The following is a 72,089-nucleotide window of genomic DNA, read 5'->3' on the forward strand; positions in this document are numbered from 1 at the left end:
TATTATTATTATTATTATTGTTGATGTTGTTGTATCAAGATCTATTTAAAATATTTCTATACACACACACACATACATATATATTATAAATATATTAATAGAAAATCAAATAAATATTATATATATTTATTTTATACATATATCAATATATATCAAATATTTGATATATATATTATATATATATATATATATATATATATATATATATATATATATATATATACATACTGCTTTGATTAAAATATATACATTTTCGCATTTAATTAGAATTTAATTAATCAATTTAACTATTATTGTTGTAAAATTCTGAAAAATGTCCCCATAAATCAGCTAAAACTGATTTGTACTTATTTATATTAGTAGTCGTTGTACAGTATATCATGAAAATATTCCAACACGAAACCCTTTCAAATGGACATTGAATTTGACAGCGAAAATGTACAGTGCTACATGTTATGCATTCAGCTATTACTAATATAGATTAAAAAACAAATAAATAAAAAAGCATTCAAATGATCCTTCATTCTTGTTATCAGAGAATGGGTGTTACGCAAGTAACCTAAAGTTTTGGCTGTAGAACTATGCATTTGGCACAAGGTGGTAGTGTTTGACAAAAATACACAGACACTATGACTCAAATCACTTAAATTACCCAGAAATTGATTGATTTATTGATCAATAAAGGACCTTTTAACTAATCTGATTGATCTTGCAGCATAACATCTTGGTTGTCAGTGTGGGCACAAGCACCTGTTCAAATTTGCCTTGGGACCTAAGAGATTTTTTTAATGTTCTTTATTAAAAACAATGCAAACTAAATATAAGCTGACAAAGTGTTCTAGAGGCTGCAGTGCTTGGAATTTAGTTATTTTCTTCCTGAAGAAGGTGATGATTCTAAAGTGATAGACAAGAATGGATGACTAGACAGGTACAGGTTTGGCTTTGAGAACACAGTCTCTTTTTTTTTATACATTGAAAACATGTCATTTCAGTTATTTTATTCTATTCCCTGGCACAAAAAGTTCTTGAAATTCTTGTGGCCCCTGAATCTTTAGGCTGGCAAATGTGTCATTGTCATAATTCCATATTTCTGACTGACGGCTGATGATTGATGTGTGAGCAGCTGATAATTTGGTGGTGAATGTTCACTCTGTCGAGCCTTTCAGTCTCTCTGTTGCAGCCCTGTGTTTAGACTCCTATTGCCCCATCATCAGATGTCATAATTTCTTCACCTCCAGCACACACGTCTGTCATCTAGGTTTAGTGTTAAGGGGTTCAGACTGTGAGTAAACTGTGCTGGCAATGGCCTAATGGTTCCTCTGGTGTCAACATAGAGAAAAAGAGATCAAATATTGTAAAAAAATAAAAAGCTCCACCATCTTTACCGGGCCATTATGTGTTGCTCACCTACATACGGTCACACATGATTTGAGCACTTATGTAAATAGGGACAGAATGATTCTCTATAATACACATTAACATTTACACCGACGTAAAGTGGTTTGTGCATTGCACATGATAATGCAATAGTAGTGCATGGAAATGCATGAGAACTTGGACCATTATTGTGTTAGCATGCATTATAATAAGTGAATCTTTCTCTAGTGTTACGAGTAAGAACTACATAGAGATCTGACTTGATATGCTTTCAAAAGAAGTTCACCCAAATAATCAAAGGTTACACTTTTCCATGCAATTACAATGAATGGGAAGCTGTCAAGCTGCAAGACAAAGGTATCATGAATCATAAAAGTAGTCCATATGATTTGTGCATTAAATCTGATTTTGTACATCATTGTGAGATTTCGTGAAATGGATCATTTGCATATGGATTCTCCTTTTGTTTTTTAAATAGCAGAATATGGGGTTTAAAATAAAATATAAATGTAAATAATGATACAATGGTAATTTTTGGTAAAATATACTTAAATCAGAGAGCTTGGGATTTAGCATATATAAAAAAACACATGAATGCTTAAACAATGATATGAGCAAAGAAACATCAGGTCTTGATGTTATTAAAACATTTATTTTGTTCTCAGCCATGCGTGGAAAGCACACACGACCATATATATTTGATATATTTATTTTCCAGGTATCAAATGTCTTGCTGTAGGGCTTTATTGAATGATTTTTAAGAACAGAAACACTGAACTAAGAAAGATTCAGAAAACAACGAGTTTTATTCACAGCACAGCATCCTACTGTTGTTATTTCATGTAGGAATTATTGTGGCAAAGCATTCTGACCATCAGCAGTCTGTTTAATTACAATTGATTGCTTTGCTCTTTCTATTATCGATTGTACCATTCAACATCAATACAGCTTCAAATATGACATCTTCATAGACACAGCCAGTGTTGTAGTGTTGCATTTACTTAAGCATTATGAACTCAGCAGAATATATGGACATCCTAAAACACTGATGTAAAAATAGCAAATAGAAAGACATAAACTACATTTCTTCAATGTGATGTGAGCAAAACACAGCAGTCATGTTACTCATGTAACACAGTAAGACTTTTCAGCTAGAGTTTCCCATGCACATTGTCAATCAAACACAAAATAACTGCCTCAAAACACACAAAATAATACATCCATTAAACCTTCTGCAGATTCCTCTATTTACAATATTAAACAAGTTAAACTGTACACTGTTCTTTAACACGGTGCACTCTGTATTGATGTATTGATATTTAATTCTGTCCTTTCCTACAGGTTTCTTTATAAAAGCACCAGCATGTCTTTGGCCATGGAGATCAATCATCAACATTAAATAAATAAAATACATTATTTAAAAAAATAAAAATAAATAAATAAAAGAGCTAATTAATAACACCTAGTTAGAATCATTTAAATAAATAGATATTTAAGCTGCACAAAGCTATCAAATACACAACTGGCTCAAAATAATGTCATTATTTGAGCTTACAATCTAAAATAAAATAGTGTATTATGAGCTGACAAAGCAGTGACCTTGCTGTACGGTTAAAGGTGAGGAGAATTTTTATTCAGGGTCTGTCAGGATTTGTATTTTTATCAAATCTGGTGGTCTTTCATTAAGTTTTTTCTTCTTAGTGCGTGCATGTCCAAAGTTGCACTGTTTTAAATGTCTCATGCTAAAACTTCAATACAATAACCACACAATACTTTTTCTGGAGGTAAAAATTGGACAAAAAGAGATTTTTCCAAATTGCATTGTGCGATCCGCAAAAATCCTCTGGATGAGAAAGGCTTTTGGGCACATTCTATCTATGAAGCATTTCAAGTGTTCGACAAAGATGCTCAATAAAGCATTTTCTGTTCGCAGTGTTAGCAGTTTGTGCTTCACAGTTAGAACCATCGGCTTTATTAAAGTCCTCACCTGGCATCACAAAATACAACACAGCAAAACTCCCCCTTTGACTCTGTTCCTCAGTGATTTGAGATCTCCAGCTGTTCCAAGGGTCACCTGTAAGTACAAAGACAGACCTGTGAATATGAGAAACTCAGCAACACTCAGCAAAAAAGTAGGTTGGTACTTCATGTGCGTTTTAAAGGAATGCTACAAAGAGTGTACATCAAAGTAGAGACAAACTGTCTGCAAGAAAACATAAAATAGCCCCAAACCAACCAGCAAAGATTGCCTAGTTAGCATGATTCTGTTAACCTCTGCTGGAAGACACTGTAACTACACCAGCGAAAAAAAGATTTATTGCCATCTATTTAATGGAATACTCTCCTGCTCACCAAGGCTGCATTCATATTATGTTGTTTGAATATGTTTTAAAATGTAATGTATTCCCCCATGAAGCAAAGCTGAATTTTCAGCAACTATATCTCCAGTCTTCAGTGTCACATGATCTAGATAGATAAACAGAATGAACAAAGGAATAGCTAGCTAGCTAGATAGCTAGATAGCTAGCTAGCTAGATAGATAGATAGCTGGATAGCTGGATAGATAGATAGATGGATAGCTAGATAGATAGATAGATGGATAGATGGATAGATGGATGGATGGATGGATGGATGGATGGATGAGCACAAAAGGTCAAGCAACAACTAAAATGTTGTATGAAAAAGTGAAAGCGAAATGGCTTCTGGGCATGAAAAGTGTGACTTGCTGACATGTTGTTTGTCTCTCTTAACAACTTCCTCTTGTAAGCAACACCCACGAATGACAGATCGGGAGAGAAAGCAAGATGTGCCATCAGATCTAGTGTGCCTCCTCTGAATAGATCCGTGTTGTTTTTATATCACGCTGCTGAATGCTCCTTTGACAAAAACACACACTTGAATGCTTCTTGTGGTGGATGTGGGTGTTTTTACTTTATTACTCAAGTCCTGAAGGGTTTCGGTCACATTTCCTATGAATGCAATATTTTCTAGTGAAGGCAAATACAGTCGTCTCATGGTTGCATCAATAGACCGCAGTTATAATAGGCATTTTTGATAGCAGTATGGGAATACTATCAAAATTGTGCTTCAGGCAGATGATGTACGTACACTGTAAAAAAAATTCCGTAAAATTTACGGTAAAAAACTGGCAGCTGTGGTTGCCGGATTTCTACCGTAAAAAGACGGTAGCAACGTTTTAGGTTTTACGGTTTTAACTTAAATTTACAGTTAAACACTGTAATTTCTTTACTGATATAATCTTAATATACAAACCTATTAAAGTACTGAAATCTGTTTTGTTCCTTTGAAATACACTGATAACCACCATATGCAGGTGATGAGAATATCACATGATGAGCCAAAGCCCATCACAAGCAACTTTTAAACAATAGCATATATAGAAGGTGCACAGTGTCATTCACACAAGCACTAAACACCATCATGGTGAGACTCATTAAACTGAAATATGCTATAAACATTAATTTAACAACATTAGATGTAACATACAACCCTAATAAACATAACTGATAAGAAAAAACTAAGAAGAAACATAGTTATTTCAAAGAAAAAACGTCAAATTCAAACAGAATTTGAAATGGAACGCAGGGAATTCTGGGAACGTCAGTTTACGATTTTTCCCTGTAAATTTTACAGGAACTTTCCGTTAACCATGTAACAGGTTTTTACCGTAGCATTTTCACAGTTTTTTATCGTTAAAATCACTATAATTTTTTACAGTGTACAACGTATAAGTGATTCACTATTATACCATTCTTTGCAATCGTAGTAGGATCACAATGGCAAGGATAAACTATATATTTACATTTTTCACAATGCAAAACTCACTATCACAGTGCTGGAGTGTTGTTGGTGGTTGTCACTGCGTTTTTATAGGGTTTTCTGGTTGTTTGCCTGATTGTTTCATACTGGCCATGCAACTCACAATCCCATCAAGTGCCTATGATATTATGGCCTCTAAATATGGTTTGCATCTCTTCTCATTAAATCAGGATTTATTTGTCCATTTTATCATTGATTAAGCATCCTTTATGCTCATAATTTGGTGTGGGACAAGTTACATGCAAAAGTTTAATGCTTAAGGCTAGAGGTTTGTTCAAAACTTCAGGTAAACATATTTAATATAATATCACCATACTTTAGTTGATTGATTACATTAAAAATGGCAAATTACATGTGTTCTGAAATGTTGTTTACATATTCAAATGAAGCATTATCTATTTAAATATGCACTAATTTACATACATTTCCAAAACAGAAATCTGAACAATGGATAAATTAGAGTTAGAGGCTTTCACAGAAAGATTTTGGATATCTCTTTTTATCACTCGATAAATCAGAAAATGCTGTCAAGAACCAGAAAAAAAAAATACATTTTCACCATTTTCACCGTTTTTAGGAAGAAAATGTTGTAGAAAAACCAGATAAAATGATATATGAACATGGACCCCCTGTGTAAAAACCTTCAGTGCTATGCATTTTTCATTTTGAGAAAACAACTTTAAAGATATGTATTCTAATTGCAATTTACAGACAAATAGATAAAGTGCAATAAAATCAACACTTAAAAGTGTATTTTGTATGTTTTCTTTCCACTAGTCTGAAACGCCAAATAGCCCAAAATCTCAAAACTGACCAGTTCATTAAAAACAGCCGTTTTATGTGACTTGTTCAGTATAAAAACTGGTAACAGTTTATGGAAACTACTTTAACGTAATCACAAAAACAACAGAAGACAAAAGAGACTCTACATGTCTATACAATGAGGTCAGATGCCTTTTTGTCCGGAGTGATTTACGCTGTAATGACATGAGAAACTGTCTCTCTGCAGTAGCCGGGGGTAAAATCCCTTGTTTAAGGCCAAGTGTGAGAGCATGCTAACTCTCCTCTTCAGGGGTGAACGCAGCTAACATCACACAGACCACTGCTTATGACTGTCAATCAACTGTCAAGATGATGATTTGTGCTAGTGTTTGTTTCTGGAAAGCACCATATGGTGCTTTGCGGTCAGAGAAGTTACAAATCTGCTCTTGTGCTGCAAAAGAAACAGCATTATATCTATGCAGCTTTAAAAATGCAAAAGGTATCTAATATTAGCACTCTGTGAAGCTGCATGTATATAATCTAATATGATTACAATAGATAAACCTATATAGTTCAAAGATTGAGTAAGTACAATTATTCTTATTGTTTTAAGGAAATTAATATTTTTATTCAGGAAGCACGCATTAAATTGATCGTAAAGGCATTTATAATATTAGAAAAGATTTATATTTCAAATAAATGCTGTTATTTTGAACTTTCGATTCATCAGATATTGCTATTCCACAAATAATGGAATAACGGATAATAATAATATTTAATAATATTTGACAATATTAAAATTTTTTACTGTATTTTTGATCAAATAAATGCAGCCTTGGTGAGCAGAAAAAACTTTAAAAAATGCAAAAGAACAAAGAAAGGCCTAGTTGTCACAAGGCAAAATTATATTAGCTCTATATCTCAGTACCTACAAGGGAATAACTGCACTAAAAATATATAACAGAATCATTTTGCATTTGTTTTATTAATAACTACATTAATAAAGTCCATAAAATAATGCACTTCTATCCACATGCTTTTCATAATTCATTTTCTGCTTCCAGTTTCTTTACTTGTGCTCCCAAATATTGTTGCAGCGCAGAGAAATATCCATATCAACAAGCATCATTTCAAGAATTTCGTGCAAGCTTAGTGATTTTTTGCTTCCAAAAGCTCAGTAATATGGAAGTAATGAGATGTGCTGCTTCAAACTGCATGTGTTGAGGAAGCAAATGTGTGCTGCAGAGATAGGGAACAAGTGGAAAATAAACCCAAAAGCATTTAACTGCAATTTAAAAGAGGAAGAGAGAGAGAGGGAGATGTTATGGATATCAAAATGTGAGGGGGCACTCAATACAACTCACGTAAAAGGATTCAGGGCACCTTAAATATTGAATTTAAAGCATCGAGTTCCCTAACAATCCCATCTTGGAAGCTTTGAGGACAGTTTATTGCAATGAAATATATTACGGAGCAGTATTTCTCAGCAGATCCCCTGCTATAAGTCATTCGAGGGCATAAAAGTTCACAAGAGCAAGTTGCTGCAAGACATTTTGCAAATATGACTTCACAGCAGAAACTAAACACAGCATAAAACACAATGTGTTGTGGGTAGTTGCCAGGGCTTTGCTATTACTAAAGTGTTCTGAATGTTTTAGTGCATTGCTATGCAGTTCATTGGTTGTTATGGTTGCTAGATGGCTGCTAGTGTGATCGGGCAAGCCGCTACTATTGGAGTCTCTAGAAATGGCTTGGGTAGACTTTAGTGAGGTGAGACACCATAGTGAATTTAACATGAAAACGAGGCTCTGAAGGATGGCGTTAACAATGGTAAACACTGTATAAAGGTCCTATATTGCATCATTTTCACAGCTTACAGCTTTCAAAATTGTTTTATGGAGTTTTTGTCAACTCAAAAGTCAAGTTCGGAAAGTTGTTTCGACAGCTGAACAATCAGTATGTTGTTAAACAACAGTACTCTCCGTTGAACACACTGTACTTCTAGCCCTCACAGCCTTGTTTTCATTTCTGTCAACATTCAATATGGTACTCTGACTAAACTCTTTTTTTAGGTCATTTGTCACCTGATCTGACAACTGAAAAAACATATAAATATTAGATGGAAAACCTCGATTTATTTCAGTTAGTTGCCACATTTCTCATTTGTGTTTAGTTTAATTAAACAAATGTGCTAAAATTACTAACTAGATATAAATTAAATTAAAGCTAAAAACTAAAAGTGAAATAAAAATTAATTAATTAAAATCTTATTTATAAACTTGTAGTAATAAAAAACTAAAAGGTTCTCCCCCATTCAGGGTTATTCTCATTAACGAAAACTATTATTATTAATATTATTCATAATAATATTAAATATTATTAAAACATTTTTGTTAATTAAATAAAGCTGAAATAAAATAAAATATTAAAAATAGCTTTTTCTAGGCAATTTTTCTCATTTTTGTATAGTTTACGTTGAAGCACTAAAGTAACCAACTGGGAATAAAATAAATACAAAATTAAAACTAAACTGAAACTGAAAAATAAATTCAACCTAAATAGTGATATTTAAAAAACGGATTAAAAATTACATTAGAAAACTGCTACAAATGTAATAAATTAACTCCAAACTATAATCGTATATAAAAAGTACTGAAATAACACTGTTCTTATAGCGTCAATCATATTACCTTTTTGGCTCTTATTGGCTTTATTTTTAAAAGTGTGATTTTGAGGGGTTGATTTCTCAACATCCGTGAGAAGGTTATTTTTGATCCTGAATTAAAATTCGATAAACAAATTAACTCTGTAGTCAGATCCAGTTTTTTGCAGCTTAAGGGGCTTCGCAAGCTGAAAGGTTTTCTCAGTTTTAATGATTTAGAGGTTGTTATTCATGCATTCATTTCAATCAGGCTGGATTACTGTAACGCTCTTTATGCAGGAATAAACCAGTTCTCACTATCACGTTTACAACTGGTACAGAATGCTGCTGCTCGCTTTCTGACAGGGACAAAAAAGAGGGAGCATATTACCCCTGTGTTAGCGTCACTTCACTGGTTACCTGTTAAATTCAGAGTTGATTTTAAGGTTTTAGTTTTTGTTTTTAAAGCACTTCATGGTCTTGCTCCAATTTATATTTCAGATCTCCTCCATTTCTATTCTCCTGTGAGAACGCTTTGATCGTCTTCTCAGAAGTTACTGATTATACCAAAATCTTGTTTAAAATCTACAGGGAACAGAGCTTTTTCAGTCCTTGGTTCTATGCTCTGGAACTCCTTGCCTTTATCCATCAGATCATCCCCTACGTTATCTTCTTTGTCTTGCTTTTGTTAGTTGGTATTTTGATGTCTTGCCTGTGCAGCACCTTGGTCAGCACTTGTTGCTTTTAAGGTGCTATATAAATAAACTTGACCTTGACCTATTTGTAGCATTCTTCCAGACTTTAATGGTGTCTCAGGAGATTCAGAACTGACTCCTTGCACTTTTCCAGGGGTCTGAAAGTGGCTGTTACCTGCTACTGCATCCTGTCTGGCTCGATCTTGGTCTCTCCGTTCTGCTTGTCATTGATGGATTTCTGCGAGAGGCGTGAGGACATGGTGGCGGCTTGAACCACAGCCTTGAAGCTGCGCTTGCGCTTCTGGACGTTCTGCTCCGGGTGGAAGATGATGACGTAGAATTTCGGTATGTAGAGCATCCCCAGAGACACAGAGGCACTCAGACTCATGGACACAGTCAGTGTTGTCGTCTGGATGAACATCTGCATCAAACACAGGAAATGAAAGGTCAAGAGATGCAGGTCAAAGGACCATCAGTTCAGCTCAACACAGGATGCACTGAAAAAAATTATTAATTGAATTTACTACATTTTTTTAAGGTAAGTGGTTGCAATCCATTTATTTGAGCTATATTTAAATCAACAAATTTAGTTGACTAACATTACTATTTAAATGTAGCTAAAATAAATAGTTTGCCACCACTTACCTTAAAAAAAAAAAAAGAGTAGTATTTTTTTCAGTGTACGTTATATATAATTGATCATTACAAAGTTTTCATTTGTTAATATCAATTAACTACTTTATTTAACATGAACTAACAATGAAAAATACTCGTAATTATTAATCTTAATTCATATTAATTTCACCTTTGACTATACATTATTAAAATCCAAAGATTTATCTGTTAATGAATATTAAATGTTTATTAATATAAAAAATTATAAATAATAAATATGATAAATATTAATGAATGGACCTGAGCTAACATGAACTAACAATGAACAATTGTACTTTTATTAATGTTAATAAAAAAGTCTAAATACTATAAAAAATGTATTGCTCATTATTAGTTACTGCATTAATTAATGTTAAGTAATTTTTAAATTATTCTTTATAATCATTAATCATAGTTATTATATATATAACTGTCTTTGTGTCTCTTATGCTCATGAAAGCTGCATTTATTTGTTCAAAAATAAAATAAGAGAAAAAAACTGTAATATTGTGAAATATTATTACATTTTACAATAACTGTATTCTATTTGGATAGATATTAAAATCTAAATTATTCCTGTGATGCAAAGCTGAATTTTCAGCATCTTTACTCCAGTCTTCAGTGTCACATGATCCTTCAGAAATCATTTTTCTCATTTCTTATTATTAATGTTGAAAACAGTTGAGCTGCTTAATATTTTTGTGGAAACCATGATACATATTTTTCAAGATTTTTTGGTGAATAGAATGTTTACATTTATTTGAAATAGAAATCTTTCGTAACATTACAAATGACTTTTCTTGCTGAAAAAAGTATTTATTTCAATCAGACAAAAATATCACTGACCCCAAACTTTTGAAAAGTAGCGCATTAATGGCATCCACATTAATTTTATGGCTCTTACTTTGCGTCAGCTATCATTTTGTTTTCCTAAAACGAACAGAAGAAACATCAAACGTGACGCTTAAATAAAACACCTCCCTGAGCAACCTTTTAGCAATAAAATCCTCCTTTGGACAAACCGTGGCTATGCATCAAAATAAACATTCACAATGTTCATCAAATGTGGCTGCCAAGCCAAATAAAAGAGCACCTGCCCACCCAAGAGTGCTCACCAGGAAACGGCACATACAGTATTAGCGCGGCACGTCAGTGGGAAGCTACCTGGCTCGTTTAATCTATGCAGCAATAACTAATGCTCTAATTCCTAATTCCCGCTGACGAGGCTTCTGGCTTTATTAAGATGGGTAGACATTGTCTTTCAGGCTCCAAAACATCCCGTTATCAACCTCCTCCCACAGTCAAACCCCCGGAACCTCATTGGTGGGCGGAAGAGCCTTTGTCTCTGTGTCATGGTGTGTCTTTGGGAGATAAAGGGGAGAAATGAAATGTTTTTTTCTCATCTCATCCCTTTTCATGTCTGCCATATCAAAGGCCTCTTCAAAAAAGAAACTCTGAGCAATACAACTTGGACTTGTTATCGTGAGCCTGGCAGGTTGTTGCTTACTTCAATGCCTTCATATTGAAATGACTTCATTTCACATAATTTTCTACTTAAGGACTTAAACGGTGACTAAGCTCCGCTCTTTTGTTGATGGATTGGAGCAGAACTGTGAGAACACATTGTGGTGGAAATACAGGAAGTTGTTTCACAGAAAGATGGTGTTGTATTGCTATATATTGTGTTTTGAAGATGTGTAGTATTGCTCTGTCTTATGATAAATGTATGAGAAAAGCATTAATAACTTCTAATTTCTCACTGTCAGAGAATGCGGCCTTCATTACAGTTTTTTATACAAGAACAGTAACACAGAAACAGCTAGCAACACTACAGGTAATGATGAAAATCAGAGTTTGCAACAGATGATGCTTCCATGAAGTGATATTTTTGTTAAAAGAGTGGGATAGTGGAGAAATGAATAATAAAGCATTAAAAAGGTATTTTTGCAGTGATGCCATAGAAGAATCATTTGAGGTTCCCCAAAGAAGCTTTTTTCTTAGTGTGATAAACATTTTAACAATTTAAAGAACCTTTTCCCACTATATAGAACCTTTGTGGAATAAAACATTTCCATGGATGTTAAAGGTTCTTTATGGAACCGTCAATGGAAATAAAGAACGTTTATTTTTGATAGTGTGCTCCTCTCCTAAAACACCACTGAAATCACTTCTGAGGAGGCTTTTTTGCTAGCATGTGGTGACCTCATTTGCACTTCTGCATGTTCAAACTTGGCATTTCATGTTAAGTTACAAGTCAAACCTGGCAAGTTGTGTTAGTATGAAAAGTTTGAATATGTGCATGTGCAAATGAGATTTAACCACTGTGTTGAGCAAGAACATTTATAACTTGTATATAACAAAAAGTTAGTATGCTATTATTATTATCTCAGAATATGTGGAATATAGTGAACGAGTCATTTGGACTAGTTTTATAGAGAATTTTTGTCACTTTATTTTATAGTGAATTTTTGTCACACAGTCCAAAAGTTAGGAGGTGAGTTTTTTAAAGAAGTGTCTATGTGAAGTGTCAAATATTGTGAATGTTATTAAAATGTTTTAAAGGATGTTTCTTATATATATATATATATATATATATATATATATATATATATATATATATATATATATATATATATATATATAGTATATATTCAAATATATGTATTAGTGCTGGGCAACGATTAATTATGATTAATTGCATCCAAAATTAAAATTTTTGTGTACATAATAAATGTGTGTGTACTGTGTATATTTGTTATGTATATATAAATACACACACATGCATGTATATATTTCAGAAAAATATGTTGTTTATATATTAAATATATTTATATATAATATAAATTATATGAATATAAATATATACACGTAAATACATGTAAATATTTTCAAAATATATACTGTATGTGTGTGTCTTTACATATACATAATAAATATACACAGCACACACAGATATATTATATAAAGAAAAACTTTTATTTTGGATGCAATTAATCACGATTAATCTTTGCCCAGCACTAATATATATGTGAATATATACTATATATATATATATATATATATATATATATATATATATATATATATATATATATATATATTTGAATATATTTCAAAATGTAATTTTCAGCAATAGTTATTATTGTTGAAAGTAATGTCGAAAACAGTTGTGCTGCTTTATTTTTTTATGTAAACTGTGAGACATAGTTTTTTTCAGGATTCTTTAATGAATAGAACTTCAAAAGAACAGCATTTATTTGAAATGGAAATCTTCTGTAATATTAAATATGTCTTTCCTGTCACTTTTCAATTAAATGCATCCTTGCTGAATAAAAGTTATAATTTCTTTCAAACAAAAATCTTACTTTTGTGCATTTTGGCGCATGTATAAAAAAAAAAAGAGACAGTCCTCCAAACATCTCGTTTTATGTTACAAGCAAAAAAGAAAATCATACAGGATTGGAACGACATGATGCAAGTTAATGCTTTGCATTTTTGGGTGAACTACTTTTTTTATCACCATTAGCAATGAATCCATTATAACACACTTCTCACCTTCTCAGTGGACTGTGCTGTGCCAAAGAAAATAGGCACGAACGCCAGCCAGACGATGCAGGTGGTGTACATGGTGAAGCCGATGGGTTTAGCTTCGTTGAAGGTCTCAGGAACACCTCGGCTTTTGACCGCATACACAGTGCATGTGACCATCAGCACGATACTGTAGCTCAGGCAACAGATGAGCGACAAATCAGACATGTCACACTTCAGGATGCCACGCGCCAACTCTGGATTGGGCGGCCGCTGCTCCTCGTAGTCCACAGTGGTGTGTGGCGGCATCACACCAAACCAGATGAAAACACCCACAACCTGCGGAGAGACGGGAGGAAGTAAAAGCTGATCATTAACGGCGAGACTGAGTGAGTCAGAAGGGCAGACTCATTTGTCAAGAGCTGCTGTTTGATTGATGTAGAATAAAGTGTAAAAGAAGCTGTGTTTTAGCCAGTCTACAGCAGACAAGACTTTGCACAAGATTACTGGTTAAAATAGGCCTGCTATCAGCCTGATTGCTCTTAATGATGGGTTTTAAAGTGCTTTTTTAAAGACACAAAAGAAACTATAAGATCCTTTCCTCGCTTTGTAATAACGTGACCAGATTTCTGAAACGAAAAAAGGGGATATGTCTAGTTCAGCTGAAATGTAGCACTTAAATTTCCAAAGTTTTTCATTCTGGATTAAGACTTTTTATGTATTTTGACCATGATAAATGTAGATTGTCAGAAAAAAAATACAGTGCACCCTTTATAATATGCCGTAATATTAATATTCAAAGGTTCGGGTCAATCTTTTTCAAAATAAATAAATACTTTAATTCAGCAAGGATGCATTAAATTTCTCAAAAGTTGAAGTAATACATTTATAATGTTACAAAAGATTTCTATTCATCAAAAAATAAAAACTATCACGGTTTTCACAAAAATATGAAGCAGCACAACAATTATATTGAAGTAATGATGCTGAAAATTCAGCTTTGCATCACAGGAATAATTACATTTTAAAATATATTCAGATAGAAAACAGTTCAAATTGCAATAATATCTCACAATATTATAGTTTTTACTGTATTTTTGATCAAATAAATATAGCCTTGGGCAGAATCAAAGAGAAAATAAACTTTATTACCTCAAATATTTTGTGTAACTGTAGGTCTGTAATGTAATGTAAAATTGTAGGTTTTATGCTGGATATTGCACCATATTGCTTTAAAAAAAAACTTTTCCTCACAGTTCCTAGGTCAACAACATATGTGTTATTTATAGATCTGATATTAAAAGACTATCGTGTGTCTTAGGGCTACTACATCACAAACTGTGCTCAGAAGTCTGTAATCAAATCTTATTATGAACTCATATTTCCCATCTAATTCAGACAGACAGCTACAGACATGAAAGTACAGTCTTAATTTTCTGAATTGACTTCTGTCTAAGTTATTTACTCCTTTCTCTAAAACTGAAAAAAGATGAAATTGAAATGACAAATTCGATGTGAAGAAAAAATTATATTCTATTTCAAATATTCTACATTTTAAACACCAAATAAATCAAGGACATTTCAAATTAGACGTGTGCTCACGGTAAATCTTGATATAAGTGCGCAGGATCACTGGATGAGAGCAGCTATTTAGAGGCATGATTTAGAGAGCGTCCTTTGCACCTGTTCTCAATGGGAACATTCCGAAGTGACTCATCCCGATTGAAGGTGCTCATCAGGTAAAGCGCAAAACTTTCCGAGAAACTTCTACGGCTGGGAGGAGAAGAGAGCAGCAGCCGGGCGGCCGGCGTGTTGCCGGGGAGACAGATGTTGCTGTCAGAATCGCTCGGCGGAGTTCCGTTCTCCACTCAGCATCAGTGACACATCTGCCAACATGCGCTGGATGAGGTGCCGAGAAATGTCCTGCTGTCAATCATTCTCCCGCAAACGTCCTGTTAATCTCATCTCCCCCACGCCTCTGCCGGTGAGTCATGCGCATAATTCTGGGGCTAAGCTCCAACTACAAAAGCCTCTAAAATATTATTTTGTAAAAGTTCAAATCAGCAGTTTTTAATCGCCGGAGAGGTGTTTATCAGCAGACACGATGTGTATCGACAGCAGTGGGGCTTTCTTGTCACCTGTAAATCATTTTTCGCCTTCATTGATGTTGAATCTGTTGCTTTTGCACATTAGTGTGTTTGGTACGTTTGCTGGCACAAGCAGAACGAAGCCCAGGCACTCAACATGATGAGGTCTGGAGGCAGCTTATCAGCTTCGGCAGAGTGTACAAACACAGGAGAATCTGCTTGACTGGGAAACAGCTATTGACAAACCCTCACAATTCATCCATAGGGGCATGTTGAGAATGGAACAACAGCACAAGGGCTCTAGTTTCCATAACCAGTGGCTCTGTGGTGCTCGTGAACCTGTGTTTGGCTGGAGGGAGACAGACATGTACGTTTCATTGAAGATCGGGACCTGCTAAGTTGCCTGTGAAGTCTGTGCGATGTGCAGCAGAGTTTTCTTCATTAATTCAGTTAATTAATGTTTTATTCAATAATTCAATCGTTTGGCCTTGCATTCATCATCGAAGCTGCCACGGCAGTTTTTAATAGATGTATGATGTGTGTCTTTTTTTATATTGAATACTTTTGCTATGCAAACTTAATATGCAGAGATAACTCATTAATTAGTAAATTTTCCAGAAAAATAAATATGTACTCTAATGTTCAAATGACTGGGAGCAGTAAGATAAATACTCATCATATTTAATTTTTTTATATTAATTTGTAATATTTTTAATGTATTATTTTTAACAGTTGTGACATACAATTAAGAAATATTCTAGGTTTTAAATTTTAAGTAATAAGATGGTCATCTTGGTCAACTTAGAAGTTTTTTTTTTTTAAAGAAATTAATACTTTAATTCAGCAAGAATGCATTAAATTAATCAAAAGTGACAGTAAAGTAATTTATAAAGTTACAAAACATTCCTATTTTAAATAAATGCTTTTCTTTCTTTTGAACTTTTTATTCACTACTAAAGAATGTTGAAAAAATCCACAAAAATATTAATCAGCACTTTTATAATAATAAATGTTTCTCAAGCAGCAAATCAGCATATTAGAATGATTTCTGAAGGATCATGTGATACTGAAGACTGGAGTAATGATGCTGAAAATTCAGCTTTGCATCACAGGAATAAATGACATTTCACTGTATTTTTGATCAAATAAATGCAGCCTTGGCGAGCATAAGATACTTTTTTTAAAAGCATTAAAAAAAATGTACCAACCCTAAACTTTTGAACTATAGTGTAAATACTTTTAAATTAAAAAAAAAATTATGTTTTCCAACCAGCCCAACAGAGTAATTATAGGATATGGATTGCACCCCTGCAGGAAGCAATACAGCAATTATCACCAATTGGCTTCAAGCTTTACACTTCACATGCTCACCTGTACTGAGATCAGTATGAAGGTGATCATAAGTTGCGATGTGGGGCTGATGAATTTTGGCGGCGTCACAGACTTCTTGCCCTGCTCGAAGATGCGGTAGATCCGGTTGGTCTTTGTAAGCATGGCTGAGTACGTAATGCTCATGCCCAGCCCCAGCAGCAGCCTGCGGAAAGCACACACCACTGTCCCCGGCTCAGCGATCATCAGGAAGGTGATGAGGTAGATGAGGAAGATTCCCGTCAGGAGCACATAGCTGAGCTCACGGCCCGCGGCCCTCACGATGGGGGTGTCGTTGAAGCGGATGAAGGTGATGATGACGGACAGGGTGGCCAGGATGCCAAGAATGGCCAGGAACAGAGGGATCATGGCCCAGGGTGAATGCCACTCCAGCTTGATGATGGGAGTTGGGCGGCAGGCCGTGCGGTTGAGGGTCGGCCGCATGTCGAAAGGGCACATCTCACAGTTGAACTCGTCGGCTTGGAACTGATAGCCATCACAGAGCTCACAGTGCCAGCAGCACGGGACACCCTTCACCATCTTCTTCCTCTCACCCGAGCGGCATGGAAAACTGCAAACCGAGTCCGGAATCTGACGGGATCCACCAGTCCACTGCATCTCTTCCACCTGATGAAATACAGAGAATATTTACAAACAATTAAATTAGAAAACAGAAAAGAAAGTCACCCGTTGAACCAAAGAGGTCATACTTTTAAGTTCAAGATATGTTTTGGAACATACAATACACCAAAAAGCTTGGGCTCTGGAAGATTTTGTAATGTTTTTTAAATAAAAAAAGTCTCTTATGCTCACCAAGGCTGCATTTATTGGATTAAAAACAGTAATATTGTGAAATATTATTACAATTTAAAATAACTTTTCTATTTGAATATGTTTTATTTCTGCGATGGTAAAGCTGAATTTTCAGCGTCCATACTCCAGTCTTTACTGTCACATGATCCTTCAGAAATCATTCTAATATGCAGATTTGCTGCTCAAGAAACATTTCTAATTATTACCAATCTTGAATTCAGTTGTACTGCTTAATATTCTGTTGGAAACTGATAAAAAATTTTTTTCAGAATTCCTTGATAAATAGATAATTCAAATAAACAGCATTTATGTGAAATAGAAATCTTTTGTAACTTTATAAATGTCTTCACTTTTAATTATTTTAATGCATCAATCTTTTTAACAGTAGTGTATTTAGCCAAGTAACCAGATTAATAGCTCTAACTAGGCTAAACAAGACAACCATCATTTGTTTAGTGTCCTTGAAACAGTGCAGAACCTGAAATTTAGTTATAATTGTTAAAAAAATAATTAAATATAATAAAACTTTAGAAAAACACTAAATAAAAACATAAATTAAAACCATTAAAAAAAATAAAGATTTTATTAAATGTTAAAACTTTACCGACTATGGAAAAGTGGGGGGAAAAAATTATCTTTTATGAGTCTTCAGACTCATATTATTGCATCCTTCAAATGTGAAAATAATTCATGTACAATTGATGTCAATTTACGTTGAGTCGCAGGTTATTGGTCCACTGGCCAATGACTCTGTATCCTGGATTGGTGGTGTTGGTCATCTGGTACTGAAAGATGTCATAGCGTCCAGGAGCATCACCGTTTTCATTAAACAGAACAGCAGTGCCGGCGCTGCCTATAAATCACAGAGGAAACAGGATTCATATAGTGCTATCATACAACAAGAAACAACATTAATGTCATTAATGTCACAAAACAAAATAAAACTCATTTTCATTCTGATTTCTTGTCTTTGAAGAAATAAATACAGATGTGATAGTAAATTATAGCTGAGAACATTGGCTCTTGAGATGAGCGCAATCACAGCCAGATACAGTATATCATAAAGGGACGTCAGGTTCCAGCTACACTGATCTCCTCCTCTTCCTGTCACTCCTTCTCCACTGAGACTTTGAACATCTTCACTTCGCTCTACAGCCATCTGTCATATAGATGCTCCATTCATGCATACTTTACCCTGCTGCAAGTCATTACAGGCAGTGATATCTGTTTTTTGTCCATGATCAGATTTGAATGGGAAACGCTTTATGCACTACAGACAAACATTCGTCTGTTTCCCTGTGATTGGAAGTGCTTTGAACATGTGTATTTAGTTCAGTCATTAGATCCCTTCCTCCAATTCAGCAAGAGCACATCATTAAACCACTGATATCCTGCTATACTGTTAGCCCTGGATGGATAATCCTATCGATCGCGGGGAAGTCGTGGCCTAATGGTTAGAGAGTCGGACTCGTAATCGAAAGGTTGCGAGTTCGAGCCCCCGGCCGGCAGGAATTGTAGGTGGGGGGAGTGAATGTCCAGCGCTCTCTCCACCCTCAATACCACGACTGAGGTGCCCTTGAGCAAGGCACCGAACCCCCAATTGCTCCCCGGGCGCTGCAGCATGGCTGCCCACTGCTCCGGGTGTGTGTTCACGGTGTGTGTGTGTGTGTGTGGATTTGTTCACTACTCACTGCTGTGTGTGTGCACTTGGATGGGTTAAACGCAGAGCACCAATTTCGAGTATGGGTCACCATACTTGACAATACGTCACGACTTATAAGGATTTGTGTTCTCCTTGTTTGTTCTTTGCTGTATAGTCAGGAAGACAGCTTTATTTGAAATTCTGTGGTGGAAAAAGGACTTATTTTCCATGCGATTTTCTTCTTCGCAATAATGCATAGTGCTTGTTCAGCCAATTCCCTCCAGGCGAGCTTTCACCAAATGTTTGCAAGATGACAGTCACTCTCGAGGAAGTGATTTAATGGGAATTCATTCATGGACAGCTTCACAAACCCAGAGCAAAGTTAGATTTACTTGCCAGAACTTTGGCATTTTCTTTTCTTTTTTTTATCATACTACATTTCAACATTAAATTGAATAGTCTGTAAATAATTGTGTAGGACGGGACTTGATTTTATCAGTCAGGATTTGACTGGACTGTGAAAAATAGCTATGATATTAGTGGCTAATAGAAAATAAATGTTATTTTAAAATTAATTTAAAATTTAAAATTAATTTAGAAAAAAGTTTATTTTTTTTAGAATAATATGCACTTGTGAATTGTAGACAAAATGTTGATTATTTAAATAAAGAGAGTTTCTATAATATAGAATATTTAATGTATAACATTTTAATAAAAATACTTGTATTCAGCATTAAATGATGCATTCAACTGATTAGAAGTTATGTTACAAAAGATTTCTATTTCAAATAAATGCTGCTCTTTTAAATTAAATTTAAATAAAATGTAAGAATATAACATTTAAAATATATTTTATATTAAAACATAAAACATTTAAACTCTTCTCAACACTGATAATAAAAATAAATAAAAAAGTATAATGTAACACTAATTTAAAATTACATTTTAAAATACAAAAGTTATTGTAAATTGCAACTATGTTTCATAATAATGAAATTTATATGAGATTTTCAGCAAAATAGCAATTTAAACTTCTTGTACAGCATAAACCTACTGTACACTTGAATTAAATAGAAAAGAGCTCACCGTTTCCATATTTACATTCACTTTTAGCAGACACTTTTATCCAAAATACTTACCAATAAGGCATACAAAAAAACAATTCATCCTAACTTTCTCCATAATAACTAAAGTCATACGTGTTTGGAACGACATAGCAATGAGTACATGATAACAGAATTTTAATTTGTTGATTAAAATTCAAATATCCAAGGGCAGACTCATGTCAATATGCATGACACTTGTGCTCAATCCAAATTAGCCAGCAAGGCAAAACTCTTTATGGGGTTTAGTTTAGACCTTTGAACATCTTTGGCATCCAGCCTAATGGCATTTCTGATGCCAGTCAGGTCTCATCTTCAGTGATTCTGATTTAGCGTGATGTCGACTCACCATTGAAGTTGACGGCGTGGATGTAGCTAAGCAGCAAACGTCCCTCCACTGGGTCCATCTTATCACAAATGCCCGTGGCTCCCGGGCACAAATCCTGGTGCATGTTGTGCAAAGCATGAGCCATGGCGTAAACCGCATCAATTACAAACTGAACCTTGCCCTCTTGCTCATAATGAGAATCACGACTGATCCGTTCTTCTCCTGGAAGAGAGAGAGAAAGGGTAAAATGAACAAAGTGAAACAGCAAAGTGATGAATGAATAGAGTTAGAAAAAGAGAAAGATAAGAAGGACATTAAAGAGCTTTTAAGGTCAGCTGTCATTGCTCCAAACATCAGTTAACTTGCAAACAGCTATCGGGAGCTCTCACCTGTGCATTTCTTCTTTTCTGGGTCGATTTTGATACCTGGACGTGTCAGTTTGCACCTGAAGTCGTCCTCCCAGAATTCAGCAAACCAGATATTCCTGCGGTTGTTCTCCAAGGATCGAGTGGTAAAGTACTGGTCAAATCCTAATTAAAAAGTAGAAAAATGACCAATTTTATCCTTATAGTGGAATCGATTGTAAAAAAAAAAAAAAAAAAAAATCTACAACAACTTAGCTGAGTAAAACAGCCATCGAGCATGAAAGAAATGTAGGATGGGACTTAATTTTATTTGTCGATTGTTGATTGGATTGTGAAAAGTGAAGGTGGAAGATTCACTCAAACATTTTTGGTTCCCCAAAGAACCTTTCAGTGAACAGTTCTTAAAAGAACTTTTTTTTTTTCTTAGTGTGAAGAACATTTGAATAATATAAATGATAATTTAATTGATTTTAAAAGTTCTTCATGGAACAATCGATGCCAATAAAGAACCTTTATTTTTAAGTCCTAATTTTCTTATAAAAAATTATAAACGCTCAAATGAATTGATCACAATACAAATCACTGACATGCATTTATTTCATGCCGACTTAAAGGATGCATATGTATATTTCAAACCTTCAATAGATGCTCTTTTGGGCAGAATGGTGACGGCACCCTCAGCCACTTCCTCCTGGTCCAGGATCGGAGAGCTCTTGGCACCCCAGCTGTCCGATCCCACAAACTTGAATTGACCGGTCAAATTGGAATTCCTTGCAGCCTCCAGGACCTGCCTGGACAAGAAAGAGCACAACTAAACTATTATACTGAAGCAAGGTCATTCTAAATAATATCACTGTATCTCTTGCAATTATGGAACATTTTAGTATTTCGATCAGTAATTTGATCTGTTCAGTAATTGCCATTCATGTCTTTACAACCACGTACTGTAGCACTTTAGATCAATTTATAACAAAGAGAGAAAGAAAGCAATAGAACGGGTGTCAAACAAACCACTGACAACACCTGTAATTTAGTTTTGTGTCTAAAAAAGCACTTCAGACATTAGATTAACAGCATATTTGGCTTAAACCAACTGTTTCAAATGGAGAATGTTAACAGTTTTCCAATGAAAATAAATGGAGTTCACTTGAATACTGTTACAAAAAATACAAAATGTAAGTAAAATGTGGGAAATGTAAATGTCAATATGGACTTTTTTTTCATATCACACAATTAAAATAGAAAATACAAATAAATTACAAAATTGATCTATTTTAATTCATTGCTTTTAATAAATGTGTAATATTTTCCCATTTATTTAGTTTTTTTATTTATGCATTTTTACATGATACTTGCATAACTGGAGCATGACCAATTTCTGAATATTTTTGCCAGTGAGATGGGTGCATTCCTGTTCAGTATCTGTCAATGACCAACTCTTAAATGATTACATTTGCATACAACTGCATGCATAAACAAATGTTAATAGGATAATATGTTAATATAATATAATTGTATAAAAGTCTCTAAATAAAAGTACCTTCATGAAATTCAAATATCAAATTTTTATTTAGAGTGGCATATAACCAAGTTATTATGAATTAAGCCATTCAGTTATGCATTTGCTTTCAGCACTGAAGACGTGGTTGACAATTCACGCAGTGTGAGCGACAGCTCGTGTTCACAGGAGTGTTTTAATGAGGAGGAAACTTCATATGCACAGACATTCCCCGCCACATAAGCCTGTCAAAAAGCATCAGCAACGAGCCATATGGATTAGAGACAGTGACATCCAAACACAGAGAGGCAAACCGTCACTCGTGAGCATCAATGGCGATAGCAAAGTATTGTCTGAGTTTGTTTGGTACTTCTGAATTTGCAAAGTCAAACATGGAAAAAAGCAAAACAAAAGGGCATTACGCAATGAGAAATGCAGTGTCCTGAAATTTGTATCTGCTCTTATGTATGAAAAAGGTCATCTAAGCTCAAGAGATAAATTGATAAAGACTTTATATAATATTTTGGATTTGACAGAAAGCTATAGCATCTTAGTTAACATTTCGCAGACAGCTTTAGCACTTCCTGAGTTGTCCTAAGGGCAAAGTTGAAATCACAGATGCGATACGTCTGTTACGCGATGCTAATGTAGGAAGGCAGGAAGATGAGTGATTCTGAATAATCAGGTTCTTTAATGGAGTAAATGTATTCAACAACAGGATAAACTGTGTAAACATAACTTTAAGGCACGACGAAGACGACTACTGAACTCAAGGCTTATAAAGAACACAAACTAATGAGGAAACAAGACGATTAATACAAGACAGGTGAAACGAATGAACGATGATAGACTAATAATGAACTAATGAGAAGAACCGGAACAAAACCAAATATGGGCGAACAGGAACCAAACCGTAACAACGTCACACTCTTCAGATGCACAATTATCATTTAAAATGAAGAAATATTCTGTCTTCCCTTGTTATTTCACTGGCAGGTAATTGAAAAGCCAGTGGAACAACAGAACATCTGTACATAAACATTACATTAAATAAACAAAGTTCTTCAATCATGTTTTGGAGACTTAAAGGAATAGTTCAATCAAAAATTTAAATTTGCTGAAAACTTACTCACACTCAGGCCATCCAAGATGTAGATGATTTGGTTTTTTCATTGAAATAGATTTGGAGAAACGTAGCATTGCATCACTTGCTCACCAGTGCAGTTGAATGGGTGCCGTCAGAATGAGAGTCCAAACACCTGATAAATACATCCCAATAATCCACAAGTAATCCACACCTCTCCAGTCCATCAATTAAAATGTGTAAAGCTGCATGTTTGTAAGAAACAAATCTTCATTTTTAAGTTTCAGTGTAAAATGTGAGTCCTCTGTCCATAATATTGCGCTCTATTGTGAAAAAGTCATCTCATCTGAATCAGGAGAGAAATATGCAAGCACCGTTAAGCACCAAGCACAGTTAACAAGCGGTTCGAAATAAATATGCTGGTGGATTTTGATGTGAGAGGAAAACGGGAGATGGATTTTTTCAATGGAGGAAGCGTTATAATGGATTATAGACTGGTTTGAAGTTCAAACACCTCAATGGTGGATTTGTTTCTTCAAAACATTCAGATTTCACTTCAGAAGATGCTTATTGATGGACTGGAGTGGTGTGGATCGCTTGTGGATTATTGTGATATTTTATCAGCAGTTTGAACTCTCGTTCTGACGGCACCCATTCACTGCAGGGAATCCGTTGGTGAGCATGTAATGCTAAATTTCTCCAAATCTGAACGCAAAATTTCTCAAATTCTGTACATTTATAGCCAATTTTCATTTTTGGGAGAACTATTCCTTTAATGAAGAACCTTTGCTTCAAAATATGGTTCTTTAAAAATAAAAAAAAGTTATTTATGTTTCAAAAATAGGTTCTTCAGATTAGTGTATTGAGGTTGGGTTCTTTAAACCACCAATAGATGATTTTCTATGGAAATAAAGAATAAAAAGGTTCTATTATGACATCATCCGTTTCTACAGCCTTGACTTTTAATACCCAAAACATTTTAGAAAGTAAATGAAAAGTTTGATTTCACATGTTACATTCGGAAACACGTTTGAACGCAATTCATAACACAAGTATAAGTACAGATTGTATTCTCAGTGTTGCCACATTGGGTGGTAAAGTGGGCATGACCATAAACTTTCTTATTCTATGGTCTTTCTTTTGATTCTTCTGTCATAACAGTCTGACAGTTTGAAGAGAATCTCACCTGAAAAATAACACTTGACTGAATGGCACACACATTTGAAGAACACTCTACAGCCACCTACTGAGATTGTTTTTTGTTTGTGTATCAGGACCATGCACTTGCAATGTGTTTGCTAATCATACACGTCTGTGACCATGTAATTGCATGTTTCTGGCCTAACGCTGCAGCCATTGTTCCCTTTTCAGGTTTGCTGGTCTGGAGCCAACTCCATTTACATGCAGGAGCATGTATGATGCATTGCATATCAAAAGCGAAGTATCCCATATTGTATTATCACTACATCAAAGGACGTTTGCTCTAATTGCGCATACTTTGCATTTAATATTTGTTTTTTACAAATCGTCCCTAAATGTCACAAATACTAAAAGTTAGTTCAATCATATCAAATAATCCACATGTGCCCTTGTTACCAGTCAACCATTATCAAATCTGTGACAACCTTAGTCTGCTGCATCGCGACAGATGGAACGAACAGTTTGTTCCAGACAGAACAATAAAAAAAAACTATGCAAAAGAGCCACCGTTACACTCCCATTATGCATCTGTTATAGACAAAATCTTAAGATGCTAAATATAAAAATGCAATGTTGCTTGTAAACACTCATAAGTGAATATTGTGGGTTAAACACAGCATAAAATAAGTGAACATAAAATCAAAATTGACACTCTCTGCCTAAGCACTCCTTTCTTTAACACTCCTTAGGGTAAGCAAATCACGCATGCTATTTCAGGGGAAAAACATGTTTGTCTTCTTAATCTTTTATCAAAATATGCCTCTGAAACAACTTTTTTTCAGCTGACATCATCGGTTTCTCTCATTTGTTAACGCCTTTCCTCCAACATCTTCCTCCAACTACTTTCTTAACATGCATTCATGGTCTAAAATAAAATAAAATAAAATAAAATAAAATAAAATACTTAGCAATCCTTCATGGTCTTAATAAAATAAAATAAAAAAATGTAAATAAATTAAATAAAACTACTTTCTTAACATGCATTCATGGTCTAAAAGAAAAAATAAAATAAAAAACTTTCTTAACACTCCTTTACGCCTCCATTTGTTTACACAAGGAGTTTAAATGCACGTATTTGTCAATCAACAACATGCAGCAGATGCAGCTGATAGAATTAAAGCTGTTTTTAACCCAGAATGTTATAAGGCCTTGCTGATCAAACATAAATTAAGCATATCCTTCACTTACTTGATGTCATCCTCATGGGCGAAGATGATGACCCCTCGAGCATTGGGGGTCTCCATTAGTCTCTTAATGATCTTGTCAAACTCTCCTGGTTTGGGCTCTCGTGGGATCTTCATGGACTGAGCGATGCACAGACCTCCTTTGTCACAGAGAAAGAGAGAGAGAGAGAGAGATGGACACCAATGCTGAAATTTTTCTCTCCAAAAATGTGACTCACTTTCTATTTATATTAATGACCGCCATGAATTTCTGGCAGCAGATGGGTACAAATGCATGCAGCTGTCTCTGTCATGCTCCTCTTTGGAACTTTTTGAAATATAGCATATTAATGGAAAACCCAATTTGGATCATTCTATATGCTTCAGTGTGTTTTACATCCATAGACTACCAGCGAACAGAATCCAAACTTTGATGACCGTACGGATACTGTACCTGCCTCTCGAGAGATCTGAATGAAGGCGTCTACTCCACTTTCTCCATAGTTCCCCTCCGACGCTAATGTGGACACATAGTTCCAGCCCAGCGCCTTGACGATGTCCACCATAGCTTGGGCCTGGTAGGAGTCTGGAGGTACCACTCGAGAGAAGAAGTCGTAGCGGTTATGGTCGCTCAGCTCTGGTGCTGTGGAGGCGTAGCTGATCTGAGGAATCTGGATGAAAAAGGAGACGAGATACACGTGCATTTTTAAAGCCAGTTAGTTTGGCAACAATCTTGCTAACATCCCAGGAAAACTGCAATCAATCAATCAATAAAAATTAAATTTATATCTTATAAAACTTGAAGCATATTCTATTTTTAAGTAAATTCTATTTTGAAAAATTAAAATAAAATAGAATAAGATTTTAGATAATATTCTATTTTATAAATTTAGGGTAATAAAAAATGTTTTAAGGACTCTCTTATGCACACTAAGGCTTCATGTATTTGATAAAAAAATACAGTAAAAACAATAATATTGTGAAATATTATTGTAATTTAAAATAGCTGTTTTCTATTTGAATATATTTTAAAATATAATTTATTCTTGTGATGCAAAGCTGAATTTTCAGCATCATTACTCCAGTCTTCAGTGTCACATGATCCTCTGGAATTCATTATAATACTATGAAACAAAAAAAGCGTTTCTTGTTATTATCAATATTAAAAACAGTTGTGCTGCTTAATATTTTTTGTGGAAATCCTGATATATTGTTTGTCAGGATTCTTTTTTAAATTTTAAAATAAAGCATTTATTTGAAATACAAATCTTTTGTAAAATTATAAATGTCACTTTTGATCAGTTTAGTGCAATCTAATAAGTAATCTACTAAAAGTATTAACTTCTTAATAATAAAAAAAACATACTGACGCCAAATGGTAGTACATATTTGCTGAAAATACATTTTAAATGTATTTAATTAAATAGACTTAATTTATCTCGTTTTAAAGATGCTTAGATATTTTGCCTGGAAAACAAGATTCAACAAGATTTAGAAAATGTTTAGTGTCTGAAATTTCCAGCTTACATTTGAAAAACATCATATCACCAATAAAATGTTACAAAACCTTAATCACAAAAGTTGCTCCATTGGCTCAAAATAGTGTTAGCATGCTACTTTATACATTTATAGATCACTTAAGTTTTGACAACAAAATGTGGTAGTGAATTATGTGTGATATTACATCATTTGTCTCTAGCAAATGCAGATGGCTGCTGTTGGTTTCATCATGATTTGTCGCTCGGCCTCAAATACAGTTCACCCAGTGACTGATAAACCTAGATCGACTCCAGCTTTTTATAGCAGGAGAAGTGGAGCAGCGATTGTGTCTCGTCAGCTAATGCGCAGAAGGAAAGCGAGGTCTCGGCATGTGGGTGAGCAGTAGGTGCGTCCTTACAACAGGTAGATGGATGGACGAACAAACCATTTGACAGATTATCCGTGAGGGTAAGAGAGGTTTTAGTCAAATTAAGTTAAGGACAGGTGGAGAGATACAGAGATCAGGAGGGGGGAGGCAAAGAATTAATTTAACACTGATTATGTATGGCGGCCCCCGCCAATGAGACTTTAACCCAGCTTTTCACAATCCTGCACATTTCAGTGTCTAAAAAATCTGACACACCCAATTCAGGTCATGGAGCACTCCACTAATCAACTGATGAAATGAATCAGGTGTGTTAGATAACAAACCTTTATATAATTATTGTGATGGTACCATGGTACTAGGACCGAATATTGACACAGATTTCACGTTTTGATTTGATTCGATATTGATTCATTTGGAAATATTTCAGGTTCGTGCCAATTTTTCGTAAAGGAAAAAATATTGTGAAATATAATTTTAATGAACTTCTATTTCTATTTTCTTTGTTTCCTATTTACATATACTTAAAAAAACTAATTTATTCCTGTGATGACAATGCTGAATTTTCAGCAGCCATTAATTAAGTCTTCAGTGTCAGATCTTTCACAAACTATAAAAAAGACAAAAAAAACATTACACGTAAAAAGAATAGAAAGTTCAAAAGAACAGTTTTTATTTGAAACGGACCGTTGGCTAAACGTCTGATGCATATGGCACACTTTTCTGGAAACACTTCAGGAATGTCGAAGTCGTCATCTGACTGGTTGAATTAAACCGGATTTCCGAGAGACACGAGTGTCGCATTTATTTTCGGTCCGCCGGGAAACAAAGATGCTGTGGTGCCAAACCCCCTTACGACATGGCCGTCGTGTTTACAAATGTGACGATGAACGCTTATCACATCAACTAAACGCTGGATTTTCGAAAGTATGTGAAATATTTAAAGTTCGCGGCATAGAATCTTTAAAATACATCTGAGAGTTTCACACACCGGTCTGTTATTTTGGCGACATTTCCACGCCCCGAAACGTGACGCTATGAACGAAACAAACTGATTAGTGTTATGATTGGTTATTTGACATCATGGGCGGGCCTTGGCCAATGAAACCTGCCATAGATTCCAGACCTTCAGCCGTCAGTCTGAAGGTCTGGCTACGCGAGACTAATGCTATAAGCACAATTCAGTAGTTGCTGGATATTGGTAGGGATGTACCATAGCATCCCCACTAAATTTTACACCCTTTAAAATCATAACAAGCGATGTCCGACTTATAGTTCTCTCCGTAAATATGAAGAGGGAGTTGTATGGAGTCGAAAAGGTTCATGATCTGTACTCCGAAATCCCAATCTGAATCAAAAGAAAAGCTAAGGAAAAATTCGCCAGGTCTTCAGAAAGAACAAAAGAAGGAAAGCACAAGGCCCAGACAGTGTGTCACCAGCCTGCCTAAAAATATGTGCTGACCAGCTGGCCCCCATCTTCACACAGATCTTCAACAGATCACTGGAGCTGTGTGAAGTCCCCTCATGCTTCAAACGCTCCACCATCATCCCCGTCCCAAAGAAACCCAAAATTACTGGACCTAATGACTACAGACCTGTGGCTCTAACGTCTGTGGCCATGAAATCATTTGAAAGACTGGTTTTGGCTTATCTGAAGGACATCACTGGACCCCCAGCAGTTTGCCTACAGAGCAATCAGGTCTGTGGATGATGCAGTCAACATGGGACTGCACTTCATCCTGCAGCATCTGGACAGACCAGGGACTTATGTGAGGATCCTGTTTGTGGATTTCAGCTCCGCTTTTAACACCATTATCACGGACACCCTACAGAATAAACTGACACAGCTCTCCGTCCCCACCTCTGTCCATCAGTGGATCAACAGCTTCCTGACAGACAGGCAGCGGTCAGTAAAGCTTGGTAAATTCACATCCAACACCTGCACCAACAGCACTGGAGCTCCTCAGGGCTGCGTTCTCTCCCCACTGCTCTTCTCCCTCTACACCAACGACTGCACATCTAAAGACCCCTCTGTCAAGCTCCTGAAGTTTGCAGACGACACCACACTGATCTGCCTCATTCAGGATGGTGACAAGTCTGCTTATAGACAGGAGGTCAAGGACCTGGCTGTATGGTGCAGTCTTAACAACCTGGAGCTTAACACGCTCAAAACTGTGGAGATGATTGTGGACTTCAGGAGAAACCCCCCTGCTCTCCCCCCACTCACCATCATGAACATCACTGTGACTGCGGTGGAGTCATTCAGGTTCCTGGGTACCACAATTTCTCAGGACCTGAAGTGGGACATTTAAATTCACTCTATTGTCAAAAAGGCCTAGCAGAGGTTGTACTTCCTTCGCCAGCTGAGGAAGTTCAACCTGCCACAGGAGCTGCTGAAACAGTTCTACTCTGCCATCATTGAATCCATCCTCTGCATGTCAATAACTGTCTGGTTCAGCTCAGCTACCAAATCTCACCTCAGATGACTACGGAGGGTAGTCCGGACTGCTGAGCAAATCATTGGTACAGCCCTCCCCACTCTCCAAGAACTGTACTTATCCAGAGTGAGCAAAAGGGCTGGTAAAATCACTCTGGACCCCTCACATCCAGCACACTCCCTCTTTGAACTGTTACCGTCTGGTCGACGCTACAGAGCTCTGAGCACCAGAACGACCAGACACAGGAACAGTTTCTTCCCTCAGGCAATCCATCTCATGAACACTTGACAATAAACACGGAACACACAACTCTATTATACATTATTTATTCACCATACTTATTTATTTTTTTCATTTCAAATTTGCACATATCAGACCTGTACACACATAATTGTCTATATTATATATTGTGTTTTTGCTGTTTTGTACATTGTCTATTTGGATATTTGTATATTATTCTTTTATTATCTGTGTCCTGTCCTGTTGCTGTCTCTCTGTTGCACTGTGGAGCGTCTGTCACCAAAACAAATTCCTCGTATGTGTAAACATACTTGGCCAATAAAGCTCATTCTGATTCTGATTCTGATATTAACAGGGGAGGAGGTCACAAACATTTTTTTTGCCTATATGTCATGATAAGAGGTAAAGAATGCCTTGTAATATTACAACAAAAATGGTTACATACACATATATTTCAATATTATCGCTTGGGACAACTTAGTAGTTGATGGATATTGGTAGATTCTACACCAAAGCTATTGTATGACTTTCATCACACCTGGTATCTAGTACATGAGGGGAATTAACACAGGTTTGGAAAGATATGAAGATGAGTAAATAACGACATAGCAGAAAAACACCAAAAAAGTCAGATTCTGTCCAAACAGAACAGATTCTCAGAATTAATAGTGTAAATTGTGGTAAATTTCACTGCATCCCAGTTTTGGGAGGGATGATTCTCCAGCTGGACAGGACACTGGCTCAGACAAAGCTATTTAATATTCTGCACTAGTTCATCATGACTCCGTAACGGGACTGTTCAGTGCCTCTCGGCACTATCCAAATCCAACATTTTAATCACAGTAATGGCTCCTGTCTGCCCCTGATCTGTGTCCACGCACCTCACTAAAGCCCTAATTTCTGTTACGTGCATGATGTATATGTGCATGTTTGTATTTATACATGAATTCTTATGTTTTTGAGCATGTCCAACTGTGGGCTGTGTGCAAAAAAAAAAAAATTTGCAAAGGAAATCAAAAGTAAAACTCCTCGATATGTTCTGTCCCTAATTCCTGTTTTAAATGTGTCAAAAACACACTCATAAAGCAATATCATGTGTAATATCCCATTTTCTTCCTAGGTAATAATCAAAACTAAATGGAAATAAAAGATTTCTGATTAGGTGTTATGCCTCTTAGATGTTTCTGTTGAGGAAAAAAAAATCTGAAAATGATTCAGAAGATATCTCATATTTTGTTTGGAATGGCCAAAATAACACAATCTGCAATTGCAAAGTCAGAGATAGCAATATGAACTAATTTCCCATCAAATTCTTCCAAGACAAATGATCTGAGCTGCACTCCACATTCAGTTTATACCGTAGCTCTGTACTCTCGCTGTAATAAACAGTTGAATGAGAACCATCTGAAACATTTATTCATTTAACAGATGCTTTTATCCAAAGTGACATGCAAATGAGGAACATCACAAGCTAATTTTTCATAAGAGCAAACAATATTCATAGTACAGAATGCCAATTTTGAAGTATTAACTAGACTAGTTCAATTACAAGCTAGAAGAAACAGTGGATACTTCAATGAAACATAACTAAGAACACTAATAAGTTTCCAAGTGCAACCTCTGAGCAATAAAACTGTCCTCAGGGAGTTGATCTCTTGTCTGTCTTTTTCTACAACAACAAATCAATCCATCATGTTGTCGCCACTGGTCTCCCTCAAATGACCCGAATAAAGTTCACATAAAGTTTGAGTCGACTCTTACGTGCCCCTTGCTGAAAGTGCATTTATGAATCATTGGTTATAGCCTACAGTTGCAATTTTCTTGATTAATTAGACACAGCAGTTAATTAGAAGCTTTGAGCCAAGACTTCTGCTTCCCAGACAAACATTTGATAAAGGAATTACTCAGCATGTTTATCAAAAACTTTACTTTCACATATTTGTCTTAAACCACAAGCTTGTGAAGTTTAAAAAAATGACTATGTAAGATATTTAGAGCTTAACTGTTTCATGCTTTATAAGACCTTGACTAAATCCACTGCTATAAATAATCTTATAAAATATGATTAAGTCACAAAGCATGACTGCAAATATCCTGACATTGTTTTGTTATGATAAATGCCCCTTGGATGTAGCTTATTATTAGTAGTGTTTACAAACTATTGATCATACTCGAGGTTAAGGATTTGAACAATAAATACAAACATAAATGATTCTTTAAACTTCCAAGTGACTGGACTTATTGGTAACACTTTAGAATACTGTTTCTTACTTACTGCATAACTAATAAGGAATTATTGAAGAACTAACAGGTAATGATTCATTAACACTTAACTCAATACTGTTAACTACTAAGGAAGATGAGTTAACTAATCAGTATGTAATACAATTTTATGATTGTGTTAAGTAACAGTTAGCTAATCAATAACTAATGTATTCTGTCATACCTCCTGAAGAACTACTATTAATTATCTACTATTTAAGGTTCAAGAAAAATAACTATGATAAACACCTCACGAAACTTGTCTGATTCATGAACAAATGAGTCTTTTGAGTCGCTCCTTGTAGTAAATCAAATATATGGAGCATGTGTCAGTGCGCCTAGCGCCAACATCCAGTGCCATTGTGCTTTGGGCGTCCCGAGTTCGAATCCTGGCTCGTGGACCTTTCCTGATCCCATCTCCCACTTTCCTGTCTACATGCTGTCCTATCACAATAAAACATAAATCTAATATAATAGGTAATTTTAACAAATCAGCCAAAAATACTAACTATGTATGGAATTAATGTTTGATTCAATCTGATTAATCATTAAATTAACTGAGTGATATAAGGCATAAGGAGTCATTTTCAGTGATATTATATTGTTGCAAAGCACTTTTGAATTCAAAGATCGCCTCAGTATTTGGACTATGCCTTTCTGTCCCCTGGATAAACCTTGTTTTGAAGGTCTCGCTCTAGCTTGACTCAATACAAATGGTTATAAATCTCTCTCCTGATGGAAGGAAGCAGAAAGAGACAGATTTACCATAAGTCTGACACACAAATTTCTAGAATATTTGAGCAAATGCTTTCACATGCCGTGAAATGAAGTGTGCTTTTTGCCTATTTCCTTAAAAGAATGTTCCAGGTTCAATACAAGTTCAGTTCTTTCGACAGCATGCTGTTGCTTAAATCATTTTATCTCATCCCTCAGTTTGTAAAACAAGCCCAAAAAATCATATTTATTATACATGAACATTCAATGGAACTCAATGGGGCATTTTTCAATGCACAGGTTCAAAAGCACATTGCAGCTTTTAGTTGAAGCACTTATATTAATTCTTCCATACAAAAAGCTGTTTTTTTGGGGGGGGGCTGCAAAGTTGTAATAATCCTTTAAGCGGTGAGACTGTTCTAGGCGGATGAACTTTCACTGTGTTACTGGCATAATTCCTTTGTTTGGATTTTCCTTTATGTAAACAGAGAGGGGTGCATGTGTTTACTAGCAGCACACATTCATAACAGATGTTGAAATAACTGTTCATGCACTTCTACTGTAAATGCATTTTTTCTTTTTTTTTAACTTGGTCACCATTCAAAACTCAACTCTCTTCCTTTAACCATTGTCTGTTGTGCATGCCATGCATCCAACTAATGTAAGGGTGATTTCACGCAAATACATCTGCCTATAAGTAGGACAATCAAATGAACTTCACACTGGCAAGTGAAAACTGTACTGCTGACAGCCTGATAATTTAGTGTTTGGATGAATAATAATAGCAACTGACACAAGAAAAGGTCCACACAAAAGCATTCCCTATAGTTCAACAAAATAGCCACGATTTTCTCAGCTGAATTAACTGGCACAGACATTGGTGCAATTACTGCCCATTTACCTCACAATAATGGCAATTAGAGGAAACTCTGACAGCCAAGGTGCCTGTGGAAACTCAGTTCCTTTGGAAGGACTAATGCAATGATTATTTATTCACAAAGAAACCTGTAGAAATCTTAAATCACAGTATAATCCCTTCATTGACCCGTTGCATGCATGATTAATGCTCAAACATGCACCTCACAAAATGTCCTCAAAACTCTTACTGTCAAACATTTGTCCTGGTGATTTCCTTTCTCTCTCCTTTCTTTAGCTCTTTCTTTTACAGACTCAATTTGAGTTTTCTGAACAGAAGCCAGCAGCTTATTGCACCAAAGGTCCTCTAATTTTGCAGCCAAGAGCCACTGATGTGCTTTCTAGTCCCCCAGACTCTGTTTAATGGCTCAGGGCGAAGACAATGTAATTAAGGCCAGAAACACACTCAGACAAGTACATGAACACAAATGCTTCTAAAAACCCAAGCTTGATTTTACGAGTCAGAAGACAATTCATGCCATGATGCAAGAATGCATGTGGTGGTGATGGCGCAGTGGATAAGACACATGCCTTTGGTGTGAGAGACCCGGGTTCGAATCCACTGTGAGACACCAATGTGTCCCTGAGCAAGACACTTAACCCCTAGTTGCTCCAGAGGCGTGCGACCTCTGACATATATAGCAATTGTAAGTCGCTTTGGATAAAAGCTTCAGCTAAATAAATAAATGTAAATGTAAGAATGCTTTGCCGTAAGGGGTGCAATAATGTGCATCAAACCAGCATTTTTTAACTGGTGGGTTGCAGGTCTGTTCTGATAGCAGAAGTGAATAAAAAAAACATAACAAGACACAACTAACCATATAATCATGCATATTTAGGATAGCAAAATAAACAATCTTATCAACATTTAAAAGAATGGTTCGCCCAAAAATGAACATTTGCTGAATATTTATTCACCCTCAGCCCATCCAAGATGTAGATGAGTATGTAAAAATGTAGCATTATATCAATTGCTCATGCAATAATGTGAATGGGTGCCGTCAGAATGAAAGTACAAACAGCTGATAAAAACATCACAATAATCCACACGACTTCATCAATGCATGAAACAATTCCATCATTAAAGCTTTTTAACTGTCGCTTCTGGAAAAAATACCATAATCCATAACACGCTTCCTCAAATAAAATAAAAAATCGATCTGCTGTTGTTCTCTCACATCAAAATTCACCAATTCAGTTGTTTAGAACTGTTTTAGATTATTTTTGCTTATAAACTGTGCTTGATCTGTGCATATTTCTTTCCTGATTCAGACGTGATAACTGGAGAAAGCAACATTATAGGATACAGGACTCATATTTTAGGTAAAAACATGGTTTGAAGCTAAAAATGTTTCTTACAAACACGCAGATTTTCACTTCACAAGATGTTAATTGATAGACTGGAGTGATGTGGATTACTTGTGGATTATTGTAATGTTTTTATCAGGCACCCATTCACTGCAGAGGATCCATTGCCGAGCAAGTCGTGTAACGCTACATTTCTCCAAATCCGTTCCAATGAAGAAACAAACTCATCTACATCTTGGATGGCCTGAGGGTGAGCACATTTCCATTTTGGGGTAAACTCTAAATTTGAGGAGAACATGCTTACAGCATCTTTTGTTGTTCAAACTCAATTCATCCATCACTTGGTAAAAGTTAATAATATTGGCAACATGGACAGGTTATGTGACAAAAACTATGAAATGAAAATATGACAAAGACTACATTATGAGATATTGGCATAAAGCCAGGTGAGAACAACTGCATTAAATTGTCATCTTCTGCAGTCGGTTTCTCTTTCAGCTGAACTGTCATGGTTTGAATAAAATTATTCTGGGCAAGTTTGTAAAGTTAGATAAACTTGTGACATGTTTTAGCTGTAAGTGCAGTAAGCGATTTCTGACAAACACTGTTGATATTTGACATCACCAAAACAAACATGTCATACTAAAATAAAATTATTATAAAATATATAGACATCGAAAAATAACAAATTATAACAACACAACATATTTACTTCAAAGATTTTAATGAAAATTAAATTGAAAACAGAAAATATAAACTAATTTAAACTATCAATAAAAAGTGATATTAAAATAACCCAGAGGTATCTACACTGCTTATGAAATGTAGTCAGACACATTTTTGGAAAGCAAATATTCATGCAGTTGTATAGAAGCATCTGCACAGAGAATATTTCAGACCCAAGTTGTTTCCATTTGAACATTTTCACATGCAAGTATAAGCAAAACCGCCAATTCAAAGATGTACCTTTGAATTTCAGTAAGATTTGTAAAAATAAATAAATAAATACTACACTTTAAATTAAATTTAAATTACTATTAGACAGACTAAAAATGCATCTCAAAGGAGATCAGGAGTCCGTCCTGCAATATTAATGCTGTTTGAATTTCCTATCAGCCACATTTTCCTGCTTGGTTCGCCTTAATAGGCTAGAGCTTTAAAGAAACATATTTGTTGTCTATAAACACAACATGCTCATGTTGAGTTAAAAAAAGAACCCCTGTCCCACATACAGTGAACTTCTTTGTTTTATAACCTCATGTGATTGTTTTGGGGAGGGGCAGTCAAACTCCTGTTCTACACGTATCTGAATCTGCCCCATAAAACTAAGAGTCAGCGAGGGATCTCTGCAGAGTTTTATGCCACATAAAGATGAGCCGTTAAAAATTGAGTACCTGAAGCTTTCATGAGCCAGAGCAAGAAAGTCTTATCATTAAAAAAACATGCGATTTGTTACCGTGTCCCATCCAGCCAGAACGGCCACAGAGACGACATATACAATTATGCAACTGCTGCACTGCTGAAGTGCTGATTTTTACTGCAGTTCATGCAGACTGACGGGGCTTATGTACTGCTTTCATTGGAAGGTCTGTGACCGCTCGCTCTGTAATCCAAATGAGTGTGTGTGTGTGCGTGCGTGCGTGTGTGTGTGTGCGTGCGCCCGCGTCTGAGAAAGATGTTCAAGCGACTCTGAGAAAGACATGTGTGTTTATGTGTGCACATGTATGACTCCCAGCATGCTCTGTTTCTGAAAAGGTGCACTGAAGGTCTGTGCATGCTCATAGATGTGTCATCTTTCTCTGTTAAGCGGGAAGGACGTGCCGTCTTTAAAGCGAGCATCTAACAGGGAGAGTCATTACCGTGGGGTGAAGTAAAATCTCATTTAACTCGCCCTGACTGTGGAAAGCACGAGATACGGCCCCTCTTGTGACTCTAGCGTCAAGAAACACAGAACTGAAAACTCATGCTGCATCCCAATTCACAAACTATCTGTCCTAAAACAGCATGTGAGATTAGAATTAGTTCATCACAAATTATAGTTCATTGAACAGTGTGCCAAAGGTTCCTGGATGGATTTCGAAGTGTGCATTGGTGCATGTTTTGTTTGGCTTACACCCACTGCAACCCCTGCATGAAAAGAAGAGTTTGTGACAGTGCTATTTTTTTATTTTTTCAGCTGTAGAAACATGGTGCCAAATACAATACGTAAATGTAATATATAACATAAATTGCACTGTATCAAGAGTGATATAGAGTGATAGATTGCCATATGATATCTATAAGGCAATATATAATTTTCACATATAGTAAGCTACATGCATTCTCTGGGTAGATGAAGATGTAAGTTTATAGCATGTATAAAATCCCCATAGTAAAATTTGGGAAACGTAGCAAGGACATCAGTAGTCCATGTGACATCAGGGGTTCAACCGTAATTTTACAAAGCTACTGTCTTCCGCCATTTTGGAGAGTACCTCAGAGCACAATCAACATAATCAGCATTGTTTACGTTCAGTAGACAGCGTGTGCATGCTGAACGTAAACAACGCTGATTACTTTGATTACGTTTTGGGATACTCTCCAAAATGGCGGAAGACGGTAACTCGGGGAGAAGAATTGTTGAATAAATTATGTTATTATTGTTTTCTTTGCGCACAAAAAGTATTCTCGAAGCTTCGTAAAATTATGGTTGAAACCCTGATGTCACATGGACTATTTTACCGATGTACTTATACGTTTCAGTGCCTTGATCATGGTAATATCCTTGCCATGTATGGAGGGTCAGAGAGCTCTCAGATTTCATCAAAAATATCTTAATTTGTCTTCCAAAGATGAATGAAGGCCTTACGGGTTTGGAACGACATGAGGGTAAGTCAGTCCTGGCGCCATGGGCGGGCAATCGGGGGGCCTGGCCCGCCCTGTGATTCACTAGTGCCCGCCCTGGACGAGCTTGCTGAGTAAAGAAAACGCTCTACTATTCAAACATCAGTAATTATTTATTTACCCTTGCATTGCGAAAAAGCGGAGATCTGTCTCCTCCTGGCTGTGTGCGGCGCGTCAATCTGAAAGGAGGCGGGGTGGAGTTATGAGCTTTCGCTGAGCGCTTGAGGATCCAATGGCGTTACGAAATTTTACTGACAAGGTCTTTTTAATGATTGGCACTGGTTAAACATTTTAAAACCCTCTGATTTAAAATAATGACGAGATATTAAGTATGGATAATTTCTGACTGGGCTAGGGTATGGCAACTCCTGAATAAAAATGTGTTTGGTCTGATTTAAAAAAAATTATAATTTTAAACGTATTTGATTGGTTTGTCGATAGTGAGCGCGGAATTGTTTGGTTGTTTGCCAAGCATAGAGGTAGTTGTAATTTTTTTTTTTTTTTTTTTAAATGCTGAGCGATCTCGTGTGGCAGTGCTATGGATATACAGCGTTTCTTTAATCAAAAACCACCAAAGTTGGCAGGAGAGGGCAGCAGCGATGTAACGTTAGGCGAAAATGTAAGTGACTTAATATTAATTACTTGTTTAGTGAACTGTCAAATGAAATCAGTGTCACCTTTTCAGTCGTGATGGTATTCAGCACTCTTGGTCGTGTAATGTTGTTTAACTGTATCATGTTATAAAAACTCCACATTTCTAAATTTTATGTTAACTGAGTTTAACTCACTTTGTTTGCTGCGCTCATTTGTTTCTATTTCTCCTCGAGAGAGCCAGCGCAGCCTTGTTAGCGTCATTACATTATTAACTGCACTATCGATCGCCATTTAGACTAAATGATGAAGAATCATTATTGCGTTTTGGTGATTGTTATTGGCGTTTTAATCAGGCTAGGCTATTTGTCCGGTCGGGCAAGTAAAATTCTTTCAGTTGGTCCAATCCTTACGACTCCTCTGTTGTATTGCGTCAGTGGAGTGGTACATCAATTCTTCCTCGTTTTTTGTCCATTTAATTCATAATTAATGATATTATGCATTGCAATGAGGTTGATGTAATTCGAGCCCCCCTAAAAAAATTAAATGCCCGTCAGTGAAATTGTGTCTGGTGCCGGGTTTGGGGTGAGTAATTAATGACAGAATTTTCATTTGTGGGTGAACTAACCCTTTAAGGTTTCAAATTATTTTTTAACTTAAATGTTGACTTTAAGGGAATAGTTCACCAAAAATGAAAATTGTCATTATTTACTTGATTTAATTTAAAACTTGTACAACTTTTCTCTGTGAAAACACAAAAGATTATATTTTGAAAAATGTTTCAGTGTTTCATTCTATTTTTGTCTGTTCAGTGAAATCAATGGGGTTCAATTTTGTACAGACCTCAGTGTTCTTGCAAAAAGTTTTGCATATATAAAACCATTATTTTTCAAATTTAATTCAAGTTGATGTAACAATGTTTTGACGTTTGTTAGTGCAAAGAGCTCAATTTGCAAAAAAACTGTTTTGCATTTCTAATTCAAGTTTGTGCACGGTAAAAAATAAAAGGTTGAGGAAAACGTAAAAGTTTAAGGCAACCAGCCTCAGCAGATTTTTGATTTTTGAGAAAAAATCTGCTGAAGCTGGTTGCCTTAAACTTTTAAGTTCTCTCAACTTTTTATTTTTTACAGTGTGTCATAAAATGTCTTGGTGTTTGTCAGTGCAAAGAGTCCAAAAGCAATCATATAGATCATTCCAGTACTCTATGCAAGAGTGTGCATAATGTGCAAAATGTGTGCAAAATGTGCATATTGTGCTATTGTATATACTGCAGAAATAGCACGAGTAGTATGTAAGCATACTATTGCAATCAACGCCAGCATCTCATTATTAAAAACCATATGCTTTACAATCATCAGTGAAGTACATACTTTCAGTGCATAGCAGAAGTATGCATATTGGGACACGTCCACAGATTCATTCCTGTCGCAAAGACTCGAATAAACACAAAGATTGTCCACAAACAACAGGTGTTTGGTGTCACAAACATCAAAGAAATTTCCAGAACCCGAGCATTGTGCTCACAATCTGTCTCATGATATTTTCATGATGTTTCTGACACATCAAACACATCTTAATGATCGACTGTGTAAAAATATCAGCGAAACAACAGGCTTTTCGTATGCAAAACATGGGCTAAATGGCTGTTTGAAACTGTCCCAAGCATATTTAAACAACAAAAACACGATAAATGGAAAGAGGTGGCTGTCCAACCTTTGTCCACGCTTCAGCAAGCAATCTGTAGACTGGAATAATCACTCACGCTGATGCAGTGCCCCTCATCATACAGACGCAAAAAGGTCCGGTTAATGAAGATCCACTATACCACAGCTTTTGTTCCGCATTCGTTTCAGACTTTATTCCACGTGTGTTTAATTAGAGGGTTGGCTACAGACAGCTGTCCCCACAGACACAGCCTATTGTCTAACACCTTTCTGTCATTTACAACAGCACAATGGGATAACTTCCTGGGAAATTGAAATGCACTTCATGGTTTTTGTGTTTTTTAAATGAAATTTGAATTTCTATGAAATCTATTTGGGAAAATTCAATAAAGAAACATTGTAAATATAGACAGAGTGAACTGATCTGTACATTTACAATGTTATACCATGGTACACTGATGGAATAGATGGTAAAACCATAATACTTTGGTATACTATGGTACTGTATTCATATTAAAGACAGATGTAAAATGTTTACTTGAAATCCCCCCTGAGATTTTATGTTAATATTTCAATAATTTATCTACACATTTGCAAGTCTGCAGTTCTCTAAAGTTAATAGTAGTAGTAGTAATAATAATAATAACAACAATGTTAATCATATCAACAACAACAACGATAATAATAATATTAATAATAACAATTATTATTATTTTATTAGTGTTGGTGGTAGTATCATTTTTAACTCTAAAAATTATGACAGAAATATATTATTGTCATAATAATAATGGTCATTATTATTATAACCATAATAATGCTAAAAATAAAATTATTATTTTTAATAATATTATTGTTATTATTATTGTTGGTAGTAGTATTTTTAACTTTATAAATATTATGACAAAATATATTACTGTTATAATAATATTAATACTTAGTATTAGTATTATTAGTGGTGATGGTAGTAGTATTTTTTAACTTAATTATAAAAATGACAATGGGAATATATTACTGTTTTAAATTAAAATAGTACTGTGAAATAAATAATTATTTGATAATTAAAATGATGAAATGCAGCAGACTATACAGTTATTTAAGTAAATTTGTAGCCTTTAATTTGCTAAATTGACAGATATACTGTGATCATGCAGTCTAATTTATATATTTTACATTCAATATAATTAATTTTTACCTTTCTATCAACTCACAAACCCTCTGCAGTGCCTTCACATTCTTGAAAAGAAATTATTGAAGAAAAATGTGTCCAAAAAATATGTCAATGCCATAACTACACCGTCATTATGGCACAAAGCATTGTTTTGCCTGATGAAATTAAGTGTGATTTTTCTGGTTTGAAGGCATTTCTGACTCTCATGTTCATTGGTTTCATATACCATAGTTTAATAAACAGTTAAATATTTGAATTTATAAAGATGCCTTTGATATTTTGTCATAACCAGCTTATTGGATCACCTAAAACATGTAAATATGCATTTGACAAGGGCAGAAATCAACTGAGGGGCTTAGCAATGGCCCTGTTAATGAGATTACAGCATTTCCATGACAACTGTGAACTGGAAATGCTGGATTTAGGAACAATACAGCTGTATTTTTTCTTCAATCAATCACAAATAAACACGTTAGGCCTCGGCATTCATGCGATCACTTTAATCTGATATTACAGGTTTGTGTCCCGTACACAGCTCCAAATGCTTACTCAACTTCATCTTCTCCTAAAATTCCTTTGGAGGAATAAAAATAGACAAAGCACGTCCATTTTTAAGCACATCAAGTGTATAACGCTGCGAAATGAATGTAGAGAGCAGCTCAGATCATTTGGAGAAATGGTTCAGATCGTGTCTCTGATTGCCGACTAAGCAGAAGCAAATCAGAAATCTCCATTTGCTCTCCACTGCTTCATAGAAGAATCGAATGAGATATTAAAAAGATGTCGGATTTTCTATCCCGTGGGTCTCTCTTGAACATTTTTGTTTTGTCAAAGCAATTCTATTAAGATCAATCAGCGATCATCACGGCCTTTGTTCGCAAATGAAGTAAGGGCTCTTTATAGCTCAATAATGCATCACAGATGGGGTAAGGGAGCTCAAATTGTATTATGACATAAAAAAACCATCTTCTCTTGGCTTCTTAACCAACGTAGACGGCATATAGAAGCCCTCCAACTCTGTAGTCTTGTTCCATTAGAGAAGAGCTAAAATAAGCTTTATTAGTCTGTCACTCAGTTGACTCTCATAAAATCAATTTCCACATTTCACCTTACAAAAGAGGAAAAAACTCTCTACATGCTCTCAGAACAATATGCCGGCTTCTCATTTCAAACATAAGAACCATGTAGGAAGGGATTTGAGTCCTGTGGAACCCGAGGATATAGGCAATGAGATAGCCTTTGCAAAAAAGCTTACACTAGGGGAGCAAATCACACCATTCGTCACAGAGTTTCCTTCGTTCCCGGGCAGGATGTCCATGCCATGTGTTCTCAGATGAGCCTAGTATTGCAATATATGAGAGAGCCACCAAGTATGATCCTCTGGGGAGCAAGTTGGAGTAGTTTCAGGACAAATAAAGCATAGTTGTTCACACTTGTTTAAAGCTCCCTCAGCTTTTGTTTGCTTAAAGGAAAAATGTGCATGGGTTTTGTGTTTTGTTGTGGCTAGAATTTTGATCATAAATGCTTACGGTTGCCAATAATGCCCAATCCCAGCCTAGTCTGCGCCAAGTAGTTGTTTCTCCATGCTTTTGTTGTAGAAAACACACAAAAATCGCTCATTACACAAATGTATCTACGTCCAAATTGAGCTTGATCCAACAACAATGTACTCTCCAGTTCTTCCGACAAGCAAATTGGACACTCTGAGTCACAAGTTCACTCATGCATATGCAATATTCAGTTACAGGAAATGTTTAGCAACTATTATTGGGCTGAAAGGTCATGGCGGGGTTAAAAGCTACACCGGGGGTCAAAGGTTTGGAATAATTAAGATTATTGATGTTTTTAAAAGAAGTCACCAAGGCAGCATTTATTGAACAAAAATACAGTAAAAACAATATTGTGAAATATTAATTCTATTTAAAATAAGAGTTTTCTATTTAAATATATTTTTAAATATAATATATTCCTGTGAACGCAAAGCTGAATTTTCTTTTTTCTTTTTCATTATTTGATGAATACAAAGTTCAGAAAAAAGCATTTATTTAAAATAAAAATTTTGTTACATTTGTAACATTATTAATGTCTTTACTGCCACTTTTGATCAACTGAATGTATCCTTGCTGAATAAAAATATTATTTATTTATTTTTTAATCTTAGTCCAAACTTTTAAATTACAGAAAATTATGAAGCAGCACAACTTTCTGCATACTGTTTCTTGAGCAGCAAATCTGAATATTAGAATGATTTCTGAAGGATAATGTGACACTGAAGACTGGAGAAATGATGCTGAAAATTCAGCTTTGATTCAAATTACAATACATTCAAATAGAAAACAGTTCTTTTAAATTGTAATAATGTTTCACAATATTTCTGTTTTTACAGTATTTTGGTGAGTATAAGAGCCTTCTTTCAAAACCATTAAAAATATTATCTATTCCAAACCTCTGACTGCCAGTGAAAGTACAACATTTTAAACATAATAAGCAGGTGCCACAGTAATGGCAGAGTTAGTTCAATGATGGAAAATAAATCAGCACAGGGTTTTACAGCTCTGCGTGTTTGGATGAGGATCACTAAATATGATTGCTGCTCAAAGTGAATATGATATGCAATAATCATTTCCCCCCACCATGGCACGCATTGAGGGAGGTTGGCATTTCGAGATGCACATGAAACATCTGATGCCACAACACATGGAGCTTTGTAATGCCTGCCCAACATTCGTATGGTCCAGCAGTCGTGAGTTATCCAAGCCTTCCCATTAAAATTCCACAAGCACAGAACGCAGTATTAATGACTGCCGCACCAAACTACACAAACTTTCACTGAAACAACATTTGAGCATTGAATATTTGGTAAAAACAACTGAATAGAATGAGAATTGACAGCTGTAGGGAATAAAAATCAGCCTAAATACTTGCTGGATATAAGACAAAGCAGAACTAATATTCAAAAGCCTATGGGATGCCAGAGAGCTAGGGGCCGACAACATGATTAGCTGGTCTCTCTAATCCTTGTCAATTAAAGCGAGGTCCTGGCCCATAGGCATCGAGATCCTGTCATTTTAAAGCGATTGGCTGGTATGGGGGGGCAAACACAAAGGTGTTTTCAGTCCTAAAACTACAATCAAAGGGAAATGACAGGTTGATGTAAACCTAAAATTATTAATAAAAACAAATTGGCTGATTTGTTGTTGTTCCAGGAATTCCAGAGTGTAGTTCAAGGATGTTGATCCAGGAACATGTCGTACTTGTTTAAATCACTGTAAGCTGAAGAAAATACACATATATATATGAGGGCTGAATACCTTTTACATTCCAAATCAATTCCTGAGTTTGAAGTGAGCTACCAAACAATGTGCAGAACTGCAGTTCAAATTTGAATGTAAGGTAAGTACAATTAAAATGAACTGAAAATTAAAGAAATTCATATAACTATTTTGACAAATTATATTTAATTGTTGTTGTTTTTTTATTTAATCATTGTAATGTTTTAATTATCAAAATATTTAATCATCCTCATGGACAGAGAGAATGACAGAACAATAGACAACAGACAAGAGAGCGATAGATAGAACGGTAGACAGATAAACTGACAGATATAGGTACAACAATAGAAAGGTAGAACAGTAGATAGAATAATACATGGAACAACAGACATACAGACAGACAAACAGACAGACAGACAGACAGATAGCCAATTATTCAATTCTGAATGTTGCACAGACTCACTCACTGTAATATGTTTAAGATGCGTTCTCACCTCAAACAGCCGCAGGACATTGGCCACCATTATAGACACTGAGCTTCCTGACGCCCCTATCACACCCACCACACGCTCAGGCTTGCGTATGATCGGTTGTTCGCCATTGGAGCAGCGGATGTCAGACGTGTCTTTCTGAATGAGGGCCTGGACAAATGTCAGAGATTGCTCTAGAGCGTAAGTGTCCCTGGAACACGTATCAAGGATCCGAGCCCCTAGCGTGATGTTGGGCAGCAGTTCTGGGTCGCTGTTGATCTGGTCCAGTGCGTACAGCATGGCCTCCAACCGGTGGATTCCTTTCTCCTTCTTTATTTCTCCACAAGGGACCCCTGCATGACCCCTGGCATGGACTGGGAAAAGGCCCCCCAAGGTGATGTCCCCCGGGATTTTGATGGAATGTGGGTGCAAGTGCTGGTGAACTGACGAACATGGGCTTAGCCACGCCCACAGAATCAACAGGAGGCGTGGCCATGTGGTAGAGTGACAGCTGCTCCAGCTTAAAACCCGGAACATCCTGACCTGATAGTCCAATGAGAACAGAGGAGGATGTGATGTCATAATGACCAGGAATCAAACACGCAAGTGTTCATCCACTATCTGAGGAACCTGTCAGAGATAAACAAAAATATGTACATGAGAAAGAAAAGGGGTGCAATTATTAGTGATGATTTCTTTTTAAAAACTAAAAATCTTTGTGCGAGGTCTAATTTAAAATGCTTTTTTTTTTTTTTTAAGGCTGGAATATCATTATGACTATAATTATAATATAAGTAATAATTATTATAATAATATTAATTTATAATAATATTAATTAATTGAATTGAATTACACTTTTTCTGATAATAATAACAACAATTAATATAACAATTAACAGTTAAATAAAAATATTATTAAAAAAGGGTTCAATTAAATAAGAAATATTTATATTGTAAAATGACATTATAATATACATATATACATTTGAGGCCCTAGTCAGCAAATAAATGCCTCACAGACATGATAAATATATCTATAGAAAGCTTTAAATTAATACTTAAAATAAATCTAATCGAAAACTCTTTCATTATAACCCGTGAAGATGCACTTCTCTCTAAATTCGCGTATCATGAGGAGATGGCGAGTCAGGATCATCATCTTCATCTTTGCGACACTGACACAGAAAACACTAGTTTATTAGTAAACAATTCAAATATCTCCTTACTATTTCCCCCCCACACATTCGTGGTAATTACTTTTGCTGGGGCTTTGCAGCAAGCTTCAGCCTATTGTGTGCATTTGAATGCAGAACTCTTCATCTGCGCTGACGGCACTCTCTCTGCTGCGGGACTCTAAACACCATCGAGTCGCTCTTGACAGTCGCGGCAATTTTTCTCATCACTAACTGATGGATGTCTAAAATATAAAAATAAGGAGAAGCCTAAAACAGGCCCGAGGCCCGCCCTGCGTCTGAACTATGACGTGAAAATTGTCCCGAAGCCCGGCCCTAGAGGTATAAAAAAGTCAGGGCCCAGGCCGAAATGCATTGAATTCAAAATTCTTCTTCTCTCGTATGAAACTCTCCATAACCTCAGTCCACATTATCGCTCAGATCTCCTTCAGCCCTACACTCCTTCTAGAACCCTTCGTTCTTCTTCACTGGGTCTTCTCCATACACCCACGGCTCGTTTAACCACCATGGTCATAGAGCCTTCAGCTATCCCTCTCTATCCCAATTTAAAGTTAAACTTAAAACTCACTTATTCAGAATAGCTTATCCTACATGATGACTGCCTACACTCATCTAGGGTTTTTTGTTTCTCTCTCCTCCTTCTCTCTGTCTCTTTCTTATAGCCTATTGTTATTTTACTGTGGTTATTTTGTAACTGCTGCTTCTCTTTTTTTATTGCTATTTATTGTTGTTTTATTGTTCCTGATGTTCGGTGACCTTGAAAGGCGCCTTAAATAAAATGTATTATTATTATTAAAATAAAAATATATTTAAGAAAAATAATAAAATAATACCTTTATTTTATAGTACAACTGCAAAATGTCTTAATTTATTTATTGCAATTTCGGTTTGTTTCGGCAATTTCGGTTAGCGTTATAAATTATGAAGCCCAAATCCTAAATATTAAACGGTTGCATATAAGTTTTGCATGTACTTTTGACTTGGGCCAGTAAAAAAAACACCCAGCAAACACATCGCAACACATTAAAAAATACTAAGAAAACCCTAGCAATCATACACAATCACTTCATGTCAGAACTTTTTATATCACTTTTGCAAACCTTTGAGTTTTCACTCTACATTCTTGCAATGCACATTTCCTGCTGAATTCAGTAGATTCACAACATTCTCATGACAATGAGTCTACAATAATGTTTCATGGAAAAAGCGTCGGAACACTAAAAACACTTTTAAAAAAGTCATTTGAATTTCTAGCATTCTCTAACTATTCATGCACAGTGGATAACACATCATAAACAAGAATGACCAGATACAATGTGCTTTAAAGACGCAGGTTTCATTCTCAAAGCGTCCGCTGGGAACAGCACTGCACTGAAACGCTGTGAATGGAGAGTGATGTAGTCTGGCGTTTGGTGAAGCTCCGGGGAATGGAGCCCAACTGCTCTGATGTGTAGTGATTGTAAGACCAGCTGTGGAATGAGTGGCTCTCCAAAGGGTTCAAAGGTCAATGAAAGACTGAATTTGTTCAGAAAGCAGAGAAAGAAAATACAGAATTGAGCTAAGAATGGGAGAGACTGTAGCCAGTAGCTAAAACTTCAATACGGGAAAAATTAACTTTGATGTTGAGAGTGAAATAAAGCTCTAGTCAATAGGATGATCAGAGATGCAGAGATATGCACTGGGGAAAGACAAACAGACCTGTACACGAATGAAATGACAGAAAGAGCCTCAAGATGAAGTTTCTTCGATTATTTTCAAAAATGTTGTCCCTGTAGACATTCAGAAAATAAAATGTTCAACAGTGCACATGGATGCTTGTCATCTTCCTGAATCAAGAAATGTAATTTTAAGTATGTCTCTAACGATTTTGTTTCATACATTCTCTGGAACAGGGTTATTTTTAACAGTTAAAAAAAAAAAAATTCATTTTTTTTTACTTGAAATTAAATTAACGTTAAAAGAATTAAAATAAAGTATTAAAAATCTATACTTTTAATTTTTAATTTGTACTAAAATAACTAAACTGAAATAAAATGAATAAAAACTGTATAGACGTATAAAATAAACAAAAAAGAGAAAAACACAACAACATCACTGAAACTTTAAAATGAAAAGAAATATTAAAATATTTCATGAAAACTTTAATAGTATCTCAATAATACTAAAATAACACTGCTGTGGAAATAACTTTTTTAAAAGATATAGTTAATTCCTTTGTTTTACTAAGACTAATTTCATAACTAGACATTTATGCATCCTAACTACATGCAATAATATAAATAATACATGTAAATAATATTATTTCTTAAATATTATCATTTGGCATAGTTTGACTGGAAATGACACACGTTGAGTCATAAACAATATTTACTTTCATTTTTCTTTGCTTTCTTTACACATATACTTTACATATGGTTTACTCTGAATATCTTTTGTTGAATCATTGGTAACCAAATGCATGACTTTTTTTAAAACCTTTATTAGGTCAAAAGTAAAAACATGAAATATAACCCTAAAAGGTATTTGATAAGTAGCATGCAACAAAATGGGTTGCTGTATGCAGAGCTGTTTTTGGCAAGGTAAAAAGGGTGTTGTTTTACACTACCATTGAGAAATTTTAACCAAAGTATGTTATAGACTTTTCATTAAGGCCCTAAAGAATCATATCAACTTGTGGAAAATGGGCATCTAATGATCCCTTCAGAGTCAAGATTTTTTACAACATTTTATTACTGAATCAAAAACCAACACGTTTTTATACAAACTTGGATTCCAAATGCACAATATTACATTTGCTTTATAGAACAACATACAGTATAGTGAAGTATGTGACAATTTTGCATGCTACTGTGTGAATGTTTCTCATCACATACTGTATACTGTTTAAAAAAATAGGCAGTACATATTGTGCACTATGCAGTCAACAGTACACTAGAATTCCATTCTGAACACAAGCCATGGTTTATGTAGTGTAAGGATAAATCATTGGAGCTGCCTCTGACAGCTTTCAGAACCTCTTAGTAGTGCGGCATTACATTTTGATGAAAATTTTACATCACACTCCAGAGCACATCGCTGTAGCAGCGGCATCTGCTTTTTGCTGCATTTGCTTCGAAACTGCAACATCTACTGACAGGTGTTATGCAGCAACTTCAGATATCGAACGCTGCTGTTCCAGTTCCTTATGAGCCCTGATTGCATTTACAGTAGGAACTGGAGATTGAATTTGCTTCGAATAGCCTAATCAAATCCTAAACCTTTCACATGCACTTTTTCGCCAGCTTCTCGGCCTGCCTGCCTGCCAAAGGGTTTCCCTTTAAATTCATTCAGCTAACACAAATCAGATTGAATATCTATAGTCTCCCTTACTGTTATCGACAATTTTTTCCCTTATATGATCTGGAGATGTGTGTGCTTGAGTGTACCAAAGCACCCCACTGCTATTTCTGACATTAAAAGACATATTTAATATTGCAAACTAATTGTTTTGAAAGTGGGTTCATTTCCTCATGAGAAGTGATTTGATTCTGGGTTGGCACTGAAGTGGCAGTGGCATGACGTCCGATGATAATCGAAGGAGACAAGCTCTTCCCTACACTCTCTCTGGTAAATATCATTTTCACGGTGATAAAAACATAATTTGAAGCTGTTAAACATAATGGGCTGTTTCAATAATTTATGGTGGCATCATCTAATCACAGTAATCACTGTTTGTGAAGGGCTGCGTATGGTTGGCGCTCGTCGTGCAGTGAACGCATGCGGTAATGTGGCATTAAAGTAAACGCAAGATCAGTTTGTGCATTCAGACAGGGCAAACAGCTTTCAGCTTTCACAGGACACATCCCAATGGTGATCCCAAACAAACCTGTAAACAAGCAATAAAAGCCACCAATGAAAAGCCCACCCCAAGTAAATGATAAAAAGCAGCATGTTTATGAGGCATTTCAAAGGGAGAGGAAAGCACTTTCTAAATCATTTGCACATCAGAGACAGCTAATATGCAGTCAATAATAGCAGTCTGCAGACTATTATACTGGATTTCTGTCATTCACTGCGAGATTCTTTGCTTTTCCTTCAATATATGCAATTAACTTAAGTATTATATGACTCTACGGACTTGATTTAAAGTAGAAATCTAATTACTAGGATTGGCCTCTGCAAAAAAAAATTATAATTTCTTATCACAATTTCTTTAATCCCTCTGCCAAAAACATGATATTTTTAATATCACGTTCAACCAAAATCCCAATTTCATTTCGTAGTCTGTGAACAGAGTCTCTGTTAATGCTTTTTAAAATTCATCAGCTCAAACTATTAATGCCCATTCGGGTGTCTGGGCTGGTGACAAATGGTGAGGTCATTCCCAGCATGACATACTTACTCAAGATAATGTGATCACTCTTCAGAAATGAAGGGCTGGAATAATGGATAATACAACATATCATTGGGGGCCTTTTTCCTTCGTATTAGACCTAAATCTTGCAGCAGATCTTGCAGCCATTAGGAGCCGTTAGAGAGAAGTTTGAGAGAACTTGTTCCGAAATGATAGACTAGACGGAGTCAAAGTGACCCGGCACAAAAAAGGGTGTCAATGTACCTGGATTAAGATGGACTATTCTGCAACAATCAGAAATAAGCTGAGGGTCATTGCAATAGACTGTCCATAATAGTTGTAACGGACACAGGGTGTATTTTGAAACCTCATTCATCTTCTTGTTACCTGGATATGAAGCTTCATTCAAGATATAATGGATATGAGGAAATTCAGCAAATTCCGCACTGTGCAGCAAACTATATAGATGAGCAGCAAAAAACAGCCCAGTCTGAAATGCCGCACACTTTGGTGACGTAATGGTGCATAAAATGGCAAGTAATAGTCTGCATTAGGCAAAAGGTTGCATCGAGGGTGTGCTGCGGCCTTAAAGAGATCCCTTCAGAATCACAAAATGGCAAATGAGACACGCTATGGTCTCTGTGGATTCACTGACACGTACAAGAGACGGCCATCACAAGAAATATACTTCAAGTGTGCAATTTGGGACAAAGTCTATGTCAAGCGACTGATGCTACTGTCCATGCACAGCTTTTTGGTTACAAAAATGTAACTCCTAAAACAATCTTATAAGGATGTGTGATATTTGGGATTTTCTTGCTACCTAGTCAGCGTTCAGGAGTGATGACATATTTTTGTAAGCCAAACCGGAAGTTACCATCACCCTGGTTCCCCGGACAAAACACAATTTCCATCGGCTTTTGGATTACTGCAGGAAATATAATTCTTAGAAGTTTAATCTTCACAAATGAACAACATTTATAAATGTTGGAGCTAAACATAGGCTATAAACGAACCCATGATCACATCACTTTAATGTCACCACCAACTCTTTCAATTTTTATTTAAAAACATTTAACTTGAACATTTTAGAATAGTTTGAAGGAGTGCTATTATAAACACAATGAGGCTGTATAGACAGACTAGTAAGTACATGAGTTTACCGGTCCCTGACAACGTCTGCCTTTTTCAAGACAGCTAAAAGCATTTTTTTAAATCAAATGGGGTTATTATTGATGTATTTTATCTTAGAATAAAATGTGAAAATATCTTGAGCTTGTATTCACCACCAACCAAGGCATTTAACCAGAAGCCCATTCAAAAAAACTCACTGTCTTCAGCATGGTTATTTAGGCCAATTCACATTATTGATTTCAAACACTGCACTGTCCTTCCTATATTTCCTCAAGCCCCCCTTTGCCAGGAGTTTGATTGACAGGTGATCTGATCAATCATAACGCTGAATCCGCCATTTTGTCTGACAAACAAACCAGACAGGAAAATAGATTAACGTCAGTGGACTTGAAATTGAGAAATGGTGTGTATTGATGTCTTTCCGCGGTTGAAACAACTACCTTCTGATGTTCACTCATGTTTATTTTGTGCTAGAACTAGTAAAGAGCAAGAGATGATCAGTTGATCATGTGCCGCTTGAACTGAGGCGCTGCAGATTAAAGAGCCGCAAAACTGTATTATTTTTCGAATTTCTTAAAAAATTACAACATTTGAAAGCTGAAACTTTGTTTCATACCAAAAGTAACCTGTTCTGTCTTGTCTGTCGGCATGTTGTCGGTTTCCTGTTTGCTCGGTGATGTATTTTTCACTGCGTCAGAACATGATGTGTGGCGTGAGAGCAGCATGGCTTGTCAGACGTAGCAACAGTAACTATCTTTCTGAACGGTCAGTTGACCTTTATCAAAGTCTCTTTAAGACAAGTCATGTCACTCAGCGGCCATCTTTGAAACGCCTCTCGGGCATCCAAGAGCAGCTCCTATCACTTTGTATGGGGAAACATCAAATTCTCCAAAACTGTTCACTAAGCTTACGATTAAATTTCATATTTGAAATCACCAATGAAACCGGCCAACAACTGTGTCATAAATGTTGTTTCTTTTGCTCAAATAGCGTTATAAAAAGTTTATTTCTCAGGCTTGATCAGCCAGTGAGCATGCTTCTAACAGCCAGGAACTTCTAAAGGCAGCTGACTTTACTGATTAGCGATTGGCTCTTTCATTCAGAAGGCGGGGCTTCCTGCGATTGAGCAGCCATATTTAGCGATGCATTTTTCCCCATTCAAAACTATACGAGTGACACGTCTTGGGTATTCTATAGTCTTTGCCCTTATGTAAAGTTCTTACTGTAACTAGGGGTGGTGATGGCGCAGTGGATAAGACACATGCCTTTGGTGTGAGAGACCCGGGTTCGAATCCACTGTGAGACACCAATGTGTCCCTGAGCAAGACACTTAACCCCTAGTTGCTCCAGAGGCGTGTGACCTCTGACATATATAGCAATTGTAAGTCGCTTTGGATAAAAGCGTCAGCTAAATGAATAAATGTAAATGTAACTCTTTTTTTATATTCTTCACTGTTAAAAAAAAAAAAATTAAGTTGGAAATAAAACAAAGATTACTGGAGTATGTTTTACAAAAAAATTATATTTCAGTGTTTCTATTTTCAAATTTAATGTTTAATTCAATGTGTTACTTGCGGTTTCTTTGTTATTTTGTGAAATTTAGAATTGTGCAATTTCTGAGTGACAACTGTTTCAAAGCCAGTTCTTTAATTTATTTTAAAAAAATTATTTATTTTGCTATTATTGTTGTTGCTTTGTTTGTTCTCCTTGCTGTGTATATTGTGTTAAAAATATAAAACACATACATAAGCATGAATTGTTCCATCTGCTTGACATCATGGCTCAGAATAGTCACTAGTAAAGAGACTATATGCATTCTTGTGGTGCCATCAGCTAATTAGAGTTGTAATTACATCATTTTCTTGCTGATTAAAAGTAACTCTCACCATATACAGCTTTTATGGCTCAGGTGATTGGGGATACAAATAAAAATCTCCTGCATAGGGAAATAAGCATTCACAATGTGCAAAAAATAAAATCACTTCTGTCATAAAGGATTTCACATGAACTCTTGCTGATTTTTCTAGGGCCATCTCACAGAGCACACACATTATCAGATGAAGATCACACACTGTGAATTATTGGCATTATGTGAGAGGGCACAGGGAGCAGCTACAACACTTTTGCAAACATCCATGACGACATATGACATTGTTCACACAAACGGAAGACTTTTAAATGCTGACCTCTCATGCACAGAAGCATGACACAGCCGACAGTGGGTTCAGTGCTGCAATGATAATTCAAAGAGACTCGACAGACCTCATAGCATGGATTAAGAAACTAGGAATTCATCCTGCAGGACATGGAAGGCAGATAAAAGGAGCTTCAAGACAAATGCACAAAAGAGCACAAAAGTCACCTATATTGCAATGGGTGTCAAAACCTTATAAAAGCTACTTAACTCCTCTTTTGTGTAATCGTGATGACACGTCAAGGCCTATATGATAAGCTACATTATGAAATAATGCATGCATTAATGCAAACCTTCAAATACTTAGACATATAGTGCTCACTACCCACTAAATTCTGCATAATAGAAGCATATCAAAGGAACAAAAGCCAAACAGAATTGAAGATGCGTTAATAAATCACACATTATTAAATGTGAACAAAATTAACATGGAGGAACAGAGGAGGGAAAAAAAGCATATTCTCAACCCCAGTCCATTTTGAGATTGCTCTGTTTGGACTATATGCAAACGTTGTGGAATATCTATTATTTCAGCAGCATTTGACTGACAGTTTCATTTACAGTCACTATTATGAAAGGCATTTGTCACATTTTAGCATAAACTACATTTAAAACATGATGAGAATGACGGAAATTTGAAAAAAAGTTGAATAAGGGGTTGCTTATTCAACTTTGTAACAAATAACTTTTTTAACAAAAATCAGTCACTTAAAAAAACATTGTTACATTATACCTAACAATTTTTAGGTTTTAGGCACCTTTACAAAACGTACAATGATACAGTGATAAAATGGTAAACAATAAATATATCATGTAAATATGTCATATAATGTATATCATGGTACTGAATGATTACCATATTCAATGTATGTTTATTGTACTTCAAAGAATTCCATATGACTAATACTAGTGGACCAAAATATGTTTCTTTGTCCGAAAAACCTATTGTACTTGATGGAATCAGATGACATTACCATGGTACATTGATATACCATGGTGCTGAATCCTACTGTATATTCATGTAGCATTTACTCCAAGTCTCTTCAAGGAATACTACAGTATTATCATCAAAACCATGGTAATACCATGGTACATTGATATATTGGTGAATATGTACATGTAGGGTGTATATGAAAAACATAAAAATTTAAAGAAAAAAAAAACACTAATACCATGGCATTTTTGTCCGTGCATTGTGTAAATGTTATAATAACTTAAAAAAGAAAAATGGAATAAAAACCGAATAAACTTTGTGGAAGCGACATAGGCTATTGTAAAAACACTGCACGACACAAATATAAACATTATAGTCCGATTTTTACCTGTTCATCCTGATGTTGAACTTTCTCCAGGAGTCCGTCGAGACATCCACGACCTCTCCTCAAATCCTCGAAGACATCACGACGCACTCAAACCACCTGAAGCTTTTGGCAGTTGTTTAGTTCACCTGTGACCTGTTGAGATCATTTATGACCTGTTTACAGAAAGCCCAGAGCTTTTCTCCATCGTTTCATTCATTCATTCAGTCGTGCGTTCCGCGTCCTCGCGCGCGCTCTGCCTTTTCACCAAGAAATTAGATTCGTATCGAACATACAATATTTCTCAACACTGTGCCGCTTCTAATCTCTATCAAATCTCTTAAAAGCTCGATTCCCCCTCCCCTCGTTCTCTTGCTCTCGCTCGATCGCTCTCTCAATGTGTGTGTCTCTCTCTTTTCACTCCATGCATGCTGTCATGCAGTTAGTGCTGGTCACTCCAGCCCTCATGCTCTGTTTGGGGTGTTGCTGTTTATTTTCATTTCTTTTATTGTACTTTTCTACAATATATTTTGCTGGGGACCTGTTAGGCTACTTGGGGTAAAATAATAATAATAATAAGTGAGGATGAAGACTCAACAGACATTTACTGGGTTTTGATTAGCTCAGAAAAATGTGAATATGTGTTCCCTAATCTAAAGTGTTACCTTTTAAAGTGTTACCCGAACAAAATATGACTTTTCACAAAAGGTCAAAATATATATTTCACTCATTTGGGTCCTTTCTGCTTTATGGTTTTCTTGTCAAATTACAACAAAATGGGTTACAGACTGTTGGTTATGCAACACATTTTAATGTTTTTTTTCTTTCATAAGTAAATAATTTATAGATTCAGGCCTCAGTAAATAAGTCATTGATCATAAAGTCATTGATCCATACATGGGGTCTCACAAGCATGAAAACATAAAATAGTAAAAGTCAGTCTCAACAGAACATGCATGTTATGTGCAGCGAAATAAATATTTGTAAATATTCCATAATTTGCAAGAAACAGATAAAAAGTCCACATACTGGTCAAATCTTTGTCAAAACAAGGAATATCCAACAAGGATCAATAATAATCTTGTAAGAATCCATTTAGAATTTTGCTGTAGGATGACATAAAATGATTTAATAATTTATTCAGTAAACATCTGCTATACTATTACACGTTATGCAAATAGATCATTTTTAGCATATTTATGTGGCAGTTGAATGGGCTCCCCAAACTTGGTTCCTCTCAAGGTTTCTCTCCCTGCACACATGCACATCTTAAGGAGATTTTTCCTTGCCACTGCCACCTTTGACTTGTCGACTGGGGACATTGGGCTCTGTAAAGCTGCTTTACAAGAATATGTATTGTGAAAAGCATGGTAAAGCTGACTTTGACGTCAAATTATGATAAAAATTCTGTTCGCATTCCCTATAAGATTGTCTTTTTTGTGTGTGTGATTTAGCTTAACAACACCTGATCACTTTAAAACAACAGTGCTGCATCATCAGCCAGAAAGCACAAGTTTGTCATCCAAAAGCTAATATGAGGTCTAAATGTTTATCAACAGTAATGGTTCGAACATTTGCATAAAGAGATACAAATCAGGAGCCAGGCTAGAACACATAACTGAATTTTGAAGACAAGATGTAATATGCAAGATGTAATTTGATGCTAGTTGGCTATAGAAAGTTTGTCAGTTAAATATATTGAAGATAATTTAATGTTTTTTGATTTGTATAATTTGGTTTGGGGACAAATTTGCAGCTAAATTCATTTGGGGACATTTGGAGACGCCTTTATTTGGAAGAATGATTAATAATTAAATAATAAAACTTTAAAAATGCAAAGGGTTTTCTGTTATGGTATTGGGTTTTTTAAGCCAATGGCATGCCCTCATTTAGCTCGTTAAGAAAACATGAGTGTGTTTATATATTCAGGCTGTTTTAGGGAGGTTGTCACCTGAAAGAAGTTCACTGTAAATCCATTTAGAAAAAAAAATGGAGATGGGAAATTAAATAAAAAATATTATTAAATATATTTTTACCCACAAAAAAAATATTAATATTAAATTGTAAACTAAATGTTAAAACAAAAATGCTCAGGACATGCATGCATTTTAGGGTTAAAGTAGAGATCAGCATTCTTCTGTGAGTTCATGCATAAGTAATTCCAGTGTTGTATTTTTAGTGCGATAGGGAAACTGTGCAGGGTCTGAAGATATTAAAGTTGCATAAACTCAAGGGGGATGTTCCACGACCTGGAACCACCCGCTTAACACAAAAGCAGCCGTTGACGTTTTACTGCGATTAAAAAATCTGTTACTGAAATATTGCACATATACACTTTTCAAGTGAAATATTTCACCATATAATAATAAACAGTGTTTTAAATAATAAAACAATTTATATAAGGTTTAAAATAAAATTATTTGTGATGAACAACACCTGTGATTTCACTGTTTTGAACTTGAAGAGAACTGACTTCATACATCCTCTAAAAAAATCTAAGTTAATATACGTTCAAACTAAAGAAAAACAAAGCTAGCCCTTTTGAGAAAAGCCCAAGCAGCATTTATTTGCAGATGTCATTTAGTTTCAAATGTAAATGTTTACATTTTATCCAAAAGTGCATATAATTGCTCTTTTGATGATTTTGATTGCTCCTCATTTGTAAGTCGGTTTGGATAAAAGCATCTGCTAAATGACTAAATGTACTTTAAATGTAAATGTAAAAGTGTGGCTTGAGTGTCCAGATAGTTTTTGGAGCTCATGTACACTGTTAGACATTTCAAAGGATTTTACAGTAACTTACAGTAAGTTACTGTATTTAAGATTTACAGTAGCAAACTGTATTTGATTTACAGTTGCAAACTGTACTGATTTTACTCTACTACTGGCATTCAATTAAAACAGACACAATAATTACAAAATATCAAATTCTTTATTTAAATCATTGCATGTATAACAATTAAAAATACAGTCTTCCAATGCTGGAACAGTGCATCTTCACCATTTCCCCTGTCTTAGGACGTTTTGCAGTGCATTATGTTGTATCCTCTGGATTTATCCTCACAAAGAATCTTTAGGCAACAGAAATATAACTGGGAAAAAAGACAAGCAGCCAAAGAATACATAGCCATCTGCAAAATCCAGGTGCTGCTCCAAAACGTGGCCACCACCTTTGCTCACCATCCACTTTGTTTGTGACAGAAATGTCTTCTCTGAAAAACAAGAAGTAGAAATGGCACACGTTTAATAGACAAACCCCATATAGAATACACAAACCTCTCAAAACCATAGTTGTTCCATGAATTATCAGTCTCAGGGTGGCGGGCATGCTCATGTCTTTCTTGATGCTTCATTGCAGTTGCCTTTAAAACACAAATACAAAAAAAATGCAGTAAATCTTAAATTCCATTAAAAACTATGGCAAACTAATTCTAAAACTAGAAATGCAGCTAGCCATAAAACTTGTGTAACCTAGCTAACATACGATTTTATTATCTCAATAGGCTAACTTACTGGCCAACATTAACTATGAGACCTAATAAATCAGCACATGAAATATGTTTTAAGATACATAACTCTGAAAAGTTGCTCTTCCAGAAAATGGCTAGCGAATCACTGGGTTCAATGTAGGACTCAAAACCTTCAGCCTCAGCTCTCTGAACAGGCCAGCCAAGAGAGTCTGAATTATTCAGTGGTGATTAAAGCACCAAACCATATCCAAACACGATCCAGATCAGTTCACCTTCTTTATTTTCATCGATAACCATTGCTTGAAATGGAAAAAAAAATAGCTGCTGGTAGCCTACCCCTTTTTTATTTGCATATTTCCCTAAAAGCTACGAAGCCAGCAAGGACTATTCTTGTGACATTAGAGCCTAAATATGGCTTTCATAGAACCGTTTGCATTTGTGTTACCTGATTTTCTCACGTCACTGTGATAGATCTGTTTAGAGGTGGTGTCAGGTAAGGGGCATAATTTTCATTGAAACACCCACCCATTGAAGACGCCTACTTTTTGTTGTCCAGAGACCTCTAGATTGTACAGACTCTCTAATAAGTGTACACTGTTCATCATGACTGACTGACTGGATATAAGCACCCATAGAAAACCCTGCTCAATGCAACTGACAACTCTACAATGCCTCCGCTTCGGGGTCTATGTTTATTTCAATGTAATCATCACATTTACACAAGATTACAGTTGGCTATCTTTCCAGCTGTAATCACATGTAAGTGTGATGATTGCATTGGCTTTGTTGCTGAATTTCCAAAGTAAAGATACAGTGTCAGATTAAAGACACAAACAGTTTATTCACAATTAAAGCATCCAAACTGCAATATTTAACATACACATAACAACTGCAATGCATCCGATGTGTAAACAATATGATTTACGCACTGAATTCAATTCAACTACAACACAAATTGCATATTTTCAAAGACCCGTCACTTCCTGACACAGTGATTTGCTGCTGCTCAGGATTTTCCACTCTTTATTTGCATATAGTTAAGAATTTCTCAGTTTTTCGTTGCTATTAATCCTACAATTGACCACACGAGTGTTCATTTCGGCTTCCATAATGATTTGAAAATACCCACTCTACTTTCCAACAAAGCAGAATTTTGCTGGTCAGCATGACAAAGTTGCATGACCAACTGAACCGATGCAAAATCTGCATTCAGATGATTATGTTGATTCCCACTGAAGTGTCTAGGTTTTGCATGGAAATTCACAGAAAAATGTTGAATGTGAGTTTAGTTTATTCGCGAGTGCCAACAATCATCCCTACCATTAGGAATTGATTTGTTTTTGTAGAGTTGTTACTAAATTTTGAGTCCTGTCACACATAATAATCATGCCTAATATTCATTATCAATAATTAGTGCAACTCGCAGGCTATTCATGCCCAGGAAAAGATTTAAGGAAAGTGTTTGGAAGCATCATCCCTTTTTACTTTGCAATCCTAACAACATATAATTATATTACTAGTTGGATTTCATTTTTTGCACGTAGCCTATTATTTTTTCTTGCTGTGGGCTTGTGATCGACCCACCAGTAACTGTAAAACTAAATAAATAAAACACAGACCAATGCTGAGAAATAGATGAATGCCACAAGCATGACCAGCTGCAGCCTGCAGGCTACTAACCACTGACCACTGCATGTGATCATGCCACAGTTGTTGGTTTTCTTGCGAGTTGCGATTACATGAAATAAAGCAACAACTCGTATACATTATTTGTGCCCATTCAAAATGCAGAGCGTGTTTGGCCTGCGATCAGCAGCCTTTCAAAGCATGCGAGTTCGACTCACACTGAGATAAAACCTCATGTCGTGGCACACTTCGCATTTATCTCAGAGTGAACAGAACCTCCTGCCGTTCAATTGCACATTTGCTCCCCCCCCCACCTGATCAATATTTAAAATGTGTAAATAAATAATTAATGTACGAAGCCTCTCAGGTACTGGGGAGTTTGTTTGGTGATGTTGTTAGTGTCCACATTTGTGTTTGTGTTGCTTTGCGACTTCACCTTTGCGTGAGCGAGTAAGTGCATGCTTAGAAGGTCAGTGCACCTTGAGGTATGTAAAATGCACTGGGTGCTTTGATTACTGTGTGTGTGTGTGTTTGTGTGGGACTCTAACTAGGGTTGTCACAGGGGCCCAGACAGATGGCTCTGTGTTTTATTCACTCTGGTTCTGGCTGCAGTTATGGATGCTGTTTGAAGTTTGCGGTAACAAAGTCGTAGCTCGCAATCCCATTTCATTAAACTCTCCTAGTCTTTCCATTAAATGATGTGGTCTGCTTTGGTTTCTTTGGGGTTTCGGTACATTAACAGGACATGGTACAGAAGACAGATCAGAACATAGACCTATTAGAAGAGGATTATTTACAAAATTAAATGGTTTTTACAAATTGGACTACAGCTTTTGTTATATTTTGCATGATTCCTGGTTATGCAACTGACACAGGGTCTTTTCTTGCTTATATATGATGTATCAAACATATGCACTGGGGTGTTTGAACTGCAAATAACATCGGCTGGAGTTTTCTTTGTTCGGCTGCATTGCTCTGCTGCTTTAGTGGCCTGTCGCAATCTATCCACACCATCATGAACCACGAGCCGTTTGGTGTGCGTGTAAATTTGGTGGACAGTGTACTGTCAGAAACATGTCTTTAGTTGTCAGTCACCCTCTGCATAAAACAAACACTCGCAAATGTGGTCCTCAAAGGATTTCACATCTGTCAAGCGGTTCTGTGTATTTCAGCTGGACAGAACCCAAATGGACCATGAAGATGACACGTTATAGAAAATCAAATTTGTTTTAAAAATGTCAAATTAGGTTATTCAGTCTATATGTGTATCAAACCTCTATGTTAATCTACTTCCCCACTTCTGTACAGATTGTCATGTTAGTGATCTTTTCCATGTGCAATGGCTTGATAAGATAATACGGCTGCAAACTCTACCCAGATATGTCCATTCTGGTTTGCCTTTGTGCAGTGTACATTATATCTTTTCCACCGAATATTACTTTGGATTTTTTTTGACACAGTCTGTAATATTCATCAAAACATTCTGCTGGTGTTTTTATGATCAAAGCAATTAAAAAGTCTATTAAAAATTGCAGACTGAAATGAATTCATAAGTCTAAGAGCTATATATAAAAGAAGTCTCTTATGCTCACCCAGGCTGCATTTATTTTATTAAATTTTATGAAATATTATTACCATTTAAAAATGACCGTTTTCTCTTTTAATGTTTACCATAAACTTGTCAAAACCAACAGTAAAGACATTCACAGTGTTACTAAAAACATTGTTTTAATACTTCTATTACAACAAAGACATAAAAAAATATATTTTTATATATATATATTTTGTAATATTTCATTTAGAAATATTTTAATGCAATTTGACATAAATATATTTTTATGATGTTGTCCAGGAGAAACTGCAGTACACTGAATACAATAATGGGACACGTTATCACACTTTATGGGGTAAGTTGTCACAATGGAACCTTCCATTAAACATGTAATTTTGCCAAAAAAAAAGAAGAAGAAAAAGAAATTATGAATCAGCAATGAATTAATTATGAAAATGAAAAAAATATGATATAGTTTGGAGCACAGAATTCACTCACACACAATTTAAGATTTTCTCTATAGTTGTCAAAGCCCATGTGGAATCTTCCATGAGTGACAACTAGCCCCGCTCTCCTGTAATACATAGGCTTAAAGGAAAAACTGCTCTCTTCGTGGGCACAGGAAGTGTCTGATTTAAGGACGCGATGGCATCTTCCTCCACTTAGTGATGATGCCATTTCAGATGAATCCCCTGAGCCGGTTGCCCTGGTGTTTGGGGTTAAATTTGAATAGACAGATGTGCCAGAGCCAGAACTGCTGCAGAGCTCTCTGTAAACCCAAGTCATCCTCTTCAATAATGCAGGAACCCACATGTGACGGGCACATGGCCATGCATTCAGCAGAGCATGCCTGCAAGGAGGAACACACTCTTGGGGATAATGTTGGATGGGTGCATCTTTACTCTCTTTGTATGCTTCTGAACGCCCCTCTGTTTTCATCGAGCCATTACTTAACAGGTCTTTATTTATACCAGCTATGCAGTAATTCATTTTTGATGATTGGTTTGAAATTTGCAGTGGCTGAAAGACAAATTAATAGAGAAGACCTCAGGCAATTGTGACAATTTTTTGTACATTTCTCTTTACAAACTGAGGCAAACTGAACTATTTGTTTTGGAATAGGAAACAATTACATGTTCCAGCAGTAATAACACCAATAAATGCATTATATTTCATAGATATTGTTTCAATTGATCCAAACCCACAGTTTTGCATGGTCACCTTAAAAACCTTAAAACACCAAGCTTTAAGAGGAGAAACTTCTTTTTTTTTTCAAAGCCAACATCAAGCTTGTCTTGAACTTTTGATCTGATTAAAGAAACGTAATATGTTACAGTTGTGTTGCAATACATTACATTAAGATCATGTCTAAGTACTGCATAAAATCTTGCATCTTATTCTTAAAAGCTATGATTTAACAAATTGCAGATTATAACAAGGTACTGTGAGGCCGTTCAAATTACCTGGGCTCAAATATTAACTTGTGTTTTGTCGCCCTCTGCTGTTTAGTATGAAGGCTACAATAACAGGGTCCTGTATTAATATTTGAAATATATTAAATTCAGATAGGTTTAGTATATTATATAATGTTATCCTAAGAATATCTGGTCCATTAAGCATATAATAACATGAATTCTATGATATAATACAATGGATCCCAGAGGAGGCATTGTAAAAAGTGTCTGTCTCTTTAAGAGTGTTCTGTCTCTTTATTGGTGTTCTGTCTCTTTAAGAGTGTTCTGTCTCTTTAATTGTGTTCTGTCTCTTTAAGGGTATTCTGTCTCTTGTGTTCTGTTTCTTTAAGAGTGTTCTGTCTCTTTAAGGGTGTTCTGTCTCTTTAAGGGTGTTCTGTCTCTTTAAGGGTATTCTGTCTCTTTAAGGGTGTTCTGTCTCTTTAAGAGTGTTCTGTCTCTTTAAGAGTGTTCTGTCTCTTTAAGAGTATTCTGTCTCTTTAAAAGTGTTCTGTCTCTTTAAAAGTGTTCTGGTGTTCTGTCTCTTTAAGAGTGTTCTGTCTCTTTAAGGGTGTTCTGTCTCTCTTTAAAGGTATTCTGTCTCTTTAAGAGTGTTCTGTCTCTTTAAGGGTGTTCTGTCTCTTTAAGAGCGTCCAGGCTGTCTTCTTGACGCTTGAGTTTGACGTCAGAGCCACTTTCCGTACCACGTGTTTTGAAGGAATAGATTTATCCTTGTAATTTTTCCAAAAACATCTCGGAATGGACACATATCTTTATGGATAAAGATAATATTTTACATGGAAATATACTGGTTACTTTTTCGAAGTAAGACTCGCATCAAATAAAAATGTTTTGCAGGTAACGTTACTGACGGGTTGTTATATTATATATTATATTTCACAAGATTTCTAATATGCCGTCTCTCTCATTTTAGTCTGTAATAGCTGTCACATCTAATTATGGCTCTTCCGGAGAAGAATGAAGTTACAGCAGCCTTAGAAACACAACCCATGGTCAATGAAGAAGAGGTAAATGACTCTAAAGAGGAAGAGGAGAAAGAAGATGCTGATCGAGAGATGAACTGTGAAGATGACAATGATGATGGTGAAGCGCTTGACCTGGATATAAAGGAAGAAGATGAGCCTGAGAAACCAAAGGGCAAGAAATGTATTCCAGGTATCGTGTATTTGGGACACATTCCTCCGAGAATGAGACCGAAACACATGCGGACTATGCTGAGTGTGTACGGAGAGATCGGGAGGATCTTCCTACAGCCTGAAGGTAAAACTTAGTGCTGTCAAATTATTAATAGCATCCAAAATAAAAGTTTTTGTTTACATAATATATGTGTGTGTACTGTGTATATTTATTACGTATATATACATATAGACACACATGCATGTATATATTTAAGAAAAACAAGTTTATATTATGTAATATAAATTAATTAATTATATGACTATAAATATATACATGTAAATATCTTCTAAATATATACGGTATGTGTGTGTATTTATATATACATAATAAATATACACAGTAAACAAACATATATTATGTAAACAAAAACGTTTATTTTGTAGGCGATTAATCGCGATTATTTATTTGACAGCGATTTAAAAACTACAGTATTTTACAATATTATATTAAACGTGTTTGTTTACTAGTCATATAGACATATACACACTACCACACTTATTAAAGTAACAGTCCGTCAACTGCAAAACGTTGTTTTGTGGCTTTTAGTCAATATCCATTAACTCTGGGGTCATCTACATATGAGTGTATTCCTGAAAGTACTAAATTAAACCATTAAATCAAACTAACTTTTACAGATTAAGTCTCTTATTCTTACCGAGGCTATATTTATTTGATCAAAATTACAGTGAACGGTCATTTCATGAAATATTGAACTGTTTATTTGAATATATTTTAAAATGTAATTTATTACTGTGATGGAATGCTGAATTTTCAGTAAAATGTTAAATGTTTTTGTGGAAACCATGATGCACTACCATGGGGTACAACATTTTGAGGCAAGTAAGCTTTTGTCCTGCAAGGATGCATTCAATTGGTTAAAAGTGGCAGTTGAGACAGTTGCAACACTGATAATAATAAAAAGCTTCACTAATAATTGATGACAACACACAACACATTAGAATGATTTCTGAATCATGTGACACTGAAGACTGGAGTAAGGATGCTGAAAATGATATCTTGTATCAAAGTGCATGTTTGAGAAACTTTTCATATAAACATTTTTGTGACTCTTTTCTAGATCATTGTGTGAAAAGAAAGAAAAAGAAAGCTGGATGCAAGTCATCCAGTTTCACGGAGGGCTGGGTGGAGTTCAGAGACAAGCGCATCGCTAAGAGAGTCGCAACTAGTCTGCACAACACACCCATGGCCAACAAGAAGAAGAGCCGCTTCAGCAGTGACCTGTGGTCCATAAAGGTAACTAATAGAATAGCTAATATATTATATTATTAGATAATTATTAGATTAGATTATTATATAATACCTAATATATATATATATATATATATATAATATTATTATTATTTATGTATTTTTATTTAATTTTTTAAAGAAATTAATACTTTTATTTAGCAAGGATTCATTTAATTGATCAAAAGTGAATATTAGAATAATTTCTGAAGGATCGTGTTACACTGAAGACTGGAGTAATGATGCTGAAAATTCAGCTTTGCGTCCCAGAAATAAATTACATTTTAAAATATATTTAAATAGAAAATAGTTATTTTAAATTGTAATATTATTTTACAGTTTTACTGTTTTTACTGTATTTTTCATCAAATAAATGCAGCCTTGGTGAGCATAAGAGACTTATTTAAAAAAAGAATGTAAAAATCTTACTAACCCCAGACTCTTACATTTTTTTTTAAAGTACCTCCCTTATACAATGTAAAATTCATCATGTATGAAGCTGTATAGTTACTTTTCTCTCTCTTTCTTATTAAGTATCTGCACAGGTTCCAGTGGTGCCATCTCAGCGAACGATTGGCTTACGAGCAGACAGTTTATCATCAGCGTATGAGAACAGAAATCTCCCAGGCGAAGAAGGAGACCAACTTCTACCTGGCTAGTGTGGAAAAGAGCCAGAGGCTGGAAAACCTAAGGAAGAAGAAGGAGAAGAAGGGAGAGGCCATAGAGGAGAAGACGTGGGACTACAAACAGCGACCTACAGAAGAAGAGATCCACCTGAAACGGTTTAAGAACAAAGGCTTGTCCAAGAAGAACCTCCAGAAGGCACAAGAGAAAAGCAAAACCATCCAGGACAAAGCTCAATCGAACGTTTCCCTCCTGGCCAAGATCTTCAGTAGTGGAAGGGCTCAGGAGTGATATTCTGAGAACGAGTTTACATTCAAGTTTTGGTGAATCATAAATTTTTCAGGCATTTTTTTCGGTATTTGTATACCTGCTATCTACTTATAATATGTTTTTGACACAGACCAGATATAAACCCCATATAGATTGTTCTGATTGACTGTTTCAGACTTCCAGAGTAAAACCACTGTATAACTCACAGGAAAATGACCCACCAACAGTGCTCTATTTTCCCATGAAAAGAGGCTTAATGTCTTCTGAAAGTATAATGCATTGTTCATTCATTAAATTGTTCTCTAATTCTATCCCATGCCTCTTTGAAAAATTATGAGTTTTTGGGTTTCAAAATGATTTTTTGGGATTCAAATGAATTATTAATGCTATTTTCATATTAATAAAATAATCCTTATATACAAATTGTCATGTTTTGAAAATCAACTTTTATTTTATTGATACAATATCAATATAAGCATTGCAAAAATTGTTTTCTTACTCAGTATTTTTTGTCTTGTTTCCCAGCAAAAATATGTAAATATTCTAAAAACAAGATGTTTATTTGAGAATGAAAATGACTTAAGTCTTCGTGTCTGGAAAAAAAAGAGTAAAAACAAGAAAACATTTTTATTACCATATTTTATTTGCCAGACATTATTACTTTTTTATGCAAAAACTAAATTTTGATATTTTTAATTTTTTTTGGGAAAACAGGACTAAATATCTTTTGTCATTTTGCTTCTCAAGTAAAAGTTAAATGTTTAGATATTTATACTGGGAAAACAATACTGAAAAACATGAAAGGACCTCTATTCTTTGCTTAGGAAAAACAAGATTTTTAAAGAGACTTAATTTTATAGCTTTATCAAACGATACAATCACTCTCCTGAAAATCCAATCCAGTACATCAGTAGGTTGTGTTGTAAAAGATCTTAAATCGTAGCTCAGCGGAAATTGTGTATTTAAGAAGATTTCACAGCATTACATTGTGCCAAGTGGGTTTTGTTAAGGACAAAAACATCAGTTTGTCTGGTTTAGTAGACATGGCATCACAAGACTCGCTAGGTATTTTAGAGGAAGTGGCTTGTTCTTTTTCCCCTCGTGCAACCCTGTTTTCATGAACATCTGCTTGTAAAATAAGACCTTTCTCATCCTAAGAAGACAGATTTCTCCAGGCCATCTTCAGCTTTGGTGTACTCCAGGTTGGATTTGTAGTATCGGCTTTCATAGCGTGGGCTGTTCCTCACATATTCCAAATATTCCGGGGCTCCGGGACAAATGACGTTGTCAGCCAACAGGACAGTGCCTTTCCTGAGTAGACCACAGTCCTACAATGTTATAAAGTAAATATGTTTAGTTTTCCATATGTTAGAATAACTTCTTGAGGGGTTAACATAAGCAATAGTGTACTTTGGGCTTCTTACCTCGAGAAGTTTAGTATCTGGTACGTAACGATCTTTCCAGTGGTCCAAAAACACAAAATCAAAGGATTTTATGCCAAACTGTTCCTTCATTTTGGGGATTAAATCACCAGAGGGTCCCTCCAATAGTGTAACCTTTAAAAAACAGAACAAAGAAAGCGATGTTACCTTTAAAATAGCTATTTAGTCCCAAGCAACTGTTTATAGTTTTGTGTATTTTTGCGACTTTGAAGCCCCTATAATTAAGAGAGTGGAATTTACTGTTGTGAATTTACAACTGTCGTAATTACATTTGTTGCTGCCGTAAAGCAATCTGTCTTTTTTCGCAGAATTTCGTACCCTCTAAACTCACACAAACAAAACATAAGCCATTCATCTTATTAGAAGTCAGTGTGCCATCAGGGGCCTGTTCCATAAAACAAGTTTACCAAATAAGCCAGGTTTATTTCTCTTAGTCTGACTTACTGTCAGTTGATTTGGTTCAAAACAAGTCAGACTAACTGAAATAAGCCTGGCTTATTTGGTGAACTTGTTTTATGAAACATTCCCCAGGATGACTTTGAAACGGAAATTAAAGGTAAAAACAAACATACAGTTGTTTTAAGATGTCACTTGTTTCAAGATAATCACTCCGTTTGGCTTAACTTCCATGTCAAATATGACAAATGAACCAGATTATTAATAACCATTATCAATTCTCAGACATTTTTGGATTAAATATCTTTGGAAATTAGATGATAATTTGATCAAATTTGCTGAATTAAACATGCACTCTAAAAAATGCTGGGTTAAATACAACCTAGCACAGGGTAAAATATGGACAAACCCAGCGATTGGGTTGTTTAGACCCAGCGGTTGGGTTATTGCCCAGAAGGTTGGGTTAAACATTTAAACCAACTGTTGGTTGAAAACAACCCAGCATGTGCAACCTCATCATCTTAACTTTTTCTCAGACATTTTTGGGTTAAAAAAATCATATTTGGCTTTGCATACCAGTTCTTTTTCTCACCTTGTCCTGAAGGCCAGCGTAGGCGATGATCTGACGAGCAACTGCGGCAAAGGCTGGGTTGAATTCGACAGTAATGAGTTTGGAGCCAGGGGACAGCAGTCGAGCGATCCGAACGGTAGAGTAGCCGCAGTATGTGCCGAGCTCCAGAGCCGTGCTGGGGTTTACCTCCGTCAACACCGAATCCAGTATGAGCCCTTCAGAGAGACACACAGAACACAAACCAGAGGAAACTAATCAATGAGGTGGCTAATGACATAGTTGAAATATCATTAGAGCCTTTCTGTCCCATTAACAGCTCTACACCATCGTTTATTCATCAGTGCCTGTTGTCACACATGAAATTGAGCTGCTAATAGGAACATTATCAGACTGATGTTCATTTTTTGGTATCATATAGTGGCACTAAACATATTTAAAAACAATTCTTTCACCAATTATTCACCATATGAATACAAAATGTCAAGATATAAAGTCTTTTTTAAAACGAAAAAAATACATGCCAATGCATTGTAAAATAATAAACTGTAAAAAATTTTAAAAAGATTAAGTATGTTTTACAAGAAAAATACTATTGTTTTTTGTTATACAGTGTTTTTGCGAAATTTTTAGTGGATATAAAGTCAGTTCCCCTCAAATTGAAATTATAGACATTTTCCAACAATGTCTGTCAACTATCAACAACCAAAATAGGATCACTTTGTATATTGTATAAAACAGATCATTTGGGGAACACTACTGAAATTAATCCATCCTCAGTCCCATAATGCATCAGTGCACCTAATTGCTGCTGTTGATTGTGTGGGATGCATTGGCTGCACATTGTGCGTACACACAACTAGTGTGTATGTGTGCAGCCATGCAGAGAGCATATTGACCCAGTAGACAGGAGACTGCCATCACTTCTCATCCAGAACAGCCGGCTGTGAGCAGCCCTAAAGCCATTTACTCAAGAGCGGAAAAGAGCATAATAAAAGCAAAAAATATCAAGCTAATGGTGAGAAAATTAGTAAGGGATCAGAGAAGGAGGCAAGGGAATGGAAAACAGGTTGCTACCTTTTTCATCGCCCACGTTCATGGCCCATTCTTTGTGCCGGCAGTAATAGTCGATGGCTGAGATGACACTCTGAGGGTCTCCTTTTGTGGCGTTCTTCTGAACGGCTTTCAGCATGCGCTGCATTCACAGAAATCAGCCATAATAAACAGTGTTCTTGAGCAAAGCAAAGCCAGAGAACAATAGTTAAAAAATAAACACATAACAGGAAGCTATTAATTACTCTTGCTTTCAAAAGCCATTCTATAGGGTTTCTGCTATTGAAAAATCCTGTTTAATCGTAGGTCTCTTAAAAAATGTACTTTGCCTGTACCGTGGTACAGATGTCAAAAGGTAATACTGTGGTATTTTAATATATACAATGATACTGAATGATTACTGTATGCATGTAGCATAATATTGATATACTCCAAGGTTCTTCAAATAATTTATTTTTTGTACAAAATCATTAAATCATAATACATTAAATCATAAAAAAATTATATTATGATAATTAGAGTTTTTTTTAAATAAAAAAGCATTATTGTTACTTAAGATGACATAAATGTCAAATAAAATTAATATAAAAAACTTTTATTTAACTTTTATAAAACACACACACATAGAGAGAGAGGGCCATTTTAACGGAAAATATGATTTTTAATAAAAAATATATATATATTATTCATAATTTGTAATAATAAATATATTTATAATATATCTGTAATGGAAAATGTTATTAATTGTTATTTAAATAATGTCAGTGCAAAAATAAATAAATGGATGGATGGACGGATGGACGGAAAAACAAAACAAAAAACTACTTTGATGCTTTCACTATTTCTTATAGTAGTCCCTGTTCTACACAGCAATACAGCATTTTTATGGTAGCCTACACAGCATTCTATGGTACCATGTGTAAAACACTATAGTAGGAGCATAGTATTTTTGTCATAAGTGACTCTCTTTCTTCTTTGAACATCAACAGCTCATCTCTGCATATGTGAGTGATGTATGTATGAATGACAGTGAGGGTCACCTGAGGTCGCGATGATCCCGTCATGATGTTAAGGAGCCGCTCAAGGATGACATCGTGCCAG

At 35.5% G+C, this 72,089-nt stretch overlaps 3 protein-coding genes across 4 annotated transcripts in view; 1 reads left to right on the forward strand and 2 right to left on the reverse strand.

Annotated features, from left to right (window-relative positions):
* Positions 1 to 9,493: 9,493 nt before the first annotated feature.
* Positions 9,494 to 46,519, reverse strand: LOC306848142 (metabotropic glutamate receptor 6-like; the record flags this gene model as incomplete). Its single annotated transcript, XM_079382510.1, has 10 exons — positions 9,494 to 9,736; positions 13,525 to 13,836; positions 16,956 to 17,579; positions 18,479 to 18,618; positions 20,860 to 21,060; positions 21,228 to 21,368; positions 21,840 to 21,994; positions 26,174 to 26,309; positions 26,603 to 26,819; positions 45,962 to 46,519. The coding sequence occupies 10 exons, from the start codon at positions 46,517 to 46,519 to the stop codon at positions 9,494 to 9,496; spliced, it is 2,727 nt and encodes a 908-aa protein (XP_079238636.1).
* Positions 46,520 to 64,855: 18,336 nt separating this feature from the next.
* LOC306848674 (activator of basal transcription 1-like) lies at positions 64,856 to 67,949 on the forward strand. 2 transcript variants are annotated; one of them, XM_079383362.1, is made up of 4 exons: positions 64,856 to 65,012; positions 65,122 to 65,468; positions 66,466 to 66,641; positions 67,170 to 67,949. In XM_079383362.1, the coding sequence occupies exons 2-4, from the start codon at positions 65,147 to 65,149 to the stop codon at positions 67,548 to 67,550; spliced, it is 879 nt and encodes a 292-aa protein (XP_079239488.1). In that variant the 5' UTR covers positions 64,856 to 65,012; positions 65,122 to 65,146; the 3' UTR covers positions 67,551 to 67,949. The 2 variants fall into 2 exon arrangements, with proteins under 2 accessions (XP_079239488.1, XP_079239487.1); XM_079383361.1 differs by having other exon boundaries at positions 64,875 to 65,045.
* Positions 67,950 to 67,956: 7 nt separating this feature from the next.
* Positions 67,957 to 72,089, reverse strand: part of comta (catechol-O-methyltransferase a) — a 7,615-nt gene continuing 3,482 nt past the window's right edge. The window contains exons 2-6 of the mRNA XM_079383363.1: positions 72,029 to 72,089; positions 71,013 to 71,130; positions 69,960 to 70,153; positions 68,954 to 69,085; positions 67,957 to 68,857 (exon numbers count right to left, since the gene is read on the reverse strand). The exon at positions 72,029 to 72,089 is cut by the window's right edge and continues 111 nt beyond it. Coding sequence (XP_079239489.1) covers positions 68,678 to 68,857; positions 68,954 to 69,085; positions 69,960 to 70,153; positions 71,013 to 71,130; positions 72,029 to 72,089 — 685 coding nt within the window. The 3' untranslated portion in view covers positions 67,957 to 68,677. The remainder of the gene's footprint in view (positions 68,858 to 68,953; positions 69,086 to 69,959; positions 70,154 to 71,012; positions 71,131 to 72,028) is intronic.

This window comes from Barbus barbus, assembly GCF_936440315.1.
Source record: "Barbus barbus genome assembly, chromosome: 28".
NCBI classification, from domain to species: Eukaryota; Metazoa; Chordata; class Actinopteri; order Cypriniformes; family Cyprinidae; genus Barbus; species Barbus barbus.

Bases quoted from the DNA above. Each gene is read 5' to 3' on its own strand.
- LOC306848674 (XM_079383362.1), top strand. From the start codon at position 65,147: ATGGCTCTTCCGGAGAAGAATGAAGTTACAGCAGCCTTAGAAACACAA. The intron at 65,469-66,465 runs GTAAAACTTAGT...ACTCTTTTCTAG, and splicing joins GATCTTCCTACAGCCTGAAG to ATCATTGTGTGAAAAGAAAG. The intron at 66,642-67,169 runs GTAACTAATAGA...TTTCTTATTAAG, and splicing joins GTGACCTGTGGTCCATAAAG to TATCTGCACAGGTTCCAGTG.